A 64,000-nucleotide genomic window follows, 5' to 3' on the forward strand; every position below is an offset into this window, starting at 1 on the left:
TTAGATTAATTTAAATTAAAACAAAAGAGTATTTAAATGTCGGCGGAACGTTTTTTTAGCTCTTATAACAATATTTTTAACAAAAATTTGGTGTAATTTAATATCGGCGTAATAGTTTTAGCTATTATAATAATTTCAATTTATATCCCCTTAATATTCAGAGATTAATAGTCGGGGATTGGAAAATGGAAGAAAAAGATTAATAGTAGGGTAAAAGACAATGGAAGAAAAATATTAATATTCAAGGAAAGTTCAAGGAAAGAACAATGGAAGAAAAAGAAGGGTTGATTAATCCCCATTATTAATTTTGTTTTGGGTTGTAAAAAGATGACCAATTTTTGTTTGATATTAATGCGGCTTTTGTGGCAAAGGGGTACGTTGTAATGCTAAGGTCGTGGCTATCCAAGATCGACTCCAGGTGGGGACATTCATGTAAAAAAAATTTTTTATTTAACATAACAGACTGAAAAATATATTTAACATCTTATTATATCCAGTTTTCTATGAATATAAAAATGCACAATCATTTCAGATTAAAGCCAGTGTTATATAATAATAGTTAATAATACGATGCTTTAAATAACTATTATATTACTCGCCCTACCCTCCAAACATACAAACACACAGACAAATATCCTGTTACTTTATAAATTTTTGATTTTTATATCCGTTTAAACGGTCGCTGATGATTGAAAATTACGCAACCTACGAATTTCTTTCTCTCTCTCTCTCTCTCTTTCCTCCTATAATATTAAGTATCCCTCAAAGCTTATAGGTCGCCGGTTCAAAACCCCCCAAGTAACTTATCAAGAATTCCAGTTCTATTGCCCGCATGTATAATAAACTATTAAAGCTATCATCCATATAATAAAGTAACAGAATGTTTATTTGTCTGTCTGTTTGTTTGTGACAAAGGATCTCGCTAACCCCTGAACCCATATGGTTCTCCTTTACAGGGTAGCTTATCATAGGTTCTGGGAAGGTTTCTAACTATTTTGGAAGAGGGTAAAACCACCCACCCAAGAGAAATCGTTCTGGAAAAAAATTACCCCCCCCCCCCCCTCCACACAACAATATCTTTCTTTCTCTTTCTCTCTCTATACAGATAAAAATATTTTTTAAATACCCGAAGAGGTTTCGATCTTAGGTGCTTCAGACTGCTTGGATAAAATATTAACAATAAAATTTATCCACTGAGCTAAAGAGGAAAGCTTTAATGATCAGTTAATTTAAACAATTAGTATAAAGTATTCTTTAAAATATTTAGGGCCATGGAAGTGGGTTCGAGGCTTGGCGATAATTTTTTTTTTAATTACCTTTTTAAATATATTAAGGGACTTCAAAATTAGTTTTATTTTATTAATTACTGATATTGTTTACAATGTCATAAAAAGAAATATTCTTTAGAATATTTAGGGCCAAGGAAGTCGGTTCGAGGCTTGGCAACATTTTTTTTAAATTGCTTTTTTAAAGATTTTAAGTGACTTTTCAAAATAAGTTTTAGTTTTATTTTATTTATTTAATAAAAAATTAATTTTTTTTTAAAGGAAATAAAATATGTTTATTCTAACAACAATAATTGAACCACTGATCTTCGTACCCCATTCTCTCATATCATACCACTACGCTATGAAAGAATGGCTATAAGATGCAATACCAATAATGTATTATAAAAAAAGGAAACAATAATTTTCACTAATTTATCTAAACCTGGATGGTACATCCAGGCATTTCTAGTATTCATATATATAGGACAATCTAAATTGAGTCTCAATAATATAGTTATAAGGATTGAAATCACAAGTGAAGCCCCATAATAATTCGCGAATAATACTTAGTAGGATTGGTAGGCATACCCTAATACAACTATAAGTATTGGGTGCGAGATCTTTGATATTCAGGCAAAACTGTTGCAATACTATTAGAATATAGACGATCCTTTGGGAGTGAACCTTAGTAAGTTATATTCATAAAGCCTTACAGGAATAAGCAGATTGTAAGCTACATATCCTTAGAGTGGAGTAAGAATTCAACAAGGATTATAAATTGCTGTTTTTCTCAACAATAACATTTGCTAGGAAAAGTCGACGCCTAAGCAAATAACAGTTAATTTGTGATAGTATATTAGCATACCCACATTAACTTCGCTGCAAACCTTAACATTCTATTTAACTTTATAGCTAATTTGTATAGCTAAACAACCCACATTAGCTTTATAGGCAAATATAGAATAAATCTAAGTAGAAGTGTTTCTACAGTTGAGCTTAATTAAGGATAAGAGTGCATTAGCGCACACTCCAGAATAAGATTTAAAGCTCACTCGCAAGCATTCACGACGTAGAAACAACTGTAGGTGAAGTAGACAATACATACTCATCTATATTTAACAATTTTAAAAGAAAAATTTGTTATTGTAAACAATTTTTGATTGTTTTAACTTTAGGCGCATTATTTAGTTTCTTCTTGTACCTTTGCTATTTAAATCCTAAAATAGTACAACATCTCATAAGCTTCTTTAAAGAACTCATAGAAAGTTTAAAAGCTTTAAGCTAGCTGTAATGCCATTATTTAATAAAAGTAAGAAAGATGACAACGCTGAAAAGGCGAACACTCCACGTCGAGGACGCTCGACGACGCCTGGAAGAAGAACTCCGTCAGCTGATGCAGCTTCTGCAGGAGATGATACACGAAGGGAGGAACCGATGCCCAACCAGGAGGAACCAGAACAGAATGGTGAGAGAACCAAGACGCCAGAACCAGACACGGAATCTGTAAGATCCATACCTATGCGCGAGGACTCACCAGACGCATTGATCAGAGATCGATATGTTAGAGCAACACTATCAGATCCTCTGGGAAATTTCCTGTTCCCACAATTCCTGGATACCATAAGACTTTGTAACCCCAACATACGTGTGGACTCAGAAATGATGAGGAACTTCTGTACCAACTACACACAGAGTATGAGGGAATACAAAGAGGAACAAAGACGTGAAGTTGAGTTAGAAGCCCAGCGTATTGTACACGAGGAGAATGACAAACGCACTCAACGACACTTCAGTAACTTCACCAACCAAACTGGAATTAAACCACCAAGCAGCTATGCAAGCAAGAGCACCCTAAGCAACGATCAAAAGCTTAAGTTAGCCAATGGAACCTTCCCTCTCAAGCATTGCTTCAAAGGAGACGGCAAACCACCTTACATTACTGATTATCTATCAGAGATGAACACTGCTCAGGAATTATGTAACCTCTCAAGATCAGAATTCGAAACCTTTATGCTTAGAACCACAACTGGCGAAGCATATACTACTATCCAGCAGAGTTTCAATCTTGGACTATCTATTGAAAGTGTCTACAATAGCTTACTGCTACAGTACGATATACTCATCAGCCCACAGGAAGCTCAAGCTAAGCTGATAGCTTTTAAGGGAACCAAAGCCATGTCATTCCCTAAGCTTGTCAGTACCATTCAGAATCTTGCCAGCAGAGCCGCTGTTCACTATACAGACAAGAAGGAACGACAGAATGTATTCAACATAACTGCAGTGGAGGCACTCAAACGTAGCTTACCAACAAATAGCCGCAATATAGCATCTGAAAACCATCACAATCTCAGACATGATCTTGGAAGATCCCCTACATATCATGAGTTGACCGCTTCCATGTATCCTAGAACTGAAGACCTAGATATGGACCTACAGCAGAATGGTGTATCAGCCAGTTACAATGGAGATTTGTCGCTTCATAAAAAGACAAATAACACCAACTACTCACATGACAGGGATACAAGAATGAATAGAGACAAACAGCCTGCTAAAGTTGCCGCTACGTCAAGCTATTATAAAAGGCCAACAGTTAGAGAAGTTACTGCTAAACCAGCCTATCCTAAAACCTACAACAGAGAAAACAGGGATAATAGAGATAGACAACCACAAAAGAACACCAAACAAGATTATCATATCTCCTATGGTACATCCAATAAGCGCTACTGCGGTGCATGTGGTCAAAATTCCCACAAAATATCAGATGGATGCAGACTACTGTGCGATGACCAAGGACGACAATATCAAACAGCACTAACATCCGGATACTGCCCAAGCTGTCACAAGAAGTATGGCAAAGACCTATACCACGCTCAACACCTATGCCCTGGACGACCAGCAATGATGGAACTGTACCATAGTGGTAAAGTAAGACCTGGTGGTGTGTTTAGACAGGCATATGAAGAATGGGTTGAGGCCAAAGCCAATGGACAATCCAAAGAGCGTGGCAGAACAAGTAGGGTTAACGCTATCACCGTTCGAATGGATCCTAATGACCCCAAGATTTTAGTGGTAGATAGTTCGGCAGCTATCATGGATGAAAACAGGAAAATGTACCTGAACTGCTCCGGCTGTATGTCAAATGGAAACTACGATGTATACATGACAGCTTTGTTTGACTCAGCAGCAGACAGAAATATCATGTCAACCAGCTATTTTGGTATGTTATTTGGAGTACAACAAAATGAGGTTAAGAACCATCTGGAAAAAAGTGACATGGTTCTTGTCAGCTACTCTGGACACAAAATCCCAGTAGCTGGAGAAATAACTCTCATGATTCGCCTCACACAGTTCTCAGGCATCTATAGACCAGTACCGTTTATGATTGTACCTGAGGAACACAAGAATGTCACACCTATGATCATCGGAATGAATGGCATTAGAGATCTCCAATTAGGGTTGACTTTCGTTGCGGACAACCACCCGCCAGCACCATATCTATACTCTATGTTCCATCCTGGGAGAGTACTAGATAGCCTGTTCTGTTCTGATTATGAGTTACAACTCTGCACAGGGACAATTGACAAAATTGACTCTAATGAAACTCAGACTATAGAGATGAACATCAACCATTTCTTCAACTTGGCTCCTGGAACAAAAGTCATTCTCAGCGATGACCACATTGCCAATGATAGAAATGGAGGAATCAAAATTCAGCCTGGACAAACGCAACTGACTGTCAACAACCGAGGACAACTCAGTGGAAGAGCAATGATAACAAATGTCACTGAACATGCAATCACTAACACTGTTATCACCGGATACTTGGAACCAAGCAACCAATTTGTAGTCAAGGAGATCACCACAGACTTTGATTTTACGCAATCATTCCTACACAATGTATCTGTGACAACTGAGCTAGATGAGATTGTACAAGCCCTGGAGCAACACGCAGAGAAAGCTAATACTCCAGCCATCAATCAGATCTCACTAGACACCAGAAACAACTCAGTTCAACTCTTATAGCTACCAAAATACAGCGCCATCAATCTGGTAGAACGATCTTTTCCTTTAGCTGATGGATATATACCGAATCCTACAGCTATAAACAATGACACTCCAGTACCAGGAGTAGCCTTATCTGACTACCGTTCTAATATTGATGAAATTCTAACTACACCAGATCCTGAAAAGAATAAACTTTTTGAAAATAGTGATGACGTTATTGAACTTGGCTTAAAACATATAGCTGAATCTGATAACCTCATGGACTATGTAACGGAACCTACTGGCTACAGTGTGCCTAAGGACCAGTTTGTTAAACCAGAGGATCTTGTGGTGCTGTCAGACTATCCACCAGAGGTAAGACATTATATAGAAGACATATTCCTAAAATCTTACCCCGATATCATATCTACACATTCTACTGATAGAGGTAACATGAGTAAATATCTGGGCAATTATACAATTAGACTAAAACCTGGTCAAACTTTACCCCAGCATAAGAAATTATATTATTTATCACCCGTAGAGAAAATGCAAATGCAATCTATCTTAGAGTTTTTGTTAAAGAACGGCACCATTGAAAGAGCTAATTTGGATGGGGATTCCTATAACAACTATGCAAGCCCAGCTTATCTGATTCCAAAGTCGGATCAGGGGAGCTGTCCTCGTTTAATTGTAAATTTTCAACAATTGAATCCTTGTCTGCAGTCTGAACCTGAACTGCTACCCACAGCAGAAAATTTGATTCAGTCACTAAGGGATAAATTTGTGCATAGTAGTAGTGACATGGCTAACGCTTTTCATAGTATAACGCTAGATCCTTCTTGCAGAGACCTAACATTGTTTGCAACCCCATTAGGAGCTTTTAGACACGCATCCTTACCAACTGGCATTAAAACTTCACCTGAAAGTCTATCACGCTTTATGGAAAAGATATTACACTGGGAATTGGTTTATGATGATAATGGTAATGTTGTAATGGACGGTGATTTAGCCAAAATGGTATACTCACCTATCCCAGAAGTCCAGCACATTTATGATGATTTCATTGTCTCAACTGAACTAGCTAAAACTAGATCAGAATCATTGAATATACATTTTAAGATTTTGAAGAAAGTTATGGGGAGAATACACACGCATAAGGGAAAAATTAGTTTAAAGAAATCACAACTTTTTAAAAGTAGGGTAAATTTCTTTGGATTCTTCATTTCGCATAATTATTGCTGTGTAGATCAAAGGCGAGTACAAAAACTTCTAAATATTCCCATGCCTACTGATATTACTATAATGAGATCTTTTATGGGTGTACTACAAAGTATGCATAAACATTTAAGATTTGATATTATGGCTCCTACACATATTCTAACTTCACTTACATCTACTAGATTAGGTAAAACTTTTGTCCCAACTCCAGAACAAAGACAAGCCTTCGAGGATATTAAGAAAGCTTTAGCTTCAGGGCCAATTTTTAGCAAATTAGTTAACTTATCGGCACCTAAGATTATTTTGTCAGACGCAGCCGGCACCTCAACTGGCTCATATTCAGCAGTCTTAGCGCAGATAGTGACACCAGAATTACAGGCTAAAACCCTACCCCCTGGGCTAAACTTCGATGATCCTGTACACCATGTTATTTATGATAACAGATTACCAATTTTACCCCTACCTTTGCAGATTGAAGGTGAAAACATTAAGGATTATGCTAAACGTATGTCTGAAGATGGACCGCCTGAATTTGAATATTTGGCTAGTAAAACTTTGGGCTATCCTGAAGACACTGTACACAATAGTCTTGGGATATCTTTACAATTGCTTTTGGAACTAAATAAAGTTCAAACACCTTTGACCACCATCCTGCAACGAGCATCAAAAATCATACGTTCTACGATGTTGAGACAAAAGTATATTCAATTTGTATTTAATAATGATAGGGATAAATTCTTAGAATTTATTCGCAAACTAGAGCATGGATATGTATACCTAGATCCGCAACAACTCATATTTGAAGCTCTTAGTGTAGCTATGTACCGCCCTGTGATAGTTATCACAAATATAGAGGGTGTCAAACCTGTCACTCAACACTGTTCAGACAAAACAAAACCCCCTTTTGTATTTTTACTATATGGACACAAGGAGCAACACATAGTAAGACCCGCAATGGTTTCATCAACCAATAGCTTTAATTTAAAATCTTTAGCGTCTATGTTTGAAATTATTGCATACACCTCAAAGAAAATTACCGTTGCTGAGTCAAGATTACATATCATAGACATTGAAATCCTAGGAATTATTTATGCAGCAAACTCGTTTAGAACTCTAATAGGTCCAAGCTGTGAATGCACTTTGTTAACAGACGCAAAATGTGCTTACTATCTCTTCAATCCTAAAGCATTAACAGCCGTTAATAAATTGAAGAGGTGGAATACCACTCTGTTAACTCTAATACCGAAGCTAACAATGTCTTTCTTGAGAGGAGAAGACAATTTGGCAGATTTCTTAACAAGGGCATATAAGGCTACTTTACCAAGCATCAAAAAGGTAGCCCTACCTAAATTTGTTAAATCTGGGTTTGAAGATAACTTACCCCAATATAAAGTTTGGACTATTGAAGAATGGACACAATTCATTATAGATAACCCCGACTATTTAAGTTATGATGAACAACCCCCACAACCAAAGCAACAAAAGCCCAAAATCACCATAAATTCTCTTGCCGCAGAACATAGAGTTATAGGCAAAGTACTAAGACCTTTGGAAATCCTAAAAGAAAGGATTAGCATAGAAAATATAATTGCAAACCAAAAAGAGGAATACTCTGATATTTACACACGTTGTCTAACCTCTAAATCAAACACCTACACTTATAAAAGACAGAACTACGAACTTAAAGATACGATTCTGTTTACAAAGATTAAAGGAGATTTAAAAGTTTATCTCCCAACCATATTATTACCAGTATTAGTATGCTATACTCATCTTTTGTTAGTACATAGTGGAGAAATTAAAATGCTTTTGAATATGCAAAATTTCTTCCACCCTAACCTTAAGAAATATGTTAGAAATTACACTAGATCTTGTTTAAATTGTCAACTTCAAAATTCATCTACAAAACTAGAACAAGTAGGAACTTATAGTACAATTTCAAGACCTTTTGAATGTGTAAGTATTGACTATATACAATCCTTACCCCCCTATCGTAGTTATAATCATATCCTCACTATAGTCTGCCAACTAACAGGAATGATTCTTGCATATCCCATGAAATCACTCACATCCCGTGAATTTATAGACAAATTCATGTTTTATTTCTATCCTAATTTCTCCCCCAGACAAATATTGTGTGACAATGCAAAATCATTTCTAGAAAAGCAAAACTTGATATTCTTTGCTTCTATTGGCATCCGAGTTTTGTATTCTACTGCATACTTTTCACCTTCTAAAGGACTGGTGGAAGCTAGCAACAAAGTAATAAAATGGCCAATCATTAAGATTTTGGCGCAAGACTCAACAACCTCATGGTTATATCTTCTACCGTTAATAGTCCGACAATATAATTGCACTAAAATACCAAAGACTGGATTTTCACCCATGGAATTATTATTCGGGACACGCAGCTCCCTGTCTAAATTGTTCTTTGGAGCAATAAAACCGGATGAATATCACCCTGAAATAGCTCGCACAGAAGCCTATGTGCAAGACCTCTCAGACGGTATACAAGAAAACTTGGACATTTCAGCAAAAGCTATTGAAAAGGGAAGGGAGGCAAGACTAAAGTATATTAACAAAACCCGCATACACAAACAATTTGATATAGGAGATCTTGTCTTGGTTAGAAATAACACTATTACACCTGGTGTTAACCCAAATCTTACTCCTATCTATCATATTTCACCCTATAGAGTTTTGGATGTAAGCCCTAACAGTTGCAAGCTTGAAAGAATTTCTGACAAGAGAACTGAAATATTTAAATACTCTTTCAACGAAATCAAAAAGTTCAAGCCAATTGACGAACATTTTGACACCCTCCCAAAGGAAATAAGGGGAATTATTACAAAGCCTTATAATAAACTCACAAATCAAGAGATAGCCACATTAGTTAAAAATGACACACTTCCGCTTATATTCCCGGTCAATTCAAAGGATCCGCAACCAGGAATACGCGCACACTCACCCTTAGAAACACGAAAACAAGCGTCACAAAATAAGAAACCATTAGACTCTGATTCGGACATAGAGGACTCAAGTGCCGATGAGGACATGACACTAGATTCCGTATTTATTACCGGAGGTCGACGACTTAGGAAAATAAATGATAGACATGTCAGATTTCGGAATGGCACAAGTTCACAACCATAATTTACATTTCCATTTACCCTGTAAACTTGTGAACAATATGATAATATGTTATTCTAATCTGATAACTAAGTTATCATATTCATGAAAAATTTTCCCACTCAAGGTTATATATCCAGTGGTAAAATATACATCTTTTCTCTTCAGCAGGGGAGACCAACTATATGCAATATACGTCGACTAAAAAGTCGATCCCTTCAAAAACACTTACATAAAATTGCATATAGAAAGTTTTGATTCTGTATAGTCAAACAGAGTCAAACGATTGATACAGATTGTACAAATATATGAATGTTACGAATGTTAAACACACGCACCCTGATATATACACAAAAACTATTTAAAACATTTAATACAAATTGTATAAAGTATACAAACATAGCAGTACTATTAGGCAACCTATATATATATGCCTTGAATTGTGATGAGTTTGATTAGTTATTAGAAACTATAACCACTCTACATACAAAAAATATGTCAAAACTTTAATTATAACTTCGAACAGGAAACGCCCACTCAGAATTTTAGTAGTAGTGAACAATAACGATAACTTAAATTTTATCCTGAAATTGAGTCAGTTTACTATAACATATCCACAAGTGAGGAAATCACCAACCTTGTGAAGTACTACAGTTATCACATAACACGTAAGTCTTAACAGAATATTTTATAAAATCTATAAAATGCAAACTAGATTCCGAAAGCCTATGCCTAGATCACAACGAATTCTACATGAGACCTTCGCGAACCTAGTAGAATATTGTTATAACTTGCTTACGATGATTAAAGAAATGTTATCGTTTAAAATTAGTTGTGGAATCAGCCAACCTAGTCATATTGTACGATACTTGCATTGTCGTATACTTAGAAACACTTATAGAGATGCATACAACCGTTTGGTTATACGGTATAGACAGCAAGAGTATAGAAGCCGACAGACTATAACAGACGAATTACGGGCAGTAGCACGCCAAATAGAGAACCTGAGAGACACAGTCCTCCTCATTTCTGGACATTGTACTCTCCCCACTATCCACGAAGAGTAAACTAGATTAAAACTGATTCTTATAATCTGACTTCTAACAATGACGTACGGACGTATCCTAACGATATAAAAGTTTTGCATATGAAAAGTATAAAACCTCTTGTACATAAGTGTATTGATGTAAAATACTTATATTCTCATATATCTCTATGTAATTATTGTAAAATTCATCTTAAATGAGAGCGATAAAAACGGTAGGAAATTAATCGCATAAATCATAGCTGAGATATCAAAAAAAAGAACATAGCAAGAAATTTTGTTATTTATGAAAGTTATCATAAATCAAGTGAATGTAAGCTAGTTTAAGCACCTTGTAAAAATAACAATTTAATTATATATCTAACTAAATTAAGGGACAGACAGTAATACTTATAGAGTAGCTACGTAAACGGGAGTTGTACACAACAAATACTAAATCAGTAAATAACAGCGTATATGCTACTTAAAATCTCTATATTTATTTTAACAAAAAGTAAATAATCTTTAGAAAAGGTATAAAATTTTTGACAAATATTTCTCTTTGGTGAAAATATAAAATTAAATCAATTTTGAAAACAGAACATAAATTTTTATTTTACAGTATTTGAAAAACATTATGATAGTAAGAAGATTTCTGACAATTTAACATCTTAGTTAATATAATTTGGACATAAGCTGTATATTGGCACATAATAAAACTTCGAGATCGTTAATACTATTAATTGAACGTTAAATGTTGAATTTGTATATATATAAAAGGCACATAGCCTAACAACAAGCCAATGTGAGCCAAAAAAAAATTAACTCTACTTGTTGGAAATAAGACTTAGGTTTAAATTTAAAGGGACATAAGAACATTTTACCTCGAAACATTAAGCTTTATGACTATTGTATTGAAATTTAAAAGGGATGTTAAGCTCTATAATAAAAAAAAAAGGAAACGCTATTTATTCTAAGCCTTATTAATTAAATAAAGCTTCCTTAATGAGATCATCCGCTCAATGATATTACTTTAATTACTCGAATCACAAACAGTCTTTACATGAGTTTTCTTAAAAATACTTGAATAAGCGTACTTAAATAACTTTGTCTAACGTCAGTCTTTCAGTCTACTTAGATATTGGTTACAAAAAAAATATATGCTATTTACAAGTCCTCTCTATATCACAGCACAATTAAAATTCACGATTAATGCACAGGGATGGATATAAATGAAATTTGGAGAAAAGGTACTGAGGTGCGAGCAGGGGCGTCCAAGCTTTTTTTTTTGGGGGGGGTAAAAAAATTTAGGGGGGGGGGTAATTCGTGTTTGGGGGGGGTAAAATGGCGCGCGAAGCGCGCCGAAATTTTTTTTTACCCCCCCCAAAATTTTTACCCCGGGGGTAAAATTTGATTGGGGGGGGGTAATTACCCCCCCTAAAGTCTGTTGGGGGGGGTAAATACTCCCCCCAAATCTGTTGGGGGGGGTAATTACCCCCCCCAAACTAATTTACCCCGGGGGTAAAATTTTTGGGGGGGGTAATTTAATTATGTAAAAAAAGCACCTACCTAATCTATTAAGTTAATAATAAGTACTATCCTATAACATAAAGTAGTAAGTAAGGTTTATTTGACTATAGCTTCAGATTTCATTACTTTTAATACTGAGTTCTCCTTTTTAGGAAAGCTTCACATAGATCCCATGATGGTTCCACACTATTATAGGTCAATCCTTTGAGTGGTTTTAGGCTATTTTTCTCCTCCCTTTTTACCCTTTAGAAAACACGAGTTCTTAGATGCTAAGGGCGCCACTACTATTCAAATATATAGTAGTATCTCATTCTTTAGAACATAAAAATACAATAATTAACTCACTAACCAATGAACCAATATGATTTTACTTTAAAGTGAAGCGTCTTATAGGTCCTGGTAAGTTTTATAACTAGTTTTGAGACACCCTGACATCCTCCCAAAAGAAATCGCCTATAGAAATTCTTTTTCATTCTTTAATGAAATATTTAATTTAGTTAGGTATCTATTTTATGGAATCTTCAGTGCTTTACAATTACATCATAGATCCCCGGGATGGTTTTAGCCCTTATAAAGGCCCAAGCAAATAAAACATGATCAAGCTATTAAATTTTTTGTTATCATGGTTAAGAACTGTTTTAACTGGTTGGACAGTAAAATTTTTTTTTAAAGAACATTCAATTTGGGGGGGGTAAATACCCCCCCCAAAAAATTTTTTTTAAAGAACATTTATTTTGGGGGGGGTAATTACCCCCCCCAAAATGGTTTGGGGGGGGTAAATACCCCCCCCAAAATCGTTGGGGGTGCCTACGGCACCCCCAAGGTAGGGGTAATTTTTTTTTGGGGGGGGTATTGTTCACAAAATTTTGGGGGTGCCTACGGCACCCCCAAAATCGTTTGGGGGTGCCAAATGGCCCATTACCCCCCCCCTTGGACGCCTATGGGTGCGAGATCGATTAAATATCTATATATACATAACCCTTAAAAGCTAACAAGAATGAATAAACTGTGACATAAGGCTGTAATTACAGTTGTTAATATACTATTGAGAAAAGAAAAAGATTAGTTCGCTTACGAAGAAAGTAATTGAGATTGAATGAAGCTTTAAATTATGGGCATAAAGAAAATACAACCTTATAATCATTTCCTTACATACTAAATATCCTTACAGACTAAACATGTATATACATAACATAATGGCAGAAGTGTAAATTAATATTTAGTTTTGTACAAGTATAAAAAGTCATAACGTCTAATAACAAAAGTCTTTACTTCATAGTGATCACTATTTTGACTAGTTACATAAAAAAAAATTAGAAAATTTGTAAATTTAGTCACATGTTGTCTAAACTGGTCATTGTCTTAAAATTTGTATGTCATATTAACCAAGCTAACAGCGCCACTTTATGGCGTACGTTTAGGGAACGTGGGACCCCGACGTCGAGGGACTCCCTCAACGCCGGAATCCTCTGTCCTGTTATTATCTGAGGAATGCGTAGCCGAATTGAAGCTATTCTCCGCAGACGTTATCTCTTCCAAAATGGCAGGAGTTGGAGTACGCATGGAGCGGCGCAGACGTTCCAAACTGAGAACTCTCAGTGGTGTAGGGTACTCGATCTCATCACTCACCGCATTAAATCTGATGGGCGGGAGATCAACGTCCTCGATATCGTCGACCAGTGGGACTATACTATCCACATCCTAAAATAAGAAAAGGGACATTATTAGACAATCATTTTAATAAACGTTCACAAGAAATGTATCAGCGCTTATCCATACATGCTTGCGAGTCAATCTTTTTTTTAGATTATTAAATAACTTATCCATACTCTTAATGTTGACCATTAGGAAGGAACTACACCATAGTTAAAGTAAAATTATTGTCTAAAAGCATAGCTAACTGAGCTAAACAGCCTAGTCTAAGTTACGTAATTTTTGCAACGAAGAAAATAAGAATATCATAAGAGCTTATCAAACTTACCTCAGACAAATCAGCTGCAGATGGAGACTCAATGCGACTAAGGCACATAATAGAGCTCAATGAAGAGCTGTCGCTGGATCCCTCAGCTGTCCTCTCAGTACTGGCCCGATTACACCTCCCCATAGTTGTGTAGAACCGCGTCAGGGGGATTGAATTTGTCGCCTAAAATATAATAGATTTTATTAGTTTAATCACAACACCAAAATAGAATCTAGGAAAATCAGGAAATGAGAATGTCTAAAATCCTGTAAAGCTATATGATTAGGTAGCGATTCGACCCACTTTATAATAGAATTAAAATCTTAAAACGGTTCAAAAATGCTTATGCAACCATACATTTTAAGATTAATATTCTACCAATAAAAGAATTTTAGTTGCAAATACCTCTAGATACGTGTACAAATATGCAGCCTCTTTCTGAAAATTAATATAGAAAAACTAAAGCATGGATACTTACATGAAGACGCTCTGATTGATCAAAGATCAATGGACGGAAGCCAGGACTTCCCGACGGGGTGCCCAATCCCGCAGGCACATTACTTCCAGTAACTCGATCCTCAGTGGCAGACAGGCGGTGTACAGCAAACAGCCCAACTCTGGATCTCACCTCAGTTGGAGTTGATGGACTAGCAGAGGGAGCCTAAAACAAAAAGAAAACATTAAAGTCTTAATCTAACATTTAAAACCCCAATGAGAAACGTGCGGCACGAGCAGACTCTCAACCTTCCCAGAGGGAAATACTATTAGTTTGCTAATTAAGATTTTAGTAAATGTTAACTGGTATCTCAATTTGATTGCGGTAACCGAGCGGATTTCTCTGGTGACATAAAACGACGACAAACGGTGAGCGATATATATGGAAGAGCCGAAAGTCAACGTTGAGGAAGTGAGAATAGGACAGAACAACCCTGCAACATCATGATGCTTTATTAGACAAAACGGGTGGCTATACAAAAAAAAATACAAAACAGAAAAAAAATATACAACAGAAGAAAAGCTCACCTGTGTATCTGACAGAATATCATCCATCACAGAGGACGCGGCTTCATACATGCCTGTATCCGACGGCTCCACAGTTGGCGACGTAACTCCAGATCTAGTCCTGTTACCGCAGTGAAGAAGCTCAATGGTCCGGACGCCTATATCACGGAGGCGCGTACATACATCTCTTATCCAGCGAGCCAGCGACCTGTCTGAGGTGTTATCTAAACGAGTTAGAGTCTCAAGCCCTACAGCACCGAAGAAGACCACTAAGAGAGCACAAGAAAATAAGCCTAAACCCAACAACATGTTGAACAAGCCATCCATGTTGAGTGCGTCCAGACTCGTCTTCTGGTCTCTCCTCGACTCGGCAGACCCAGAGTCACCTCCGGCAACATCGTCACCAATGTCACCGCAGGAGTTCTGCATCACCGAATTGAGGAGAGACCAGATGATTTGTATCGTTCTACTAAGCATCAGTGAGAGATGCTCGTTGCCAAACATCTCCCCTTGATCCCTTTCGGACTCTACAGTATCAAAAGTACTCCCATAGTCATCAACGTCAGCAAGGCTTGGCATCCCAGACGCGTCGCTGTACACTGAACTCGAGTCGTCTAAGGAGGTTTCGAGAAGCGAGGAATTGGCGAGAGTGGCCGCAGCCGCTCTCATCGACTCCTCGAATCTCTCCTTAATATTCTGATGCGCGTCCAGGCTGTCCGGAATATACATAATGAGCGGATGTAAATTTAAAATAGAGGACTAGTGATTCTGAAAGGCAATATAGTAAAATTAATTTTATGAAAAAGACTGTACACACGAATATTTTTTTTTTCAGTATTTTAAGCAACTATGGTTGAGCTACCTAACCATTAAAACTTTGATTTATCATTTAAAAGTAAAATTTATTTAAGTTAAAGAATGTGTAATTAATCTTACATGATTCAACGCTTAAAAATAGCTATCGTTAAGCTATTCAAACATTAAAACTTTGTTTTATTATTTAAAAGTAGATTCAATTAAGTTAAAGAATGTGTAATTAATTTTACATGATTCAACGTTTAAAAATAGCTATCGCTGAGCTATCAAAACATTTTCATTATGATGTATCAAGCAACTAAAACTTATGTACTAGCTAAATCTGAATATTTTCAATGATGTTTTAAAAGTACCTACGATAAAGCTAGCTAAATATAATTTTTGTAAGCGACCATTTTAAAATAAATATGGTTGAGTTACTTGTAACGTAAATAACCTATCAATTAGCGTCATTATAACTGAATTAAGTAAAACGAAAATCTTATTTTAAAACCTATAGCACAATTGTTTTAAAAGATTTAAGTCAAGATTCAATAAATTTTGATTACAAAAAGGGACGCTGTAATCAAATGTTAAAACAAATAAAATGATGGAACATATCTATATCAATATAAGTTTTGCTTACGATGAACAAATTTAACCTTTGCAGACGGAATACGTAAACAAAACAAGGTACATCAATTTACCTGATGATTCAGATATGTCCTATCAAAACTACAAATATTATATAAAACAAAATTGTCGTAAATTGAAGATATACCCATATTGTTTCTAACCCACTTTTGATCAAAAACATAGCGATAAAGGCCTTATCGACGAAGAAAATAAGATTCTTGAGTCTTAAAAAGAGGCTAACGAATGCAATAATGGGCATATCAACAATCTATAACATAAAAACATTTATATAAAACAAACGGGTTACTATATTTTATCACTTTTATATAAATTCTCTTGGAATTAGCGGTAAAATTAAACACTCGAACGCAAGCTCCGCTCGCAAAGACAATTGTTGATAAAATGAGCATAATTATTGGGCCGCCAGCTTTTTATAACCTCGCTCAAATCCAACCCCTATCACTTTTGACCGCCCAAACATAAACAAAGGGTTGACAACTTATTGTTATGTAAAATTTAATTACGGACGTTGAACGATATATTTTGTAGATATTAAGTCTAAAAGGTATACTTAACAGCGACGTAATGTAAGACATTAGTCTTCAAGTTGATTAAAATTTATTCGTGTTTAAAATAAAATAAATACAGCTAATGCCAACAATGGTATAAACCATATGTACATATACAAAATATACAAACAAGGGTTACCAACTATTGTTAGTAAAATCTTATATTTATACATATATACGAATAATGTAACCAAAGAACTTAATACGATATGTAAATATTAATTGTACTTATAATTTTTATATAAAAATATTGTTTAAATTCAGGAAACAGTTATATTTAACAGAAATAGAGATAACTAATCAATCCATTATAGGTCTATCTGTAACGAAAAGAATTTCTAGAATATCCCAGGGATAAAATGATTAATAAAAGATTATTAAAAGTTCTTTTGTTTAGATTACCATAGCCAGGATACCCCAAGGAACCGGTTGGAGCACGCGCACTAACTCTTTTTAGGATCTACCATGGACCAGCCTGGAGATAACCTAGATGATCATGGAGTATTGGAGCCCTACCACCACCCTACCTTGGACGGATTGCGGTTGTGTTCCTGTCAACACCTTGACGCTATAGACGAGAACAACAACATTATCACCACACCAGAGTACGATGGATTCTCAGAGAACCTGTCCATCACCATCAGGAATTTCTTGTTAAATACAGCCCTGAATACCAGAGAAGATAGTAGAGTGGAGACCGATAGTGACATTAGCTCCAGCAGCACACTATCCCTCTCTACCAATGACCTCAACCAACTCTACTATGACCTGGAAAATCACTCAATCACCTTGGACGAGAATGGCAACGAGGTAGCACAAGTGGATGCCCTTAGCTACATATCTACCTCACCCCCAACCTCAGTCTACACTTCGAAAAAGAGCATTTCACCACCTAGTTCATCATCAGAAGAAGCTGAACTATCCAGAATAACCAACGCAAAAACATTTATTGATGTGACAATGTTAGATAAAACTAAACCCCTAAAGAAAAGAATGTATTCTATTTGGGAGGTTTATCATCTTGTATACCCAGCCATGAAAATACGCAAAGCTTACTTTCTCAATGGAAAGCGTATAAGTAATCTCTGTCTCAGCAATTTACCTCTTTTTGTGCTTATATAAGCATTTTTGTCAGATTTAAGTAGGACGTGCTCACATCGGGAAAGTCCGCACTTTACAACAAAAGTGGCTTACTTAAATCGGACATGTCGGACTAACGAGCCATTTTCGTAGGTTAATTGCTTACTTGAAGAACTATTATTGCCCTATAAACCCCTAAAAATCCCCAAAAATAAGGGTGGCTGATAAGAATCAGCCAAATCGGACGCTTTTGACGTAAATGTCTTACAGATTAAGATTTTAATCTGGATTATTTTTCCTCAAAATTTAATCCCTTCTCAGCCATTTAGGCTATATTTGTAGTTGATTGCTTACTTATATCTTCCATTTTTGCTACAAAATCCTTACTTAAACAAGTCATTTTTGTGATTGATGTCCTACTTATATCTTCCATTATTGCTACAAAATCCTTACTTAAACAAGCCATTTTTGTGATTAATGTCCTACTTATATCTTCCATTTTTGCTATAAAATCCTTACTTAAACAAGCCAGTTTTGTGATTAATGTCCTACTTATATCTTCCTTTTTCGCTACAAAATCCTTACTTAAACAAGCCAATTTTGGGGTTGATTGCTTACTTAAATCCTCCATTTTTGCTGCAAAACCCTTACTTAAATAAGCCATTTTTGGGGTTGATTACTTACTTAAATCATCCATTTTTGTTGCAAAATCCTTACTTAAATAAGCCATTTTTGGGGTTGATTGCTTACTTAAATCATTTATTTTAGCTACAAAATCCTTACTTAAATAAGCCATTTTTGGGGTTGATTTCTTACTTAAATCATCCATTTTTGTTGCAAAATCCTTACTTAATTAAGCCATTTTTGGGGTTGATTGCTTACTTAAATCATCCATTTTTGCTACAAAATCCTTACTTAAATAAGCCATTTTTGGGGTTGAGTACTTACTTAAATCATCCATTTTTGTTGCAAAATCCTTACTTAAATAATCCATTTTTGGGGTTGATTGCTTACTTAAATCATCCATTTTTGTTGCAAAACCCTTACTTAAATAAGCCATTTTTGGGGTTGAGTACTTACTTAAATCATCCATTTTTGTTGCAAAATCCTTACTTAAATAAGCCATTTTTGGGGTTGATTGCTTACTTAAATCATCCATTTTTGCTACAAAATCCTTACTTAAATAAGCCATTTTTGGGGTTGAGTACTTACTTAAATAAGCCATTTTTGGGGTTGAGTACTTACTTAAATCATCCATTTTTGTTGCAAAATCCTTACTTAAATAAGCCATTTTTGGGGTTGATTGCTTACTTAAATCATCCATTTTTGTTGCAAAACCCTTACTTAAATAAGACATTTTTGGGGTTAGTTACTTACTTAAATCATCCATTTTTGTTGCAAAATCCTTACTTAAATAAGCCATTTTTGGGGTTGATTGCTTACTTAAATCATCCATTTTTGTTGCAAAACCCTTACTTAAATAAGACATTTTTGGGGTTGATTACTTACTTAAATCATCCATTTTGGTTGCAAAATCCTTACTTAAATAAGCCATTTTTGGGGTTGATTTCTTACTTAAGTCATCCATTTATTTATTTTATGCTTTCTTTAATTCAACCTTTTTACTGTGAAATATGTGCTTGAACACCAGCTATCTTATGTTTACTTACCTTTCTTTTGAGCTACTAACACCTCACATAAACTTGCTCAAACATTTTTAAAAATTATTTTATATATTTATTTATAATACAAAAGACTCTCATGAAAATTTATTCAAGTTGATATAAATTAATTTGATGTTTCTGATTAAATAAAGTCTATAAGAGTTCCAGCAAAACCACTCTAACAACAGACTGAATAAAAAAACAACAATCTATTTTCAAAGTGATTCTAAATGCCCCCTATTATTTTTTCAGGTGATAAGTTTATGTTCTTCACTGAAGTAATCTAATGAAAAATAATTACAGACAAACAAAATATATTCAAATGTACTAAATAGGATTACATAAAAATATTTCTTAACAATTTCCAATTAAACATTCAAGAATTTTTATCAACATTTAATAACAATAAATACTAATGAAATATATCAAATAAAGAGACAAATAATATTCCAATGCCTGTTTGTTAATAAACCTGAATAAATTTCAAAAAAAGTATTTTAATTTAGGGTAGAACTTTTATAAGGAAACTTTTAAACATTTTGATTATTATTGTGCCTTGAATACCAGTTTTTTCAGCTATTTGTAGTTTAGGAGCTATATTGAAAATGTGAGAAAAAAGTTGAAAAGTTTTAAGTATGGTGGAACATTTTACCATATAGCTCCTATACTAAACTTAGCTCAGGAATAGTTCTTACGTATCCAAAAACTAGAGCTTATGACAATTCACAAATAGCTATTCAATTGAATGTGTGGTAACCAACAGTTTTTAGACTTAAGATGAATCAAAAAAATCCAGAGGTGTATTGTAGTTATAAAAATCAAGTTCAAGTTCCTGCTTTGGTGTCAGATAAATTGCCAATATGAACCCACACTAATAAACATAATGAACAAACTAACATACAAACAGACAGACAAATGTCCCAAAAACCAGACAAAATGACATGAAAGCATTGAAAAAATATTTTAAATTGGTGGAATTGAAAACTTGATGCCTTTTTTTCTAAAAATTAAAAAAAGTATTTATTAACCTTACACAGAAAGATAAACAGAAAGATGACAGACAGTCAAACAGACAGATGTAAATGTAGACAGACAAATCAACAGACATTTAGATATACTTTCAAACAGATAGCAAAACTCACCCCCCCCCCCCCTACCCCCAATTTATTAGGGTTAATATTCTTGTTTAAGAAGGTATTCTTGTTATGTTGCCCTACTTATATTCTAATTATTCTTGTATTGGAAGGTATAGCTTGGTATTTTTGCACTACTTATAAAATAATTGTTCTTGTTTAAGAAAGTATAGAATGTTATTTTGTGCTACTTATTGTATACCTTAGTATTGCTGCGCTACTTATAGAATAATCATTCTTGTTAAAGAAAGAATAGAATGTTATTTTGTGCTAATTATAAAATAATTATTTTTGTTTAAAAAGTATAGAATGTTTTTTTGTGCTACTTATTGATATAATTATCTTTGTTTACAAAGGTGTAAATTGTTATTGTTGCACTACTTAAAAAATGATTAATCTTAACAGAAGACTAACAGACAGACAGAAAAACAGTTTAAATACAAATAGATAGACGGACAGACAGTTGGACAAATAGATAGATGGACATACAGATGGATATGCAAACAGATGGACAGTTAGAAAGACTTCAAGACAGATGGATAGACAGACAGAAAAATGGATAGAGTAAAAAATAGACAGATAGTCAGATGGACAGAGAGATGGTTGGATATATAGACAGACAGACAGACTGACAACAGTCTGACATACAGACTGACAGACATGCAGATAGATTGTCGGACATACAGATAAACAAACAAACAAATGGACATTTAGCCAGTCCAGACATATGGATTTACATACAGACTTACAAGAAGAAATATGGAAGTGCAAGTAAAAAATTGAACAAGGATGGCAACATCCATAAGTAGCAAAGCACAAAAATTGTGGATGGGAATACCTACAAGTAGAAAGAAAGAGTATTCTTTAAAATCAAGAATAGATTTAATTAATTGGAGAAAAAAAACACAAAACCTTATTTTATTTTGTATGATGACTGACATACAAATGTTCAAAGTAAATTACATACTGGATGCTCAGAACAATAGGAAAAATTATTATGATACTGTCATCTTAAAAAAGTTTGAAAATTGGACCAAAAACACCAAAGATATTGGGAAATATGTAAAAATATAAAATAGCCAAAAACCTGCTAAAATGTAGTCCAATTACCATGGATGTTTTATGAAACAACTGAAAAATTAATTTTGATATTCTTAACTACAAAAATTTTGTAAATTAGACCATAATCACCAAAGATATGGGGAAATATGTAAAAATATAAAAATAGCCAAAAACCTGCTAAAAGGCAGTCCTACCTCCATAGATGTTTCATTAAAGGGCAGGAAATTTAATTTAGATATCTATAACGAAAAAAATTTTGAAAATCGGATTATGAATACCAAAGTTTTGTTGAAATCAACAAAAATAGCCTAAAACCTGCTAAAAAGCAGTCCAACCGCCATAGACGTCCAAGCTTTTTATTTGGGGGGGGGGTAAATTTTTAAGAGGGGGTAATTCACTTTTGGGGGGGGGGTAAAATGGCGCATCAAGCGATCCACAAATTTTTTTTACCTTCCCCCAAAATTTTTACCCAGGGGTAAAATTTGCTTGGGGGGGGGGGGGTAATTACCCCCCCTGAAATCTGTTGGCAGGGGTAAATTTAGTGTACCCCCCCCAAAAATTTACCCCAGGGGTAAAATTTTTGGGGAGGGGTAATTTAAATTTTATTAAATATTCAGTATTAAAAATGCATGCGAAGCGCACAAAATTTTTTTTATCAGAGATTTTTTCTTTTTGGGGGGGGGGGGGGTATTTACCCCCCAAAATTGTTTCAGCCTTCTATCTGTCATAGGAGCCGAGAAATTCATGTTTTCCCACTTTTTCTCTGACAGACATACAGACTGACAGACGGACAAACAGACAGACGGACGGATGGACGGACGGATGGACGGATTGACGGACGGACGGACGGACGGACATTTGTTTTAAATATGATAATATGCAGACGTGAAGGCCCACCACAGTAAAGCATTGTATGGATCGTGAAGGGATGTGACAATAGACGAAATTAAAATAACTAAATTGTTTCTTATCTATTATTGCTTTAATGCAGGGATCTAAAGGGATAAGATAAAGGCCAAGAAATTAATGTACATCCCCGATGATAAAACAAAAATCTTCCATTACAATTAGTGGTTGAAACTTTTGGACACTCAACTTAATGAATCAACTAATCCCCAAAGTTGTTAGGCAAACAAATAGAAAAAAATTATTATAAAACTATGGGGACTAGTGTATAAAACAGCCCATGGTCCCCTCCCTCCCTTTAATGGATTGAACTATCCTTCTTTTCATTATAGACTAAATATTTGATCTTACCAGGAATAAGACAATGGACGTTAAATTTATGTAAGCACCTCAATTACAATAAATCTTTTTTGTAGGTTACACTTTTTTAGTAGAAAGGTTAAGACACTGTTGGTTTGTACAACCCAAAAAGAAACATACTAGTTTTTTAGACAACAAACAACAGATTTGTTTTTGGGACAAGTATAATTTCCAGTCCAATGTCCCCTCTCTCCTTTGTTTACAAAGCTTTAATAAATTTTAAAACAGAAAGAAATATTGAATATTAATTATTGAATAATATAAGGTGAGGGAACTTTTGACTGTAAATTACACTAGTCCACTATGTAGTGTTTGATTGTTTAAAACTTTGGGTACTTTGAAACAATAATTTTAATGTAACATTTCTCTATATTCGTAAATCTGTCTATAATATGATTCGATAAATAACTATTACATAAATTATTATTTCAGAGATCAACAATGTACTCTGAGAAAAACACCAGTATTTTTTTATAGCATCTCTTTCATGGATTCTACATGATTCTTGTTTTTACTTCAAACTAAATTTCATTTATACCATGAATCTTAAGGAATTAGAAAATGAAGTATAAAATGATGAAAATATCCAATTACAATACAAAAAGGGGGGGGGGCGAAAGTGACACTTTTTGAAACCAAAACTAAAAGTCAAAGGAACTCAACTAAAAAAAGAGTTACAGGTCTGACATTTTGCAAGGCAGTTGCTTTATAGGGGTACACTATGGAACTGTGAAGAAACAGCGTCGCAACCGCCGAAAACCGCCGAGAAAAGGCAAAAATATTTCGGCGGGAAACGGCGGTTTTCGGCGGTTGCGCCGCCGTTTCTTCACAGTTACATATTTTACCCCTATAAAGCAACTGCTATGCAAAATCTCAGACCTGTAACTCTTTTTTTTAGTTGAGTTCCTTTGTTGACTTTTAGTTTTGGTTTTAAAAAGTGTCACTTTTGCCCCCCTTCCCCTTAATAGTTATTAATCGCATCGTATTATAAACAGCTTTCTGCGGATACAGAATGTACAATTTTATGATTGAAACCAATTTTTTCTATCCCCGAGGTGCCAAAGGCACTGGCTAAAAAAACTGGTTTTAATATTATGATTATACATTTTTATATTCGTAGAAAGCTGGATAAAATACGATGCTAGACATAGTTTTTTTTGTATGGATGAGAAGAGAACCGATCCCCATCCAACGGATTTGAATGAATACGTGAAATTAAATTGCTGGCCAAAAAAGTTAAAATTCTGCTTGTTTGGAACCAATCAATCAAAATACCAAAGTTATATCAAAATACAGGAATTTATAGACAATGACTGATAAATTGATGTACATTTCCAATGATGACACACAAATTTACCCCTTCTGTAGTCCCCAAAGTTGTTAAGCCATCGCACAAGAAAACGCTATTTTAATCTTAGGGGACTGAACCGATCGGATTCTACTCTTCAGGGTATATACCTATTGGTCCTGTGGTGGTTTTAAGCTATTTTCTTTTGGGGTGGGACACCCCCAACCCCCCCAAAAACAAAAAATCCCCCCCCCCATTTTTAAAAAAAATTGCTGAAGATTTCCCTGGTCCTTTTACGAATTTCGACATAATTTTGTTTTTAAATCACCTCTTGGGGCAAAGCCCCTAGAGGCTAGGGGCGAAGCCGCTAGTTCTTAATAACCTACCTATTTAAAATCCAATAAAAGTCCCTAAAGTTATTAAGCCAGGGAATAAGAAAACATTATCTTAAAACTTTGCAGACTAGTGTAATAAACAGCCCATTGTCCCCCCTCATTTTCTGCTAGTTCCTGATAATTCAATTATATTACAAGGAGGGACAGGACACAGAGACTTAACGTAAAATAGATCTTAAAATAGAACTTAAGATAAAGTTGTTATAAAACTTTGGGTGCCAGTAATTTACAGTCCAATGGCACCTTCTTTGTTGTTTTTGCTCACATATATACATCATCTAAAACATTTTAAGTAATAACTCCCCCCCCCCCCCTCCTCCTTATACAACCACACCTAACCTTGCCTAGTTTCAGTGCTCAACAAGGTACTTCAAGTGAAAGCGTTAATGTTTTTTTTAAGCATTGATGTATGTTTTTTCTTGTTTTTACTTCAAACTAGATTTTTTTACCAGGAATCTTAAGGAATAAGACAATGGGCGATAAATTGATGAAAATTTTCCCATTTACGATAAGAAATAAATAAATCATTGGACAAAAAGTTTTGACACAGGCTCAGCTATTTTTGAACCAAGCAATCAAAATTCGATAAAAGTTATTAAGCTGACCCATTGGGCTGTTTATTACACTATTCATTAAAGTTTTATAATAACGTTCATATTTTTTGAGGACTCTTATTGAATTTTGATTGGTTGGTTTATTAACTACTAGCCGGTTTGCCCCTAGCCTCTTGGTGTCCCAACCCTCATAAAATAGTTATAAACCTTCCCGGGACCTATGAGAAGCTACCCTGTTAAGGAGAACCCGATCGGTTCAGCGGTTGGCGAGATCCTTTGTTACAAACAAACAGACAAACAAAAACAGACATCGTTCTACTTTGTATTATAGATAGTGTCCAAACGAGCACCCCTAATTGTAATCTATAGAAGGGTAATTTTGTTTACCATCATTGAGGATGTACATCAATTAATCTGCCATTGTCTTATCCCTTTAGATTCATACGATAATAAAATTTGGGTATATTCCCTTTCGTGGCAAGGGGTGTTTCGTCATATTTTTAAAAGCAAAGCTCTCTATAATTAGGGTCTCCCCGTCCTTCCGTATGTACGTCCGTCCGTACATCCAGAACGGATAGCTTTATTTGTAAATTTGGGCATGTTAGAATTGTCCTATAAATTTCAAACTTTGCACGGGGATTCCTGTAGTAGTTAGTTACGATATAGAAAGCGTTGCAACTCTATAATCATTACCAGAATATCCGTACGTCCATTTTAAACATGTTGATTTTTTTTTCTTTTTAACAACAAATTTTTATGTGATCTAATTATCCGATTGATCTGATTTTTGTATATTCATTCCTGGGAACAAAGCAAAATATTATAAGCGAAGTAACTCTATATTCAAGTCCAAAAATGTAAATATGTCCATAAACATTTTCCTGTTTAAAAGTTAAAACAAAATTTTGAGTAAATTTGTTGAAAAGGTGCTTAAATACAGGATAATGTTTAAGGACATACTTACATTTTTATATATGCTACGCTTACAAAATTGTACTTTGTTGTCCTAGGATTCAGTATTACAAAAATCAGATCAATCGAATAATTATATATCACAAAAATTCTGACATGCCTATTTTAATTTAATTTAATGCATAATTTAAATTACCACTCAAAATATTCTTAAAAGTATCATTCAATAGTTAGGATATATATACGTCTGTCTGTCCGTCAGTTTGTCCGTTGGTCTGCCCATCTGTCTACCTGTCTCTCCGTCTTTCTGTCTGTCCATTTGTTTATGTCTGTATGTCCGTCAATAACTTTTCGTTAATTTAGGCATGTTAGAGTTGTCCTTTGAATTTCAAAGATTTCAGGGTATCAGTGCTCAACAAAGTTCCCTGAGTGAAAGCGCCAGTTTTTATTGCTATAAGAAAATGAATGTTTAATTGCAATACATCCCCAATTATGATAATAGTTATACTGCATCGTATTATAGACAGCATTCTGCGGTTAGTAAATTTATAAATTAAAAGATCAATTCCAGTTTTGTTAACCATGAGGGGCCGAAGTCATGGGCTTACAAATCTGGCATTGATATTATATTTTTCATTTTAATGTTCATATAAAATTGTCTAGAACATAATGCACATAGACGTCCAAGAGGGGGGGGGGTGAAGTGGCGATTATCCCCTCAAACGAATTTAGGGGTGCCGTAGGCATCCCCAAAATTTTTTTCATTTTACCCCCCCCCCCCCCCATTTAAAATTTACCCCTACCCTGGGCCTGGGGGTGCCGTAGGCACCACCAACCATTTAGGAGGGGGGTAAATACCCCCACAAAAACAAAAAATCTCTAACAAAATTTTTTTTCAGCGCGCTTCGCGCGCATTTTTAATACTAAATATTTAATAAAATTTAAATTACCCCCCCAAAAAATTTTACCCCGGGGGTAGATTAGGGGGGAGGTAAACAAAATTTACCCCTGCCAACAGATTTCAGTGGGGGTAATTACCCCCCCAAAGCAAATTTTACCCCCGGGGTAAAAATTTTAGGGGGGGGGGGGAAATTTGCAGCGCGCTTCGCGCGCAATTTTACCCCCCCCCCTTAAAAAAATTTTACCTCCCCCCCCCCAAAAAAAAACTTGGACGTCTATGATAATGCATTACACATTTTAACAGTATGGCTTTGAACTGGTTCTAATCCCGCGAATATTAATCGGTTTCAAAGCCATGCTGAATATAAAATTACCTCTGTTGTAGATTAAAATTATTGATTGGGCACTACTTTTCTGGAACCAACTAATCAAAATTCTATAGAAGTACCCAAAGTTTTTAAGCTAAATATAAGCGATAATGGTAATAAAACTTTGGGTACCTGTGTAAATACAGTCCAATGTATCAATGTAATTTACAGCTCAATGATCCCTACATCTCTGGGTATGGTGTGTCTACAAAAAGGCAGTGTCCAAACTTTTCCACCGATTATTTTAATCTATAAAAGGGTTCCCGTTTTATAATTGTAATTGCGCATATTGTAAACAGTTATCTTGCAAGTAAATTTATGTTTTTGATAGTTGTCTACAATACAAAACATTTTTTTCAGTATGACTCAAAACCTATTAAATCAAGAGGGAAAAATTACATTCGTAGCCACACTGAAATAGTTATTTATAGCATCGTATTATAAACACTAAACAGCTTCCCGTGGAATTAATAATGTACAATTGTAAGAGTAAAAATATTTTAAAAATAATGCATGGAAAAAATTATAATATGCCATACAATAAATGATTTTTCAGTATGACTTAGAACTGGTTTTTATCCAGCGAATATTAACCGGTTTCGAAGCCATACTGAACAGTATTTTACTAGTCATACTATACCCCTACCTTATTTATACACATTGCAATGTTCCCTCCCTCCCTTGGTATATATAAACAAACAGGGATTGAACAATTGACGAAAATGTTATGAACTTAATTCTGCCAATAATAATATTGAACAGAAAGAAAATGAGAGTAGAAATATCCAAGAAGGGAGGGGTCATTGGGCTGTTTATTTCACTAGTCCCCAAAGTTTTATAATAAAGTTATCTTATTCATTGGCTTAACAACTTTGGGGACTTTAATGAATTTTGATTAGTTGGTTGATTAAGTTAAGTGTCCAAACGTGTTAACCTCTAATTGTAATCTAGTTGTAAGTTTTAATTTGGTGTATTATCAATGGAGATGTACATCAATTTATCGGTCATTGTCTTATCCCTTTAGATCCCTGATAAATATCAGAAAAACAATGATGAAAACGTTCATAAAATCAACGCTCTGTACTGAACAATTGTAGAGTGTCAGAACTAAATAAGCATGATACTGTTTAAAGACATAACTACACTTTTAGGACTAGAGACGCTTCGAAACCGATTAATATCCGCTTGATTAGAACCGGTTTTCAGTCATACTGAATTATGTATAGAATCGCATTAGTGCATTAGTTTTATAATAACGTTTTCTTATTTGTTGGCTTAACAACTTAGGGACTTTTACTAAATTTTGATTAGTTGGTTTAACCACTACTATACTTAATTAATAACCTAACCAATCAAAATCAAATAAAAGTCCTCAAAGTGTTTAACCCAGCGAATAAGAAAACGTTATCATACAACTTTTGGAACTTTTACTGAATTTTGATTGGTTAGGTTATTAAGTAAGTATAGTGTCTAAACTTTTCAACCATTAATGGTAAATTACAGGAGGGGAATTTTTGGGAATGTACATAAATTTATCGGCTATTGTCATATCTAGATCCCTGGTAGCGATAAACTTAAATTTTAGTCCCACTTAAAACAGGTTCTTATCCCGCGGAAATAAATTAAATTCGGAGCCAAACTGGAAAATTCTTTCAGTTTTGCTTCGAAACCGATTAATATCCGGTGGATTAGAACCGGTTCTCAGCCATACTGAAAAATTATCATAGTCAGTTTTCTACGAATATAAAATGTACAATTAAAAGATTAAAAATAAAAAAAAAATGGTGTTAATAATTGTACATATTTATATACGCAGAAAGCTGACTATAATACGATGTTATAAAAAAAATATTATTTATTTGATCATGTATAACCCTGCTCTATATCATTTTTTTATATAAATGACAGGATCTGTGTGTGTCTATCTGTCTGTCTGTACCTAAGGATCTCACTATCCACCCCCAATAATTGTTATACAACTTTGGGTACCAGTGTAATTTATGGTCTAATGACACCTCCCATGCTCAAATATATGCATCACTTAAAAAACGTTCTGAGTATTATTTAAGTTCGTAATCCAAACATTTCTATATAAAACCCCCCGCCAATTTCCTATATTTGTTAAGTTATAACAAGTAAATGTTAATAACAAAGTTCTTAGCTCATAAAAAATGTAAAAATAGTGTCAAAATAGTTTTGAAAAAATAGACAAATAACGGACGCAATAACGGACTATATGTAGAAAGATACAATTTATAAACTTTAACCCCAAAATGACCAAAGGCACGGGCTAACAAAACTGTTTTTAATATCATGATTGTACATTTTTAAATTTGTATAAAACTGGATATTTTACAATACGATACATGATTTTTCAGCATAGCTTAGAACCGGTTCTAATCCAGCGGATATAAATCTGTTCCAAACCATACTGGAAAATCAATTAAGTTACAGACTGAATGACAGACAAAGAAGTGAATTGTAAAGTAGCTTTTTTTAGTTATTATTCGTTTTCTAGAGAGAAAGAGAGGGGACAGTTTACTTTTTAATCTGACCAATGGGCGACGTGGTTATTACGGAGGGAAGGGTCAATGGGCTGTATATTACACTAGTCTCCAAAGTTTTATAATAACGTTTTCTTATTCGTTGGCTTATCATTTTTTATGACTTTTACTAAATTTTGATTGGTTTATTAAGTTCAAACGTTTCAACCACCAATTTTAATCTACAGAAAGGATAATTTTGTAAGTCATCATTGGGGATGTACTGTACATCAATTTATAGGCCATGTATGTGGTTTACGAACGTAAACTATGTGTTAAACTTTATCTGGGAGGGAGAGGACAATGGTATGTTAATAACAATACCTATCTACAATACAAAGTAGAACGATATCTGTCTGTCTGTCCGTCTGTCTGTATGTCAGTCTGTATGTCAGTCTGTCTGTCTGTCTGTCTGTCTGTCTGTCTGTCTGTCTGTCTGTCTGTCTGTCTGTCTGTCTGTCTGTCTGTCTGTCTGTCTGTCTGTCTGTCTGTCTGTCTGTCTGTCTGTCTGTCTGTCTGTCTGTCTGTCTGTCTGTCTGTCTGTCTGTCTGTCTGTCTGTCTGTCTGTCTGTCTGTCTGTCTGTCTGTCTGTCTGTCTGTCTGTCTGTCTGTCTGTCTGTCTGTCTGTCTGTCTGTCTGTCTGTCTGTCTGTCTGTCTGTCTGTCTGTCTGTCTGTCTGTCTGTCTGTCTGTCTGTCTGTCTGTCTGTCTGTCTGTCTGTCTGTCTGTCTGTCTGTCTGTCTGTCTGTCTGTCTGTCTGTCTGTCTGTCTGTCTGTCTGTCTGTCTGTCTGTCTGTCTGTCTGTCTGTCTGTCTGTCTGTCTGTCTGTCTGTCTGTCTGTCTGTCTGTCTGTCTGTCTGTCTGTCTGTCTGTCTGTCTGTCTGTCTGTCTGTCTGTCTGTCTGTCTGTCTGTCTGTCTGTCTGTCTGTCTGTCTGTCTGTCTGTCTGTCTGTCTGTCTGTCTGTCTGTCTGTCTGTCTGTCTGTCTGTCTGTCTGTCTGTCTGTCTGTCTGTCTGTCTGTCTGTCTGTCTGTCTGTCTGTCTGTCTGTCTGTCTGTCTGTCTGTCTGTCTGTCTGTCTGTCTGTCTGTCTGTCTGTCTGTCTGTCTGTCTGTCTGTCTGTCTGTCTGTCTGTCTGTCTGTCTGTCTGTCTGTCTGTCTGTCTGTCTGTCTGTCTGTCTGTCTGTCTGTCTGTCTGTCTGTCTGTCTGTCTGTCTGTCTGTCTGTCTGTCTGTCTGTCTGTCTGTCTGTCTGTCTGTCTGTCTGTCTGTCTGTCTGTCTGTCTGTCTGTCTGTCTGTCTGTCTGTCTGTCTGTCTGTCTGTCTGTCTGTCTGTCTGTCTGTCTGTCTGTCTGTCTGTCTGTCTGTCTGTCTGTCTGTCTGTCTGTCTGTCCGTCTGTCCGTGCGTCCCTTAAGATCTCGGTAACCACTAAACCGATCGGATTCTACTCTTCAGGGAATATACCTACTGGTCCTGTGGTGGTTTTAGGCTATTTTTTTGAGAGGTGGGACACCCCCAACCCCCCCAAAAAACAACCCCCCCCATTTTTTTCTTGTGGAAGATTTCCTTGGTCCTTTTACGTATTTCGCCCCAAATTTTTTTTATTACCACTTTAGGCAAAGCCCCTAGAGGCTAGGGGCGAAGCCGCTAGTTTTACATAAAACGTAGTGCAACATTTGCTTGGTTTGGCAAAAATTAATTTTCCATTGTCCTTGACCATTTCTCCAAAGTTAATTTAATCTACAGGTCTTTACAATAATGCAATAGTGTGATTAATGGGTATTATAGTTAATCTTTCATTGTGCTAGCACTACCAACTTTTTTACAAACAATTTTATGTTTTTAAAGAGGGATAGGACAATGAAAGTCAATTGAATCTAATATTAAACTATATAAAAAATATAACATTTAGATCTAATTCTACAGTTTTAAAATTTTAAAGTTTTAGCTGACCAATGAACGAGTTTTTTTTCAGGGAGGGATGGGACATTGGGCTGTTTATTACACTAGTCCCCAAAGTTTCATAATTACTTTTTTCGCCTAACAACCCTAGATGATTACTTAAAAATCGAAGATGAATCCCACCCTTAAGAGTAGTGTATAATTCAGGGATCTTAAGAGATTAGACAATGATAATAAATAAAATTACCCCTTATGTGGATTTAAATCGTTAATTGAATTGATTGAAGTTTGGGCAAAATAAGTTTAAAACCAACTAATCAAAATCCCTAAATTTATCAAAATTTATGTACATCAATTTATCGGCCACTGTCTTATCCCATTGGATCCCTGATAAATATCAAAGAAACATGGATGACAAACCTATAAAATCAAAGCTATGAAAGGAGCATGATGCTATTTAAGGACATTCTTACATTTTTGGGACTTGATTGTAGTGTTATAGTGCTTAGATTTAGAACACAGTAATAGTGTCTGACTGATTATGACGTAACAAAAAAAAATTAGCCAATGAGAGGCCGTTATTGACGAACACAGTAATAGTGTCTGACTGATTATGACGTAACAAAAAAAAAGCCAATGATAGGCCACTATAAGTTTTACCATTGGTCAATAACGGCCTATCATTGGCTAATTTTTTTTGTTACGTCATAATCAGTCAGACACTATTACTGTATTCGTTATTGACCGATGGTAAAATTTATAGTGGCCTCTCATTGGCTAATTTTTTTTGTTACGTCATAATCAGTCAGACACTATTACTGTGTTCTTAGATTTAGATCGACAGGACAATTTTAACCAGTTTAAATTAACAAAAAGAGCTAACCAATTTGGACGTACGAACCGAACCCAATTGTAGAGAAGCTTTGCTTTTGAATATTAAAAAATCCATTTTCCAGTATGGCTTCGAAACCGATTAATATCCGCTGGATTAGAACCGGTTCTTAGCCATACTAAAAAAATATGTAAAGCAGCGTATTACAGACAATTTTCCATGAATATTAAAAAATCATATTACTACCAGTATACTGTAAAGTTTCCATGTAAGTGTAAAAGAAAGAATATAATTATATATCGCATCGTATCATAGTCAGCTTTCCGCGGATATCAGAATGAAAAGTTATAAGATTAAAACCAGTTTTCTTCAACCCGCGGTGCCTATGCATAGAAAATTGGTTTTAGGTTTATGAGTTTTATTTTAAGATACGTGGAAAACTGTCTGTAATACAATTCTTTACATAATTTTTCAGTGTGGCTGAGAACCAGTTCTAATCTAGCGAATATTAATAGATTTCAAAGCCATACTGGAAATTTCGTTTTAACTAGAAAATTGGGTATAGTCCCTTTCCTGGCAACGCCCCTTAAGGGGCGTTTCTTCGTATTTTCACAGTAGCTATTCTCCTACTTCTATCCCCTGTGGGGGGCTGCGGAGCAATCACCGAACCCAATTTAACCTAACCTAAACTAAAATAACCTATAAAGTGCTATTTAAAAATACGACGAATCACCCCTTGAGGGGCGTTGCCACGAAATGGTCTATACCTTAGAAATTGTTTTTCAGTATGCATAAAAGTCGGTTCATTCAGAAGGAAATTTTGATTTGAAATACATACTGAAATATGTTTGTTTATTTACTTCACCCTACCTTATAATTAATATGGCTTGGTATTTGATGTATTGGTTTGTTTGTATACATCGATTCTCAAAAATGTGAATAATAAAATATTGCTATGTAAACATATTGGAATTCAAACAATCAAATTTAATATTTGAATTTAAAAATGTTAACAGCATTATCCTAGATAATTAGTAATTTGTTTTAACATACTCCAAACTTTGAATTAATACTCTAATAATTTTAACTGTTGTAACACACACACAATGCTAACTCAGTGTTTACCCTCAAACGGATACATGATTACTACCTGTTTTGACCGCAACACTACCACAGTCAAACCTAAAGGACGCACGCTCACATGCACACACACACACACACACACACACACACACACACATTTAACACTGAACCAATAAAAAAAAATCTGGTTTGTTTGTAAAACCGCTAGTTATATCCTATTATATAAAGTTGTAAGGTTTTTTTTAAGAAGCTAAAGATTTCATAAATTACTGAACTAATTGAATTTCCTTTAAAGGGAAGCTTCACATAGGTCCTGGGATAGTTTTATGCTATTTCATGTTTAGATTTGACCCTCTAGATGGTATAGGTTATTTTTCTGCCTCCTTCTTACACTAAAAGGGGCGCAACCGCAAGTGAATAATAAAAATATAAAACATAGAGCAATATAAAAAAGAATAGATATTATCGATATACAAAATAGAAAGTTTTTTCTGTAGCAAAGGATCTCGTTTACCACTGATCCGATATGGTTCTCTGTATGTATGTCTGTCAGTCTATACCGAAGGATCTTGCTTACCACTGAACCAATATGGTTCTCCTTTACAGTGAAGCTTCCTAAAGGTCCTGAGATGGTTTTAGGATATTTTATTTTTATTACTTTTAATAAAATAACAGGGTCTTTATCTGTATGTATGTCTGTCTGTCTGTCTATACTGAAGGATCTCGGTAACCGCTTAACCGATATAGTTCACCTTTACAGGGTAGTTTCCTATCGGTCCTGAGATGGTTTTAGGCTATTTTATTTGTATTCCTTATAATAAAGTAACAGGAACTCTGTCTGTATGTATGTATGTCCCTAAGGATCTTGATAACCGCTGAAGCGATATGGTTCTCCTTTACAGTGAAGCTTCTTATAGCTTCTGAGATAGTTTCAGGCTATTTTATTTTTATGAATAAGTATTGGTATGGCTTTAGGCTATTTGTATACCCTTCCATATTCCAGTGAATATACAACCCATATTTGTTAGGGGCACAGCCGCTAGTAATTAATAAATAGAAAGGTCTTGAGGTGGTATGTATGTATGTCTATCAGTCTATCTGTCTGTACCAAAGGATCTCGCTAACCGCTAAAACAATATGGTTCTCCTTTACAGGGTAGCTTCTAATAGGTCCTGGTAGGAATCCATCCAAGAGAAATCGCCCCTAGAAATTTTTTTTAATTTTTAAAAAACTAATTGGGGACAGTGAGGGGTCATAAATAAAGTAACAGGAAGTGAGGGGTCATAAATAAAGTAACAGGATCTTTGTCTGTATGTATGTCTGTCTTTCTGTAGCAAAGGATCTCGCTAACATCTGAACTGACATGGTTCTCCTTTACTGTGAAGCTTCTTATAGCTTCTGAGATAGTTTCAGGCTATTTTATTTTTATGAATAAGTATTGGTATGGCTTTAGGCTATTTGTATACCCTTCCATATTCCAGTGAATATACAACCCATATTTGTTAGGGGCACAGCCGCTAGTAATTAATAAATGGAAAGTAAAATATAGTTTTTTACAGGGAGGGAGGGGACATTGAGCTGTAAATTGCCCTGGTACCCAAAGTTTTTAACCACGTTTGTTGGCTTAAACACTTTAGGCATTTTTATTGAAATTTGATTGGTATGTTCAAAACTTTTCAACCTACAATTTGAATTTTCCAAAGGTGTTATTTTTTTCATTATTGGGATTGTATATCTATTTATCGTCCAATGCCTATTCCTTTGATATTCGTGATTTGATGGAATACAGGGCAATGCCAATTTCAAATAAATAAAACGGATAATTACAATAAGATAATAATAATCTAAGAAATTGTTAAATGAAGGCAAAGGTCCTAGCTGAGGCACAGCCGCTAGTTATAAATATAGTAAATAGGAAGTAAAATGCAGGGATATACCGATTACATAACCAAGAGGCCGAAAGCCCGGTCTAACAAAACTGGTAATAATTTTATAATTTCATTTTTTGATATTCATGGGAAATTCGTCTCTAATGTAATAAGATGCTATACATCGCTAAGAACCGGTTCTAATCCAGCGGAAATTAATCGGTTACAAAGCCATACTGGAAACAACAGGTGTCCAATATAAAAAAAATCACTTTAAATATAAATTAGTATATATATCTACAGTAGCCTGTCCCGGATTTGAAAAATTTTGTTAAAATTTTTGCCCCCAGCCATAATATAGTTGATTTATGCAAAATATTGACCCATGCAAAAAATTTTTTCTGTAATGCAAAAATTGCGATGGTACAAGCACTGAAAAGTTTTTAAAATTTGCAAAAAAGACCTGTTTTTAAAGCTCTTGTACCATCTCAATTTTAAAGATTTTTACAAAATTTCAATTCTAGTGTGTCTATATAAACCTGAAATTTACCCAAAAAAATGGGGGCAGTCTCAATTCTAACATATAATGGAACAAGGTGTAGCAAGTAATTTTCTAAAGTAAAAATTGCCAGATTTCATACATAAACAATGGGGTTGGGCTGGAATCGATAGATACAGATATCTGGCTCATTCATAATTCTGGATATCAAGTATTTAGGGTTATATTGACACACTAGAATTGAAATTTTGTAAAAATCTTTAAAATTGAGATGGTACAAACTTTTTAAAATCTGCAAAAAGACCGTTTTTAAAGCTTTTGTTTCATCTCAATTTTTAAGATTTTTATGAAATTTCAATTCTAGTGTGACAATATAAACCTAAATACTTGATATCCAGAATTATAGATCAGCCGGATATCTGTATCCATCCAATCCGGCCTAACCCTATTATTTATGTATGAAATCTGGCAATTTTTACTTTGAAAGATTACTTGCTTACACCTTTGTCCTTCATATGTTAGAATTGAGACTGCCCCCATTTTTTTTGGTAAATTTCAGGTTTATTTTGACACACTAGAATTGAAATTTTTTAAAAATCTTTAAAATTGAGATGGTACAAGAGCTTTAAAAACAGGTCTTTTTGCAAATTTTAAAAATTTTGCAGTGCTTGTACCATCGCAATTTTTGCATTACAGAAAAAATATTTTGCATGGGTCATTATTTTGCATAAATCAACCATATTATGGCTGGGGGCAAAAATTTTAACAAAATTTTTCTAAAATGGGACAGGGTAATCTACAGTGATGGAACAATGGACGAAAAATGTTATACACTAAATTCTGACTTGAATAAAATGGGACAGATAATGGACTTTTATTAAACTTTGATTGGTTGGTTTATTAAGTTGAGAGTCCAGAAGTTTCAACTACTTATTGTAATCTACAGAAGTCATAATTTTGTGAATTATCAAATATCAATGGAGATGTACATCAATTTATCGGCCATTGTCTTATCCCATTAGATCCCTGATAGATATCAGAGAAACAACATCCATAAAATCGAAGCTCTGAAATGAACATTAACAATTGTATAAGAGTGGCATAACTAAATAAGCATTAAGATATATAAGTTTTCCGGAATTCTAAAGTTAGGGGGAGATTTGAAATCTGCATCAAATTTTGAGGTTTTTTTGTCAAAAAGGTTAAAAATCAATATAGATGTATGAACATTCTGATACCTCGTTATAAAGCAAACATTTAAATCAATATGGGCATACGAACAGACGTACACGAAGTATAGAGAAGCTTTGCTTTTGAAATGTATAATTGATTTTCCAGTATGGCTTCAAACGGATTAATATCCCCTGGATTATAACCGGTTCTTAACCATACTGAAAAAAATAAGGATAGAATCATATTACAGACCATTTTCCACGAGAATTGAAAAATTCATAAAATTTGAACCAGCTTTAATCTTATTATTTTTCATTATGATATCTGCGGAAAGCTGACAATAATACGATGCTATAAATTAATATTCCAGTAGGGAAACCGATTAGAATCAGCTGGATTAGAACTGTTTCTCAACCATAATAAACTGCGTATAACATCGTATTAATACCAGTTTTGTTCCTATTCTCATATTTTTTCGTTTTAATATCCACAGAAAGCGGTCTATAATACGATACAATAAAAAAAACTAATCCAATTTAGGTTCTAATATTAATAATCTTATAAAAAGGGTCTTTACGTCTGTCCCGTACATTCGCCTAAGAAGAAAATACATGTACATAATTTAAAAACCTAAAAAAAGTCCAACCTTGATAATCTTTCATAGTTTCCTTTGCAATAAAGTTTGGCTTGGTTCAATTTTATGCGTAGTTTTAACTTAATGTTACGGTTTATAACAACTTAGATATTCTTAAAATTATTACTGAATATCTTTGTTGTTTAGGCACCCCCAAAATTTTTTTTCATTTTACCCCCCCCCATTTAAAATTTACCCCTACCCTGGGGGTGCCGTAGGCACCCCCAACCATTTAGGAGGGGCTATTATTTGGGGGGGTAAATATCCCCTTCAAAATAAAAAATCTATAATAAAAAAAATTTGTGTGCGCTTCGCGCGCTTTTTTAATACTATATATTTAATAAAATTTAAATTACCCCACCCAAAAATTTTACCCCAGGGTAACTTTTGGGGGGGGGGGGTAAACTAAATTTACCCCTGCCAACAGATTTCAGGGGGGGTAATTAACCCCCCCAAGCAAATTTTACCCCCGGGGTAAAAATTTTGGGAGGGGTAGAAAAAATTTGCAGCGCGCTTTGCGCGCCATTTTACCCCCCCCAAAATAAAAAGCTTGGACGCCCCTGAAAAAATCAATGAAATATTTTGCTTATTTGTCTTATTTACATAATTATGCTATGTTTTGACAAGTTACCTATAAGCAATCAATAAAAATTCTTGCTTGTTTGGCTTATATTTAGGGATGCATATTCTGCATAACTACTCTGCTAAAAGGGGGATTTGAGAAGTAATGGGGGGGGGGGAATGTAAAATTAAGAGAACTAAAAACAGTTTTCCATTTTCCTCCCCTTCTTGGTGAAAAAAAAATAAAAAATATGTGGGAGAGGGGGAAAAATGATAATATAGAGTTCTTTAAATATTATTTTCATTTTGCCCCCTCCCCCCAACTTAGTGGAAAAAAACTAGGAGGGGGGTAATTTGAAGCAGGAGAAAAAAATGAATCTTGTGTAGAATATACACCCCTGCTTGCATACCAATCAATCTAAATTCTTGCTTATTTGGCTTATATATCAATTAAAAAATATTTTGATAATCAATCAAAATTTTTGTTTATTTGGCTTATATACCAAATATTACAATTTTTGGATAAATTACTTATAAGTAAATAATGAATTTTTTAGCTTATTTTGCTTATATCCCAAATCATACAGTTTTTTCATAAACTACTTATAAGTAATCCACAAAAATATTTGCTTATTTGGCTTATATGCAAATTCATACAATTTTTTCATTATTTATTTATAAGCAATCAATGTAAAGTTTGGCTTATTTGGCTTATATACCAAATCATACAATTTTTTGATAAATTACTTATAAGTAATCAATTAAAATTTATGCTTATTTGGCTTATATACCAAATAATACAATTTTTTTTATAAATTACTTATAAGTAATCAATGAAAATGTTTGCTTATTTGTCTTATATACCAAATCATACAATTTTTTGATAAATTACTTATAAGTAATTTATGAATTTTTTTGCTTATTTGGCTTATATCCCAAATCATACAATTTTTTCAAAAATTACTTATAAGCAACTAATCAAAAATTTTGCTTATTTGGCTTATATGCCAAATCATACAATTTTTTCATAAATTACTTATAAGTAATCAATGAAAATTTTTGCTTATTTGGCTTATAAGCCAAATCATACAATTTTTTGATAAATTACTTATAAGTAATCAATGAAAATTTTTGCTTATTTGGCTTACATGCCAAATCATAAAATTTTTTCATATATTACTTATAAGTAATCAATCAAATTTTTTGCTTATTTGGCTTATATACCAAATAATACAATTTTTTGATAGATTACTTATAAGCAATCAATCAAAATTTTGCTTATTTGGCTTATATACCAAATCATGCTATTTTTTGATAAATTACTTATAAGTAATTAATGAAAATTTTTACTTATTTGGCTTATTTACCAAAACAAGCTATTTTTTGATAAATTACTCATAAGTAAACAATGAAAATTTTTGCTTATTTGGCTTATAAGCCAAATCATACAATTTTTTGATAAATTACTTATAAGTAATCAATGACAATTTTTGCTTATTTGGCTTATATGCCAAATCATAAAATTTTTTCATAAATTAATTATAAGTAATCAATCAAAATTTCTGCTTATTTGGCTTATATACCAAATCAAACAATTTTTTGATAAATTACTTATAAGTAATTATTTAAAAGTTTTGCTTATTTGTCTTATATACCAAACTAGCGGCTTTGCCCCTAGCCTCTAGGGGCTTTGCCCCAAGAGGTGATAAAAAAAAATTATTGGGAAAATCGTAAAGGACCATGGAAATCTCCTTCAAAAAAAAAAAAAAAAAAAAAAAAAAAAAAAATGGGGGGGATTTTTTGGTTTTTGGGGGGGTTGGGGGTGTCCCAACCCCCGAGAAAATAGCTTAAAACCACCACAGGACCAATAGGTAGATACCCTGAAGAGTAGAATCCGATCGGTTCAGTGGTTACCGAGATCTTAAGGGACAGACAGACAGACGGACAGACGGTCAGACGGACAGATGGACAGACAGACATCGTTCTACTTTGTATTATAGATAATACATTTTTTTGATAGATTACTTATAAGCAATCAATCACAATAAATGCTTATTTGGCTTATGTACCAAATCATGCAATTTTTTGATAGATTACTTATAAGCAATCAATCACAATAAATGCTTATTTGGCTTATATACCAAATCATGCAATTTTTTGATAGATTACTTATAAGCAATCAATCACAATAAATGCTTATTTGGCTTATATACCAAATCATGCAATTTTTTGATAAATTACTTATAAGCAATCGATCACAATAAATGCTTATTTGGCTTATATACCAAATCATACAATTTTTTGATAGATTACTTATAAGCAATCAATCACAATAAATGCTTATTTGGCTTATATACCAAATCATCAAATTTGTTGATAAATTACTTACAAGCAATCAATCACAATAAATGCTTATTTGGCTTATATACCAAATCATGCAATTTTTTGATAGATTACTTATAAGCAATCAATCACAATAAATGCTTATTTGGCTTATATACCAAATCATGCAATTTTTTGATAAATTACTTATAAGCAATCGATCACAATAAATGCTTATTTGGCTTATATACCAAATCATACAATTTTTTGATAGATTACTTATAAGCAATCAATCACAATAAATGCTTATTTGCCTTATATACCAAATCATCAAATTTGTTGATAAATTACTTACAAGCAATCAATCACAATAAATGCTTATTTGGCTTATATACCAAATCATGCAATTTTTGGATAAATTACTTATAAGCAATCAATCACATTTGTTGCTTATTTGGCTTATATCAGCCAAATCTTCTCTTTTTTTCATAAACTGCTTACAGGAAGGAAGGGATTAATTATTACTCCTCCTTCTTTTTCTTAACTTCAACTTATATAAGCCACTTTTACTGTAAATGACTGAGTATTTATTTACTCCACCCTCTTTTATCTCACAAGTAAGACCAAATTGTTGTAGAATGCTGATATAAGTAAGCAATTAGTATTCTTTATGGCTTATCAGTAATTTACCACAAAAATGGCACAATGGCACATTTAAGTAAGCCAAAAAAAATGTTAATTGCTTACTTACACGTTTTGAGATTACTAGGGCGTATTTAAGTTGGCTTGGAATACATCTATAGTCTATTATATATGCCTATACTGGGACTACTAAACTTTTTCTTTTTCTCTTTTTTCTTTTTTAACAACTTACCCCCATTGGAGATGCGATCCTCAATTTTCAAATTCTTTGAACGTACATATGAGACTTTTACAGAAATGCTTCACATCCACAACTATCTATCTATGCTTGATATAAAGTCAACACTTTATAGAGCAGATTATGAATATTTGATTGACGCGTGCCCTGCAATTATCTAGTAGCACTCAGGGGCAAGACACAATTACTTTAGCTAGGCCCAAGGCATTATTTGTATCAATTTATGCATTCATAGGCCTATCTTTACCTATATGACACCATATATGGGTAACGCTAGCCTATTCATGGTAATCTGTATGTGATTTGCTAATAGTATATGTTTATTAAAGATATTATGTTTATTGTTAATGTAATCATATAAACAATCAGTACAAATATGTATGCCTACAACCATGCCTGATTTACGTCACATATTAACACACAGACATTTAATTGCACAGACAAACACTAAAATCCTGGTCCAGAGCTAATGTTATAGCATGTACCTCTTGAATTTATTCAGTTATTTATTAACTCCCCTACCATCAACTTCTCTTTCTGGCTTTAAAAGGTAATGACTTAGTTGTTTGGCATGCATTGTAGTTTAAATTTAGGCCCCTTAGTACTTAGCATGAATTGAGCTCAGGCCTTATGTTAGAATTCTAACACTTAGCACAATTCACTGCTTGGGACTTAGGGCACATTTCTGTCCTACTCTACTTATAATTTTAACACTTATCCTGTAAATATTTTCATACTTAACTTATGCACTTGTAATATAAATACACTTTATAAAAACATTTTCCTTCCTTAATACATAATATACTTATATAATTCTGATCGAATATCAAAACCAACCATTTATTCTTAGGTTAAAGCAACATAATACTTCGCGTGGGTCTTTTGTTGAGCCTCCACCAGCTCAACCAAATTCGTATTATACTTGTGGGAATAGAGGGTTAAGCATTCTAAACAAACGAACCGACGATGAGAATGTCTATGTGTATTGCATTAAAATTAGGTTTTAGTAGTACTCATAGAAGAGCGGTCTCCATACCTAAATATGGACAAACGCCCCATTCGCACACACATTTATATTATAATAGTTATTTCTCGCATCGTATTATAAACGGCTTTCCGCGGATATAGAAAGTACAATTATGAGATTAAAACTAGTTTTTTTAGCCCCGAGGTGCCGAAGGCAACGGCTAAAAAAACTGGTTTTAATCTTATGATTGTACATTTCTATATTCATAGAAAGCTGGATATAATACGATGCTAGACATAGTTTTTTCGCATGGATGAGAAACGGCTCCTGTCCACCGGATTCGAATGAATACGAGAAAAAGTATTCTAATTTGTTTCTGCTGCTCTTTAGAAGCTTAATTACATTAGATGAGTAGCAACTCTGGAAGTGTATTTTTCCCTCACTGATTGGCTGGCTGACTCTAGTATTCCTTTCATCTGCAATTTTAAATTGGTTAGTAAAATATTGTTAATAACATCCCTTTCTTTCAAATATCTAGTCATTTTTTTGTATAAAAACAAATCATAATTGTATTCTTATTAATGAATTATATAATTATAGCTAGCGTTTGCGACTCTAGCTACTGGGGGCCTAATATTTCAAGAGGTAAGGAAGGGCAGAATAATAAAAACTTACAACCATTCTGTGATCTACATGAAGCTTTAATTTTTAATGAATTTTAATTTTCAAAGTCTTTTTCTTTTTGGATATTAAATAAAAGGGTTAAATAAAAAATGAAGGGGGTGTTTATCTCAAGAATACATTAAAATAATCTAATGGTATATATTTTAAGAGCAATCTAAAAGCATGTTATCTAATACCAGTAAGGGAAGCGGATACTTATAAGAGGATCTAATTTTCCCTGGGTTCTAATAGTGAGAAGGGAAACCATGGGCTGTTTATTAAACTAGTTCCCAAAGTCATCTAATAACGTTTTCTTATTTGTTGGCTTAACAACTTTGGAGACTATTTAAAATTTTTATTGGTTTGTTCATTTATGAGAGTGTCAAACCTTTTCAACAACTAATTGTAATCTACAAAAGTGATAATTTTGGGCAGCAACATTGGGATGTAAATCAATTTTTCGGCCAGTGTTATAACCCTTTAGATCCTTGGGTGCTTTATAGATGGTATTAACTATAATAAATATAAAAATTACCTGTAAAAGGCCAAAATTGAACTTATTAATGTAGATCTTGAATCATTTTAAAATCTGAAATTACATATTCGCATTAATATGTATAACAAATATAATAATAATTAAGTTAATTTTACATAAAATCTGGATAAAACATGCATACTTTATTGAATAACAACATCACATTAGGGAGCAGAAATAAAACTAAATAATAAGCACCTAAGTTTAGAATAAAACAGAAAAAAAAATTATAATTTAAACTTTATTGAAAATCTAAAAGGGATAGTTTTATGGAAGTTTTTTTTAAATAAAGGGGGGATTTATAATGCAACCGTCTCGTAATCAGTAATCCTTGGTAGGTCTTTTTTCCCTAAATCGAAGAAAGAGTTGGAAATTTTCCCTTATTTTCCCGATCTTGGACCATTTTATTATAAGATGCAATACAAACATATCCTATGATGACAATGACTGATAAATTGATATACATCCCCAATAATGATACACAAATTAACCCCTTATTTAAATTACAATTGGTGGTTGTAAAATTTCGACAGTCATCTTAATGAACCATCCAAGCAGAATTCAATGAAAGTCCCCAAAGTTGTTAAGCCAACAAATAAGAAAACGTTATCATAAAGCTTTGGGAACCTGTGTAATAAACAACTCAATGTCCCCTTCCTCCTATCATTAAACAGGAAACTCTTAAAATTATCTTCTTCATACAACTATCCCTAACCTCAATTTTTTAATATGTTTTTAATTGTTTTTAACAATTTGACAAAAAAAACGACAATTTTCATAACTTTTTTATATAATTTTAATTAAAAACAGAATTTATTTAATTATCTAAAAAAAATAGGCACATAAAATATAAAATTACATATCACAGTTTTATTAAATATACATAATTGTCTAAATTAATTAATTCTAGACGTTTCTATTGTACTTAAGGAAGATGAATTTAGGTTTGTTCTTAAGCCTAAATTATGAAAATAACACTTTTAAAAATTAATTCTTGAGTCTACACAATAAGTTTTAATTTGACAAAAAGAAATCAAGAATCAATATAAAAAATCAGTAGACAAGGAAAAATTTAACATAAACAAATATTAGCAAACGGAGAATTGTGAAATAATAGTTATTTCTCGTATCGTATTATAAACGGCTTTCCGCGGATATAGAATGTACAATTATAAGATTAAAACTAGTTTTTTTAGCCCCGTGGTGCCGAAAATTATAAGATTAAAACTAGTTTTTTTAGCCGGTGCCTTCGGAACCACGGGGCTAAAAAAAACTAGTTTTAATCTTATAATTGTACATTTCTATATTCGTAGAAAACTGGATATAATACGATGCTAGACATAGTTTTTTCGTATTCATGAGAACCGGTTCCTATCCACCGGATTAAAATGAATACGAGAAAAGAATTGTTTTATTTCACATTTTTTTAAAGATGGAATAAACATGTAATTTATGGAATACCCTATTAATAGAGTAGCTGCTCTTTAAAAATAAAGTATTCATTATCGAAATTTTTTTATAAATTTTTCATTCAATTACTTATCCTGTCCTTCCACCAATAGAACATTATATATTTCAGCTATATTATAATAAAAATAATTACTTTAAATAGACCTTCATCACAAAAAAAATACGCAATAATATTATATTATTATTGATAGATTACCTTCTAAATTCTTCATTCTCACACTTGAGATTCTTTCAACTTGAAAAGATAATCTGTTATCTCATTATAGCAGCAAACTACAAATTCTCTAAAAAAAATAATAAATATCAAACAGTGAAAAAACTGCCTAAACAGATGTTTTTTTTAGGTTAGGCCGGGGTGAGGGGGGGGAGGGGGTGGAAATTTGTAATATATTGGTACTTGAAATTGATTTTTAAAAAGTTAACAATCTTTATTTAATAGTACCAGGAATTATTTCTGTCAGTCTAACTGTATCAAATGATCTTGCTAACCGCTGAACCGATATGGTTCTCCTTTAAAATATGGCTTATCATAGGTTCTGAGAAATATAACTATTTTGGGGTAGAGTGCCCCCATCGATTACAGAAAAGATTACCCCTATTTTTTAATAAAACCTAGGGGCCTCTATGGCCTTAGCCACTAGTTGAAAGATAAAAAATCAACCTGGCATAAATATCTCCATAGACGGGGGCACAAATAGGACAGTGAATTGTTATCTCTCTTAGCATCATAGGTTCGGATCTCTAAATACAAAAAATCATATAATGTTGTTGTTGTTGTAGCCACGATTCTCTAAAGTTAAGACTCAGATGCACACGGAGACTGGAAGTGAGAATCCTTTGGCCAATCTTAGATTGGTAAGCTTCGCGCACAGCTGATTGTATTCTATGTTACATTACAAGCTGACCCGCAATTCTCGTGGAAGCTACTCAATTATTACATCACCCTGGCCTAGAGTTTTGGCAGGTGTTCCATATTAAGCCACCCTAATTAATGGCACTCTCATACGAGGAGCATGGATGAGGGAAAGCATAGTTAGAGCTGCTTGATTTGTAGAATCCGAACTTCCTACAAATCTCCCCCCTTACAACCCTAGGGCATCTTAGGGAAGGTTGCGTTATCATAATCTGCCAAATTGCGACACCATTTGTCAACCAAGTGCAAAGTCTATGTAGGGACTTGAACTCGGTTTCTCCGGCCCAACCACAGCGTAGTGCGCTAACCACTACACTATGGGACACCCTTTTAAAATCATATAATAGACGAGCAGAATCATTTAGTAGATTCTCATTTGTCATGGGAATATTCAAGAAATGCTAAAAGAATAGATATAGAATACATGGATATTGTGATTGTGGAATTTTCGTCGTAAATTTATGTTGCTAATATATTCCTTAGATATTGGTCAATACCTTCCTTCAAGGTCATGGGAAGGGGGTGGGGTAAAGTCATAAAAGGGAGGTATCAATTTATAAGCCTGATGTGAGAAACATTTTAAAATATTCACATATTCTATATCGAATGCTAGAAGCCTACCTAGTATAAACCTCTCCCATACTTTGCACATAGAAGATTAATAAATTCCATAATTACAGAGACATAAGGCAGAGACAAAGGGATTCAGACTAGCGAAGGTTGAACATTAAATCAACAGATCTATAGATAGATGTATATACAGATACATTTTTCAAGGACCTTTTTCGTCTGCTAGCAAATTGTTGTGTCCTACTTAGCTTTGTTAATATTCCCCACTTTAAATTGGTTGATTTTCAAAGACATGGCACAAGGTCTTTTGGGGTGGAGACATAAAGTTATATAACCCATTCCCCCTCTAGTATTTTACTCTAATACTTAATCAATTAAGCCTAATAAAGGGAACTATCCCCGAACGAGAGCAAGTGATTCTAATCACCTTCCAGCATTGATTCATAGTATTTTTTTAGTGAAAATACTAGGTTTATGTTTAATATTTGGTTTATCAACTAAAAAGCTGGGTTTTACCATGGTTTTTTATGAAAAAACTTCAAAATGTAAACCGTTTTTGATGCAATATCACCAAATGCTTTGTTGAGTTCAAAGAACAAAATAAAATAACACGACAAAAAATGCTCTAAATTGCAAAAGTACTTTAATTAAAATGTTTACAATATTACTAAATACTGTTCCTTTTTCTAAATATACATTTTTAATCAAAATGATATACTTTTGTGTCAAAGCTTTTAAAAAACAATTTGAACTTATCAAAACATTTGACGATATTGCACCAAAAAATGCTATACTTTTCAAAGGGTTTTTATATAAAACCATGGTGAAACCTAACTTTTTAGTCGATAAACCAAATATTAAACATCACTTGCTTTCGTTTGTGAATAGTTTCCTTTAGTACCTTGATTACTGTATAGATGGCGCTAGCAATATCAGCAGGAATGTAAAATCCAAACTCAGGATCACTCAAAATCATTTCTACCATGTGCCTGTTATATAAGGGGGGGGTTTTTAATGCAACCATCTCGTAATCAGTGAGCAAATGACACTTAGAATTCGAATTTCGATCTGAACTTTTGCATGAGTGATCCTTGGTAGGTCTATTTTCCCTAAATCGAACAAAAAGTTGGAAAAGTAACGGCTAGCGGCTCAGCCGTTCAGCCGTTTTTTGCCTATTTTCAGGGTAAATCCATCATCAATTACGTAGGAATCGACTTTTTAAAACATATTTTTGGTTTAATTCATGTTAAATGATAGCAATAACCAATTTTAAAACTTCTAGTACCAACAGCTACCGTCTAGAACCGTTTGATAGCGTTTTGGAGTAGAAAAGAATATTATGTTGAGAGAGGTTTCGTGACTAATTTGCATTATAAATATCAAAAAATGGCAAAATAGCTGAGCCGCCAGCCGTTAGCCGTTACTTTTCCAACTTTTTGTTCGATTTAGGGAAAATAGACCTACCAAGGATTACTCATGCAAAATTATAGATGGAAATTCGAATTCTAAGTGCCATTTGCTCACTGATTACGAGATGGTTGCATTAAAAACCCCCCCCTTATTCAAATATTTCTGTCAGAATTAAAATTATGGTAATAGGGATGGAACAATGACTCTAAAATTCATTTTTTTGGCTGTCTCAGTTATTGGAACTGATGCAACTTTACTTGTTTTGCCTAATTTTAAATACTTTGGTGACTAGAGCATATAAAGCAAAACCTCTTAAATTGAATTGATTGCATATTGTCCCATTCCTGTATTCCTAGGAAAAAAACATAATTTTGAAAGGTTGTGTGATATTTTTGTTCATATTGCAACATAATAAAATTCTATACCTGGAGAGATCATTTGGCCAATCTGCTTTGGCTCCCATTACTTGGACTTTGTGTGACAACAGAAAGGATGCAGTTGGTGCTAATAAGTTGTACTCTAATCTACTCAATATGATAACCTAGATATATTAGTTGGTGCTAATAAGTTGTTCTATAACCTAGATATATTAGTTGGTGCTAATAAGTTGTACTCTAATCTACACAAAATGATAAACTAGATATATTAGTTGGAGCTAATAGTTGTACTCTAATCTACACAATATGATGACCTAGATATATTAGTTGGTGCTAATAAGTTGTACTCTAATCTACTCAATATGATGACCTAGATATATTAGTTAGTGCTAATAGTTGTACTCTAATCTACTCAATATGATAACCTAGATATATTAGTTGGTGCTAATAAGTTGTACTCTAATCCACTCAATGTGATAACCTAGATATATCAGTTGGTGCTTATAAGTTGTACTCTAAACTATTCTATATGAGGACCTGGATATATATTTATTTAGTGCTAACATTAAAGTTGTTCTCAAATCCTATTTGAATTTTAAAGTTAGAGAACTATAAGCTAGAAAATGATTATTCTTTATTCTTACTGACCTCCATATGTTTAAAATTCTTTCTAGTGTAGGCAGATGAACACAACTCTACTAACTCCAATATCTGAAAATTTAAGAAATAGTGAAAAAATGATAAGATATGAAATAAAGGAAATCTAATGGGAAAGGTAAATAGACAGATAACTTAGATTTGGTTATATTTCTAATGTTTATATATTATTAAGATACAGAATAATTTATCAAATTTTTGGTTTAGTCAAACCAATATTATTTACAAATAAAAGTTTTAAATGATTTTATTCAATCAAAAAACAAACTGCTTGGTTTATTGTATTACTCTTAGGAAAATTACCTCTGGAGGATTTTGTTCTTCAATCTTGGCAGCAATCAAAAGTGTTGTCAATCCAACCAACTAGATACGTAATTTTAATTAATAAACACTTTCTGGGATTTTATCTTTTTGAAAGATGTCAAACTTATATCTTATTGTTAATTCCCAAATCTACCTAAAACTATCTGTCTGCTACCTGGAACTACCTGTCTGCTTGAGATACCTGTGAATACCTGGAACTACCTGTCTGCTGATATACCTGTGCATATCTGGAATTACCTGTCTGCTTGAGATACCTGTGAATACCTGGAACTACTTGTCTGCTGAGATACCTGTGTATACATGGAACTACCTGTCTGCTTGAGATACCTGTGAATACCCGGAACTACTTGTCTGCTGAGATACCTGTGTATACATGGAACTACCTGTCTGCTCGAGATACCTATGAATACCTGGAACTACCTGTCTGCTGAGATACCTACGCATACCTGTGCCTACCTGTAGGCACTCCTTGTCTACAGCTTGGACAGACAAGAACCTGTCCAGATAATTGACTGCCAGACACCAAGTTTCAAGACTAAAGGTCAGATGCCTAGTAAAAAAGTATTTAAAAGGATATTCATCTTGACACTGTATGTCCATTAATAAAATTATTAACAACTTTTCTCGAACAACAAGGTAAAATATTATACGCGAAGCAATTTATAATGAAGACCCAAAAACGCAACCATGTCCTAAAACAAATTCCTATGTCAAAGTAATTTACACCAATTTTATTTATAAACATTTTGCACATTGAGTTCTGACAATGTTAGTTTGTTCTATTTTCTGCTTTTAGAGCTTCGCTCTTCTGGATGTTGTCATCCTAGTTTTAATTTATTTGGGTTTTTAGAAAATCTAAATAATTAAGTGTGTAATAAGCCTTAGTACCTTGCAACATTAGCCAGCCATTGGAGTAGAGTTTGTCTCATTTCTCCAGTAATACCACAAGTTCTATAATCTATTCTACCCTTTACATGGTACCTTAAAAATATAAGATTGGTTTCATGAAAGTTTTCTGCAAGTTTAACTATTTAAGAGCAACATTATTCTACAGTTATTGTTAGTCCGTTTGATAACTTTCATTGTCAATTTAGGCATGTTAGCATTTTCTTACCGATGTCAAACTTTGCATGATGATTGCTGCATGACTTAAGTATAGCCAACAAGCGAAATAAATCTAAAATGATATTTAGGGGCAGATAAAAAAGATCATCTTTACAACGATCGTGTTACCTCCATAAATCACGAGAAAAATCAGTTTCGAAATTTTTTTCGAATTGATTCAGTTGTTGCGTTAGAACTGAATTTAAAAGCGTATCACCTCAATAATCAGACCTGATATTCGGCTTGTTTACTCAAAACTACAATTTGCTAAATAAAAGTTTCACTTTAAATTATCCGCGGATGACTGAAAACAAAATACAAAATTATGCAAGATAAAAAAATATGAATCTTACTTTGATTGTAGATGTAGTTTCCAAATATATGTATCCACAGCGTATTCCATAACCTCTTCACACTAGTTGCAACCATTATTATTAGTTGGAATACTTTGGAAGAATTGGTAGATTTTTTATCTGACAATAACCTATTCCTGATAATTTATGTAACTGGTATTTCTATTAAAATTAAATTATTCATAAAATACTATACGACTACACCCCTAGATGTACTAAAAAAATGAGGTGGGTTATTTTTTTCTATGGGCTATTTCTCTTGGAAGGGTAGTGGTACCTTCCCAAAAATAGATATAAATCTTCCCGGGATCTTATGAAAAGCTCTACTGTGAAGGAGAACTGTATCAGTTCAGTGGTTAGCGAGATCCTGTTAGTAATTGCGGTTTAAAATTATACTTATATTAACTTTAAAAATCTCGAAACTTTTTTTAAAATCTTTTAAACAAGGTTTCGTGACTATTTTTACAGTTTGTTTAAAATTTAAACAAAATGATAAAGAATTGTTCCTGAAAAGAGCGTTTTCTCATTGACTGTATACATCTGGAATTTCTCCTAAAAATATATAATTAGAATCAGAGAAATTCTTCATTAATAATCAGGAATAAGGTATAACCAACAAGTTAAATAATTCTAAAATTATATTTGGGGGCAGCAAATGTAGAGGTCGTCAATACTACGATGAGTTGACCCCCAACGACAGCTGAAATTACTTATAAGCTTCGTTAATTTTTGTATAATTAATTTCGTTATTGGTATAATCTTAAGAATAAATTCAGAATGACAAATATTTCATAACGAATGTTCATTTGTTATAAACTAACTTAGATGATTTTAGTAATCAAAATGTATAATAAAATTAACTTTTCTGTAGACCACACTTATTAGTTGAAAAGATAGGAAAATATGTAACTTATTTTTTGGCTCCAAACTTTTGGAACTTTAATTAAAATTTAATTCGTTGGTTCTAAACTATTATTGTCTAAACTTCTCAACTTTTAAAGTCCATTGTCTTATCCCTTAAAATCCCTGACACCTATCCTGAAATTTAGATTACCTGGCTCCGGGAGCCTTCGGTATCTTTTCTGAATTTGGTCTCTGGGGTCCTGGAGTCCTGCAACAAAATATATTTGGAAACATTTTTTTATATCAAAAATTATGCTTAATTTATTAAGGGAAAGGTAGGTTGCGGGTAAAATCCGTAAAGGTTGTGTGTTTCAAGTTAAAAACAGTAGTAGAACGATAAAATTTTACGTTAAAGGGAGTGTGAACGTAAATATTTCTCATCTGATTTTCAAATCTTAACATTTTCTAAGTACATTTCACTACACTGATCAACCAAAAACGTCCAATTAACAAAAATATCCAGGAATAATGCCTTGATTTTATGGTATTTTGGGAGGGAAAAAGGAAAAAACAGGGAAAATCTGAATGTTTTTGTTTCTTATAATGTTTGTAGGGATATTTAACTTGTCATATAAGTTGAAACAATTTACTTACTGTTAAAGATTTATTTTATGATATAAAATTGCCAATTAGATTTTTTATAACGTAGTAATTAGGTAATAAAGACTATTTTAAATTCGTATTATTGACCAAAAAATACCTCACTGTCTACAAAGGGTTGAATCTCATAGGTTATTTAAAATAAAAATATTCTTTTTATTGTGTTAGACAATAAATAACCCACTTTTGATAATTAGTTTACACTTTTATCAGACTGTTTATAACAAAATATTACGTCTTTATTATTTACAAATTTGTAATTAAAGGTGGGCAAGAGATTGGCCATCTAAAGTTAATTGGATACTAATAAAATAACCTGTTCTAGCTTTGTTATTGTATTTGGTTTTCAATAATAAATATTGCTTATTTTATCAATTTCTAAGTAACTATACATTGGTTTAAAACAAGGATTATGTTAAAAGTCAGCTTAACCGTTAGGAAAAATCAAGAACTATGTGAAAAAGTTTAATTTTAGCTATAATGGGAGAAAAAAGCAATTTAATGCACATTTTATATAATACAAAAAATTTCTTCCTTTCCCTTTACTTTATAAAAATCGTAGGAAAAAGCCGTTTTTTAAGCAAACAAAAGCGCGTTTTGCTCTATCTGTGAGATATTATGAATGAGATAATGTTAAGATTTGATATTAAGATGAGAAAAATTTACGTTCACAGTCCCTTTAACTTTAAAAAAAATTGTTGTCTATAGTTCTTTTCAATATTATCTTTCTACTACTATTTTTAAGCCTTAAAACACACACTTTTACGGATGTTACCCGCAACCTTCCTTTCCCTTTATTTATGACAGATTAATTTACAATTAGGAAATAAAAAAATACATTTTCTATTCCATGTTTAAATCCAAATGCTCCCCCCAAATATAGATTTTAACCCCCCTCTTAAATGTTGAATAAACTCTTATTGAGATCTTAACCCTCTAAAAAAATATTAAGAAAAAAATTTGACGTCCCTTTTGACCTTAATTTTTTACCTGTGTTTTGGTGTTAGCAATACTGTTTTCTTAACTAAAACAAATATTATTTTCTAATTATTATTCAAACAAAAAATACTCATACTATCTAAAATTCTTCTGTTCATGGAGAGAAAACGAAGTAGCGGGTTACGACGTATTTTCTCAGGAGCGTTTGATAGGTGTTATTTCAAGTTAGGTTAGGTAAATGTTAATGATTGCTCCGCACGGTTAGGAAATTGGCTCCGCAGGGTCAGAACCCCTGAAGCGGCTAGAAACAGGAGTAGCTAATGTGAAAATACGACGAAACCCGCTACTTAGTTTTCATTCCCTGAACTAATTATTCTCATTAGATTACTAAACTAGGTACCTTGGTTTGTTAGCTCTTCTAACTCGATATCAAATACCTAAAATAAGAACAGAAATAGGGGGGGGGGGGGGTTATGCAACAATCTCGTAATTAATGAGTCAATGGCACCTATTTAGAATTCGAATTTCGATCTGAAATTTTGCAATCCTTTTGGTAGGTCTATTTTCCCTCAATCGAACAAAAATTTGGAAAAGTAATGGCTGGCGGCTCAGCCGTTTAGCCGTTTTTTTTTTGCCTATTTTCAGGGCAAATTCATCATTATTAAATACGTAGGAATCAACATATTTTTGGTTTAATTCATGTTAAATGATAGCAATAACCATTTTTTAAATTTCTTGTACCAACAGCTACTGACTAGAACCGTTTGATTACGTTTTGGAGCGGCAGAGAGAATTATGTGGAGATAGAATCGTGACTAATTTGCCATGAAGATAGCCAAAAAGTGGCAAAACGGATGAGCCGCCTGCCGTTAGCCGTTACTTTTTGTTCGATTTAGGGAAAATATACCTGTCAAGGATTGTTCTTGCACAATTTCAGATCGAAAAAGTGCCGTTTACTCATTGATTACGAAATGGTTGCATTAACCCCCACCCCTTTATGCAATAGGTTTAACATTAAATTATCAAATAGAAAAAAAACGGAAAGGATTTTAGAGAGCTTATAAACCAGAATTTTATAACTAATTTTAGAGGTTGATCAAACAAAAAATTGAAAGATAAGAAAACTTATACCTAAAAAAAAATATAAGTTGCAAAAATGTCAATTTATTTAATATTTAATATATTTAATTACCTCTTCTTCTGGGCCCATGGGGAAGAAGCTGGGGGCGGAGGCTGCAGCTACCAGTGTAGCTTGTCTCTGTGGGACCAATACTAGATAAATAGATATATATATAGGGAAGAAGCTAGGGGCGGAGGCTGCAGCTACCAGTGTAGCTTGTCTCTGTGGGACCATTACTAGATAGATAGATGGATATATAGGGAAGATGCTAGGGGCGGAGGCTGCAGCTACCAGTGTAGCCTGTCTCTGTGGGACCATTACTAGATAGATAGATAGATATATAGGGAAGAAGCTAGGGGCGGAGGCTGCAGCTACCAGTGTAGCTTGTCTCTGTGGGACCATTACTAGATAGATAGATAGATATATAGGGAAGAAGCTAGGGGCGGAGGCTGCAGCTACCAGTGTAGCTTGTCTCTGTGGGACCATTACTAGATAGATAGATAGATATATAGGGTAGAAGCTAGGGGCGGAGGCTGCAGCTACCAGTGTAGCTTGTCTCTGTGGTACCATTACTAGATAAAGAGATATTTTGGTATATCGAGAGAGTGAATATCCCAGTTTTCATCACTTAGATAAAAGAAAATGTTGTCTAAAAAATACAAAATAAATCACATCTACATACAAACAGCGTAAAGATGATATTCATATTTCCAAAAACTAGATTTCAGAGGTATTCTTAAAGTGTACATGTCGTTTTTCTACCATTAACACAAGCGGTGCATTCGTGTTTTTAAAAAGTGTGCAATATTTGCACACTCTTTAATTGTCTATCTATACCTGGGGTGGCCAGTAAGTCAGCTTTGACAGCTGCCAGGCTGGTTGGATTGTAATACTTTGATACACCATTCAAATCATAGTCATAATAGTTCATTGTTTCAACCTGGAAAAATCATATTGATTGAATTAGGAGGAAAATGAATATCAAACATAATTGTATAACTTTTAAAAAATAAGAATAAAACTTACTTTAAAAAAATTATATTCATAAATAAGAAACGAGCAAAGTAAATTGTAAAGCAGAAAAAAAGAGACAGTATGCAAAAACTGACAGAAAATCATTTTATAGGAATATTGACTGAAAATTTTAGTTGTCTCTCTATAATAGTAGCTGAATAAGTTACAATTCCCACTTTGCGTCACGGACTGACAGATAGATTGATTGAATTATAGAGCAGCTTCGTCATTAACAAGGACAAAAATAGTTTTAGAAACCGACTAAATTCTTACTTTAGATTTGACGTTTGCTTTCTGATTCCTGTGAGTGGCCCATGCAGGACACCAGCCATCCAGATCTGGGCCCTGACCCGTCCTGGCAACTCCAGCACCTTATTACCATATAATCATACTAGCGGCTATGCCCCTATAAGCCTCTACGGGCACTCTCAATTACAGTTTCAAAAAGTAAAATATAAATTAGGGATAGGGGTAAATTTTTTTTTAGAGGCGATTTATTTACGAATGTTGAAGATACCCTCCCCAAAAAAAGTTTAAACCTTCCCTGAAAAAAAAAAAAAAACTTTACTGTAAAGGAGGATCATATCGGTTTATCAGTTCGCCTAATAGAATTGCGGTCAGTGGCGTGCGAAGCACTTTGTCTAGGGGGGGGGGGGCATTTTGAAGATTTTGTAAAATTTTGCCCCCCCCCCCCTAAATCAAAGTGCCCTGGGGGGGCACTTTGCTTTAGGGGGGGGGGGCATTTTGATTATATATACTAATTTTAAATAAGGGCGTTTTAAGGGGTGGGATTATTTGATTATGGGCCTCCTAGTCCTTATCCCTTCTCCCCCATTCCTTCTCCCCACCCTGCAATGACCAAAGGGAAGGGAGCTAGAAGGCATCTTCGAAAAAATAGTACAGAAGATAAATTAACCTTTCCCCCCCCCCCCCCTCCACCACAAAACATTTTTAATGGGTGGAAGGGGATGTTATAAAATCTCAGCAGGAAGGATGAATAACCCCATTAAAAAAAATTGGGGGGGGGGGGAGATAAAAACACTCATTTTGGAAATAATTTACCAAAAATTAACCTAATATGAAAAAATGATATTAAATATTTCTTTATTGTTTGACAACAAGGATGACAACATCTTTAAGTAGCAAAGTACAAAAAATCATTAATAAGAATACAGACAAGTAGATTTAAAGAGCATCTGTTGAAATAAATATATATTTTAGGTAGAAAAGTCACAAATCCTTTTTCCTGTATGTTGTGTGATGACAGTCAAAGTAAATTACATACTGGATGCTCGAAACAGCGAGAAATTTTATTTTTTTAATATTATAATCCACAAAAAAATTCATCATACCATAAAAACCAAAGATATAATGAACTGTGCAAAAAATAAAAAAAAATTACTTGTCCTTTCATTGTGATAAAAAGCAGAAACCATTTGGAAGGGCGCGAAACACAAATTTTTTTCTTCAAATATGCAGGGTGGAAGGGTTTTTTGGGCTATTTATTACACTAGTCTCCAATATTTCATAGCAGAAACCATTTGGAAGGGCGTGAAGCGAAAAATTTTTTCTTCAAATATGCAGGGAGGGAGGGGTTTTTGAGCTATTTATTACACTAGTCCCCAATATTTCATAGCAGAAACCATTTGGAAGGGTGCGAAGTGCAAATTTTTTTCTTCAAATATGCAGGGAGGGAGGGATTTTTGGGCTATTTATTATTACACTAGTCCCCAATATTTCATAGCAGAAACCATTTGGAGGGGCGAAAAGCGCAAATTTTTTTCTTCAAATATGAAGGGAGGGAGGGGTTTTTGGGCTATTTATTACACTAGTCCCCAAAATTTCATAGCAGAAACCATTTGGAAGGGCGTGAAGCGCAAATTTTTTTCTTCAAATATGCAGGAAGGAAGGGGTTTTTGGGCTATTTATTACACTAGTCCCCAATATTTCATAGCAGAAACCATTTGGAAGGGCGCGAAGCGCAAATTTTTTTCTTCAAATATGCAGAGAGGGAGGGGTTTTTGGGCTATTTATTACACTAGTCCCCAATATTTCATAGCAGAAACCATTTGGAAGGGCGCGAAGCGCAAATTTTGTTCTTCAAATATGCAGGGAGGGAGGGGTTTTTGGGCTATTTATTACACTAGTCCCCAAAATTTCATAGCAGAAACCATTTAGAAGGGCGCGAAGCGCAAATTTTTTTCTTCAAATATGCAGGGAGGGAGGGGTTTTTGGGCTATTTATTACACTAGTCCCCAATATTTCATATAAAATTTTCTTATTCGTTGGCTCAACAACTTTAGGGACTTTAATGGAATTTTGATTGGTTGGTTAATTAAGTCGAGTTTCCCTACATTTCATCCACTAATTGTAATCTATATAAGGGGTAATTTTGTGTATCATCATTGGGGATGTACAAATTTCTTTGGTAAAAAGTTTATATTATACAAAATAAAATACTTCCTATAACCTGGTTTGTTATGTTCAGTGAAAAAAGATTATAACCTAATTTCTACACTAATTGGTAAGGTTAAATGAATAGTAACTGTCTGTTTGGCGCGAAGCGCCAAAAATTTTTTTTGGAGTATTTCTTGATCTTTTTTTTGGAAACTGGGATAGTTTTGCTTTTTGTAGGGTAGGGGGCAAAAAGGGGCATTTTTGTTGACCAGGGGGGGACAAAATGGGGCATTTTTTAACATTTAGGGGGGGGGCAGGGGGGGCGGTTGCTAGGGGGGGGGCAGGGGGGGCGTTTTGGTCGCTAGGGGGGGGCGATTGCCCCAACTGCCCCCTTCGGTTCGCACGCCACTGATTGCGGTTGATATCTAAACAAGAATTTAAATATCCTTGATAAACATAAAGAATCAAACATAAGGTATAATATGAAAAAAAAAATCAAAATACAAAATCACGAAACCTTTATGAAAAATAAGTGTCTATTTAGAAAAAAATACTTATTTCTTTCTAAACATGTCCAACAGACAGAAATGGGTAGAATTAAATTTCCCCCATTACTTTACTAACAAACGAATAGACAAACAGAGAAATCGAAATATTTAGTAGCTTAGCTGCTAGTAAGGATGAAACTTATTACCTTGATTATGTTTATAATTGTTTGGAGGATTATTTGTTAATTCATGCTCATAGTGTGTCTTGTCTGTTTTCTAAAATAAGGTTTGGTCATTTCCCTCGAAGTTTCTACAGAAACAGCAAGGCATTTAAACCCCCATGGAAGATCGTCGTATTGTGCACGCCACTGTTTTTATATTGGTCCTTTTCTGCACAATACACCCTTTAATGTAAGGTAGAAAAAGCTCTTCAATTAGACAAGTTAATATGTTCACTAAAAAAATGTTTTATTTTCGGATTTTCATTCTAACCTTCTTGAGGGATAAAATAATACACTATAATAGACATCTCAAAAACAATATGAATAAAACTACCCTCAAATAAAGGTTAAAATTATTGGTTGAAAAGTTTAAAATTATTTTTTTTACAATTATTAAGTATAGACTTATTTTTTTTAATTTTAGTGTTAGAAAGTATTTTGGTATTTCACAAAAAAAATCTAAATGAGCTATCCCCAACCACACCTCCTTGTTTTTAAATTTAAAAAAACATGTCCTAGACTTTATGGGATGCACATTATTACGGGTACTAGCCCTTCAAGGTTCTTCTGACCACTACTTAACTTAACCTAACATACTTTTGTTGTTTGTATTACATCCTTATACTAAAGTAACAGGATGTTTGTTTGTGTGTCTGTGTGTACTGAAGTATCTCGCTAAACGCTGAACCGACCGGGTTTTCCTTAACAGGGTAGCTTCTCATAGGTCCCGGGAAGGTTTATAACTATTTTCTTGGGGGTTGGGACAACCCCCCCCCAAAAAAAAATTTGTTTGCCCCCCCAAATTTTTTTTTACTTTTTCTTTTAAAATCTAAAATAAGAAATTGGGACTATCTCCTCCTCAAGTGCCCCTAGAGGCCTCTAAGGGCGTAGCCGCTAGTATTTAATAAATTACTAAAGTCTTGAAATCCTTGACATAAAATACCTTGGTTGCTACACTTAGAAGATTTTGTTGACCAGCTTGTATTGCCTAAAAAAATAACTAGAATTATTAAATCCAAAAATCAAAGTGCTTGATGTATAATTAATAACTACATTAGAAAGCTAAAACTGCATACAAATTCTATAAACAATTATTAGAAAGGTTTATTGAGGTAAACAGCAAAATAATATTTTTGACCTTTAAAAAAAACAGTATTTTATTATTATTTGTATGAATTTCATCCTAATAACATCACACACACAGTAAAACACTTTTTTTCTGGGGTCGATTTCTCTAGGAAAGGTTGTGGTACCCTAGTACCCATATCAGTTAAAAGCAGTTAAAGAAATCAGATATTCAACCTGTTACTTTCACATAAGATCATTCAATTTAATTGACTTAAATGTAAGTGATTACCTGATTCGCAAAGAGCATCATAGAGTAGGGTGACATTTTTGTCTGAAAAAAAATGTGTTTAAACAAGGATGACAACATTCATGCATCTAAGCGAAAAACACCAAAAAATAAAATGAGAAAATAGTAATGGCATGACCTAATTAAAAGCTAAAATTACATACTTAGTGTTCTATAAACATTTATTAAGCAGCCAAATTTTTCCGTTAAAAAATGAAATTTATTAGTTATTTTTTAAATTTTATTTTATTAACAACAATCCCTTTCAGTCAGTTTTAAATCATCAAAATTGTTTTAAAAATTAAAAAGACAGCTAAAAAAAACAATTTCATTGATTTGTAGAAAAAAAAAAAAAAAATTGTGATATAACTAAATGATTAAATAATCATTTTACTGACATTTTGTACTTTGTAAATTAAATACAATATTCAGAATTCAACAAAAAAATGTTAATTAGTGAAATTAAAGTTGATTTTTTTCATTTTCGATATTTTCCGAAGGATCGATACTGTAAAAAATATTTATGAAATTTCCGCCCGGTATATAATAGTATTAGACTTGGTCAGGTATGCTTTAAATTTGACTTCTTAGAGAGTTTTTATTACAAAATCAAGAATGACAACATCCATAAGCAGACCAATGGACCATGTAAAATATATACTGTATGCTCATTTGTATAGAAAATCTCTCCAAAAAATGTCAGCCGCCAATCTGAAGGAGGAACCAAGATTTTCATATATATTAGCCATAACAACTTTTTACAAACAGACATTTCAAATTATAAAGTAGTTTTACTACTATAAAGTGCTTAATCTTTATATGCACCGAGCATAATAACAATAAATGAACCAATAAAATATTAGTGAAAAGAATGCTTCTCTGATCTTGCAAATAAAATAATGATGATCGTGAAAAATACTTGATTTGAAATACAATAATTATACATTCAAAGATTAATCGGATAATTTATAAAATCCTGAGTTGGTAAACTGAACCATCTTTGTAACAACAATGTTTTCAAAATAGCAGAAAAAGAGGGGCATGATTTTAGTGTCGATCTCGTAATCCAGGTATATGGTACATTAAGGTTTACAAAATAACAGACAGGAATATTGTACAACATTATGACATCTTGAATTCCATACAAAGCTTTTTTTTTTAAAAAAAAGGAGACAGGATTATACTTTCAACCCAGCTCATACAAACAACCAAATTAAATATAAAAAAAATCACTAAACCTACACATGATTTCAGCTGGCATTGGAGGTCAACACATCATAAAATTGAATAACTTTGATCTGCCCCCCCCCCCCCTCCCCATTATTATTTTATTTTTATTTGCTTGTTGGTTATGCCTTATTCCTTATTTCCATCTTGTTATTAGTATAACAAAAACTAACCTGTAATACAAAAAATTATGTTCATAGCTTTCTAGAAGCAAGTATTTCAAATAGAAAGCTGACTAATATTTTTTCCAATTATAAATTCATCAAACAATTCTGATTTGTTGAGTACCTTTTAAACAAAATAAAGATAGTAGGGCTGATATTTAATCATACAACTGATATGGAATATTGCTTCAATAATCTGTACTTCACTTAAGTAATTAAATCATCAGAATTTGATTCAATTAGAAATGCAAATGATTGTTTAATAGAGATTTTTTAGAGTTATCAAATTTTGTTTTAAACATAAAAATATTTAATTTACTAAATTCAATGCACATAGCAAAGTTCACTTTCATCTTAACAGGTATGACAATATGCATAACTTATAAAGTGAGAAATTTTAAGCTCCTTGAGACATTGCTTTTTTCAGTGTCAAAAATGAACAAAAAAAGCAAGCAAAACATGTTGGAAGAGTAGATGTTCACTTGTCAAAAGAATCATAAAAAAATTTCAATTTAGCCTAATAGAAGTTTAGTAAATCTCGTACTTCATAGCAATACAAACAGACTCAACAAACTAGAAATAGATGTAATGAGTTATTTAGTAGCTTTGTTACAAAAAAGTCTATATGCAAATGCTTCTTGCAAACAATCTTCATGTATAATCCTTCCTTTTGCCATTACATTTAGAGAAGCTGTGAATAAAATAAAAAGTTAAAATAAAAACAGACTTTCTACTTTTGTTTTTATTCGTCTAATATTAAAATTTAATAAGCGAATAGATAGACAGACAATAAGAGTTGAAAAGGCAACTAGAATAAATTTAACACTACTCAACTGTTATTTTTATAAAAAAAAAAAAAGAAGGCACAATTTGGAAGACAAAGGTATGGTGTAGTAGTGTGATTATATAATAAAAAGATCTGATTTTTAAGTTTTAACAATGCCAGAAATCATGTTTAAAATGGACATTACTTACCATCTGTTATTGGTTATAGAGTTACTATGCTTTATAAGTGTACCTTACTGCAATGGGAATCATTTTAACATTTGAAAGCGAAGTTTCAATCTTAACAAGCCATAATTAAGGTTTAAAGATTATGACTCCTAATCTTTATTAAACTTGTATTTTTTTTTTTTTTTTTGACAAAACAGCACGTAATAATGTAAAAAATACAGGACTTAAAAAAATTATAATGTTAAACCCAAAGTTTAACAAAATCAAAGCCAAACTTGCAGTGTGTCATTTTTATTTTGATTACGAAATGTCTACTATAATCATCCCGCCTCCATTCGTAAAGAAAATGAGACCCTAACGGTGTGTTAAACAACATCGTGAATAAGTTTCTTAATAAAAGCCTTCGAATGTAGGTAATTGGATGAAGGTCAGTAATTATTTTGGAAGCTTCTTTTTAGTCTTAGAATGTTTTATGCTATTTTTTAGGGGGGGGGGGATTTAACAACCGCCCAACCTTACATTTACAACATTACTTTTTACAGGCGATACTACTTTACAACACTAGAATTAGTTGTTAATATTTGTTTGACCAGCAGTAAGATTTGTTCAATTAATTTTGAAGTATGTGAGATATAAATAATCTTCCATTATCTATCCCTTCCTTCCCTGCCATAACATTTGATTATGATCAAATAATTTGCATTACATTTTACAAAGAAATATGGAGAAAAAAATTAAGATTTACATAAATTAAGGTTGAGTCAGTTTTAATTATTTTTCACCAATTATTACTTTTAAAAAAATAGGTTATGGTCCAAAAATTAGATAAAATAAAAAACAAGTATAACTTTGTTTAACATAAGAAGCCCTGCTTCAAAACGCCCAAAATTCATTTGGGATAAAAAGGGTTAAACTAAATAAACAAGCATCTTCAAGTAGCGAATCACAAAAAAAAACAAGGATGACAACATCCAAAAGTAGCGAAGCTCAAATTATGAATGGATATCTGAAAAAAATTCACTATAGAGCCGTGTCATACAATAATCATTAAACTTTTATAAAATAAGGAAATTACGAAGCCATTCCAATCACGCAACCTTATAATCACGAAAACTTAAAAATCTTAGAATCAATCTAGCACCGCAAGTAATAGACAAATCTTAATGAAACTCAATCCCTGATAATTTCAGCCGTCAATCCTGAATAGGAACAGAGAAAATCACGAAAACCTAAAAAATCTAG

The 64,000-nt window shown here is 33.4% G+C and overlaps 1 protein-coding gene across 1 annotated transcript; it reads right to left on the reverse strand.

Annotated features, from left to right (window-relative positions):
- Nucleotides 1-44,842: 44,842 nt before the first annotated feature.
- LOC145306571 (uncharacterized) lies at nucleotides 44,843-60,455 on the reverse strand. Its single transcript, XM_080148757.1, has 20 exons — nucleotides 60,417-60,455; nucleotides 60,003-60,047; nucleotides 59,045-59,114; nucleotides 56,227-56,324; nucleotides 55,777-55,879; nucleotides 55,012-55,091; nucleotides 54,220-54,256; nucleotides 53,871-53,904; nucleotides 52,432-52,488; nucleotides 51,884-51,929; nucleotides 51,378-51,439; nucleotides 50,809-50,901; nucleotides 50,377-50,470; nucleotides 49,900-49,959; nucleotides 49,588-49,650; nucleotides 48,988-49,103; nucleotides 48,054-48,141; nucleotides 46,331-46,410; nucleotides 45,866-45,953; nucleotides 44,843-45,157 (listed from the first exon to the last, which is right to left on the reverse strand). The coding sequence occupies exons 1-19, from the start codon at nucleotides 60,450-60,452 to the stop codon at nucleotides 45,884-45,886; spliced, it is 1,332 nt and encodes a 443-aa protein (XP_080004883.1). The 5' UTR covers nucleotides 60,453-60,455; the 3' UTR covers nucleotides 44,843-45,157; nucleotides 45,866-45,883.
- Nucleotides 60,456-64,000: the final 3,545 nt, after the last annotated feature.

Source organism: Acartia tonsa, chromosome 14 (genome assembly GCF_053477335.1).
Source record: "Acartia tonsa isolate MP-2025a chromosome 14, ASM5347733v1, whole genome shotgun sequence".
NCBI classification, from domain to species: domain Eukaryota; kingdom Metazoa; phylum Arthropoda; class Copepoda; order Calanoida; family Acartiidae; genus Acartia; species Acartia tonsa.

Bases quoted from the DNA above. Each gene is read 5' to 3' on its own strand.
- LOC145306571 (XM_080148757.1), bottom strand. From the start codon at position 60,452: ATGTCACCCTACTCTATGATGCTCTTTGCGAATCAG. The intron at 52,489-53,870 runs GTAAAAAATTAA...ATTTTGTTGCAG, and splicing joins TTGCTAACACCAAAACACAG to GACTCCAGGACCCCAGAGAC. The intron at 49,960-50,376 runs GTAGGCACAGGT...TTACGTATCTAG, and splicing joins TAGACAAGGAGTGCCTACAG to TTGGTTGGATTGACAACACT.